Source organism: Triticum urartu, chromosome 7A (genome assembly GCF_056163025.1).
Source record: "Triticum urartu cultivar PI428250 chromosome 7A, HENAU_Tu73, whole genome shotgun sequence".
NCBI lineage: Eukaryota > Viridiplantae > Streptophyta > Magnoliopsida > Poales > Poaceae > Triticum > Triticum urartu.
Genome location: NC_141879.1, coordinates 506799751 through 506863971, shown reverse-complemented (window position 1 = coordinate 506863971; position 64221 = coordinate 506799751). Strand labels below are relative to the sequence as shown.

Sequence of the window (64221 nt, the reverse complement as noted above, 5' to 3'; positions counted from 1 at the left end):
TCTGATCTGCAGCAAGCCTCTGCCAGCCTCTGACTGGGAAGGCTGAATTGACTCTGCTATACGGGCTGCGGCTGCTAAGTTTTGAATCGGAGTTTGATATACCTGCGGGGGCGGAAAGAGCTGACGTTGACTGGATTCTAGAACCCATTGTCGCGCACGCTCGTCGAGTGCTCGCTGGAGGTTCTCCAGTCGGGTGCGCTCGGCCAAGTTTGCCAAGCACGCGTCCTCTAAGGCACGAGCCTTGGGGGTTTCTCCAACGATAGGAGTGTGCAGTGCATCCATGTTCCGGCGACGAAGTTCTTCTCTCTGCAGCGACGTGAGAGGCTCGGGGAGATATTCCTCATGGGGACGCGACGGGTTGCCTCCACCTGCGCCTCCGTCGGTGCGGGGAAAACCGGGAGGACTGGGTGGTCCATCGACCATCAGAACCTCCGCCGCTGGATCACTGTTGTCGCACTCGGATGCGTCTCTGCGGAGCCAGTCGACAGGTCAAATAGGCTGTAGAGGGATTCGTCGGGCTCGATCGCCGCAACTTGAGGGGTGGCCGACTGGCGTGCCACCACGTGTCTCACCCACCGCTGAAGTCTCGACCGACCAGAGCGCTTGCACCGGAGGGAAACAGGGAGGGAGGACAGCACAGGAGCCGACCGATAGTGGGTCGACGGTTGCCGCAAGAGCACGCCGCGGACGCACGCGCGAAAGTGCGTCGCCCCGCGGACAGGGAGTGCGTCCACGTCGAGCGGAGCCTCCTGAAGCCAAGCGGAGTCGTCGGCGATGAACGTGAGCGCGCCGAGATGGATCTCGCGGCCCTCCACCAAAACTCCACCAGAAACCATGATGATTTGGATCGGAAAAGATCGCAACTCCTCCAACAAATCGCTAAAACACCTGCCCCACGGTGGGCGCCAACTGTCGTGGTTCTAAGTCTGACAGTAATGTAGGGGGGTAGGTATGGAGAGGCAAGATCTTAGCTATGGAGAAGTTGTAAGCACACGAGGTTTACGAGTTCGGGCCCTTCTCGGAGGAAGTAATAGCCCTACGTCTCGGAGCCCGGAGGCGGTCGACTGGATTATGCGTGTATGAATTACAGGGGTGCGAACATTTTACACCGAGGAGGGGGGTGGCTTATATAGAGTTCGCCGGCCCCCTCCGGCCCTCAGTTGTGCAGGGTCTTAAATACATTAAGGTCGGGCATTACTGGTAACGCCTCCAATAAAGTGCTATGATGACCATAAAAGCTACTTAATAACCGACCGTTAGCGTGCGGAGTGCCTTTAGGTCTCCTGGCCATCGGGTGGTTGGATCTTGGTCGAGTGATTGCTTCTTGGTCGAGTGTTTTCGAGTCCGTCGAGTGGAACACCTCCAAGTCGATTGGAAGGTGATTTCTTCTTGAGATGTCCTTGGGTAGGGCAGTTGGGATAGGTCCATGACCCTACCCTAGGTACATAGCTTCATCATCGACCCCTCACATTTCTGGCGTGGAATCGACGCAAGTCTTGCTGATAAATGGTTGACCGGATCAAGGCCATCTCTCTTTCCTCCTCTAAGAGATCAACTGAATCTTGCAGGGCCTACTCTGCTTCCTCTTCGGAGAAGAGCTCGACTCGGGGTGCGTTATGGAGCAGGTCACTTGGCAGAACAGCTTCGGCTCCATAGACCAAGAAGAAAGGAGTTCGTCCAGTCGACCGATTGGGAGTTGTCCTTAAACCCCACAGAACTGACGAAAGTTCATCGACCCAAGCGCCTGCTGCGTGTTTGAGATCACGCATCAGTCGGGGTTTCAGTCCTTTGAGAATTAGGCCATTGGCTCTTTCTGCTTGTCCGTTCGACTGCGGGTGAGCGACTGAAGCATAGTCGACTCGTGTGCCCTGAGAAGCGCAGAAAGCTCTAAACTCATCAGAATCGAAGTTCGACCCGTTGTCCGTGATGATGCTATGTGGAACTCCATATCTGAATGTCAATTCTCTGATAAAACTGACAGCGGTGCTGGTCTCAAGGTTCTTGATAGGTTTAGCTTCGATCCATTTGGTAAACTTGTCGACTGCTACGAGCACATGAGTGAATCCACTCCTACCAGTTCTTAGTGGTCCAACCATATCCAACCCCCAAATATCAAAGGGCCAGATGAGGGGAATGGTCTTCAGGGCTGACGCTGGCTTGTGAGACATGTCAGAGTAAAACTGGCAGCCTTCACATCTGTCGACTATATCTTTCGCCATTTTATTTGCTCGTGGCCAATAGAATCCGGCTCGGTATGCTTTAGCCATGATGGCTCGAGAGGACGCATGGTGACCACAGGTCCCCGAGTGGATGTCGTTGAGGATCATTCGACCTTCTTATGGCGTTATGCACTTTTGACCGACTCCAGTCACGCTTTCCCTGAATAGTTGTCATCTTATCACAGTAAAGGCCTTGGATCGACGGACGATCTGTCGAGCCTCTTCCTCGTCCTCTGGGAGTTCTTTCCTAAGGATGTACGCAATGTACGGCACTGTCCAGTCGGGAGTAATGTCCAGAACCTCCATGATCAGGTCGACCACGGCTGGGACCTCGACTTCAGTCAGATCTGTGGCGCTCCTAGGCTGCGGGGGTTCTTCAGTAAAAGGATCTTCCTGAACTGTCGGTGTGTGAATATGCTTCGAAAACACGTTGCTGGGAATGGCTTCTCTCTTGGAACCTATCTTTGCCAAGTCATCGGCTGCTTGATTTTTCAGTCGGGGTATGTGATGGAGCTCTAACCCCTCAGACTTCTTTTCCAGCTTCCTCACCGCGTTGCAGTAACCAGTCATGGCTGGGCTTCTGACGTCCCACTCCTTCATCACTTGATTGACTACCAAATCTGAGTCGCCGTAGACCATGAGGCGACGGACGCCGAGTGAGATGGCCATACGCAACCCATACAGGAGTGCTTCATATTCAGCTTCATTATTGGAAGAATCAAAGTGAATCTGGAGGACAGATCTGAGCTTGTCTCCTCGGGGGGATACCAGAACCACCCCAGCACCAGAACCATTCAGCATTTTGGATCCATCAAAGAACATGGTCCAGTGCTCCGAGTGAACTTGAGTCGGCAGTTGTTGTTCAATCCATTCGGCGAGGAAATCTGCTATTGCTTGGGACTTAATAGCCTTCTTTGCCTCAAACTTGATATCTAAGGGGAGGAGTTCAATCGCCCATTTTGCCACTCGACTAGTTGCATCTCTGTTGTGCAGAATCTCTGACAATGGAGCGTCACTGATGACTGTAACATAGTGATCAGAGAAATAGTGTGCAACCTTCTTCGTGGTCATGTAAATCCCATAAACGAGCTTCTGATAGTGCGGATATCTCTGCTTTGATGGAGTCAGAACTTCAGAAATATAATAAACTGGGCACTGAACTTTATAGGCTTTTCCCTCTTCTTCCCGCTCGACCATAAGTACTGTACTGACGACTTGTCCAGTGGCTGCTATATAAAGCAGTAAAGGCTCTTTGCTGATCGGGGCAGCAAGCACCGGCTGGGTGGAAAGCAGGGCTTTTAGCTCTGCAAATGCTGCATCAGCTTCAGGAGTCCACCCGAACTTATCTGATTTTTTCATCAGTCGGTAAAGAGGCAGTGCCTTTTCACCGAGGCGATAAATGAATCGACTTAGGGCGGCCAAGCAACTAGTAAGCTTCTGGACATCATGCACACGCACAGGGCGTTTCATTCGGAGTATAGCACCCACTTTCTCTGGGTTAGCATCGATCCCTCGTTCGGAAACGAGGAAACCGAGTAATTTTCTGCCTGGAACTCCAAACGTGCACTTTGATGGATTAAGCTTGATATCATACCTTCTGAGATTGGCAAAGGTTTCAGCAAGGTCAGTCAGTAGGTCGGAACCTTTACGTGACTTGACCACAATGTCATCCATGTATGCTTCCACATTCCGATTGATCTGAGTGAGCAGGCACTTCTGAATCATCTGCATGAATATGGCTCCAGCATTTTTCAAACCGAATGGTATAGTGACATAACAGAAGCACCCAAATGGGGTGATGAAAGTTGTTTTTATCTCGTCGGGTCCGTACAGACGGATCTGGTGGTACCCGGAGTAGGCGTCCAAAAAGGACAAACGCTCGCACCCTGCAGTCGAGTCGACTATCTGGTCGATGCGAGGGAGATGAAAGTGATCTTTCGGGCAGGCCCGATTGATATGCTTGAAGTCAATGCACATGCGAAGTGAGTCGTCCTTCTTTGGGACCATGAAAACATTAGCTAACCACTCGGAGTGGTAAATCTCACGGATAAACTTAGCTGCCAAAAGTTGAGCCACCTCTTCACCGGTTGTCTTGCTCTTCTGTATGGCAGACCATCGAAGATGTTATTTGAGTGGTTTCACTTTTGGGTCGACTCACAAATGATGCTCGGCCAATCCCTTGGGAACACCTGGCATGTCCGAAGGTTTCCATGCGAAGATGTCCCGGTTCTCACGGAGGAACTGGATGAGCGTTTCTTCTTATTTGGAGTCGAGTGTTGTTGAAATGTGAGTCGGAGCAACATTGGGATCTATCGGGTGAATGTGAATCGACTTTGTTTCGCCAGACGACTGGAATGCTGAATCCGTGGCGGGCTTCTTGGCTCGCAACAAATCACTTGGATCTGCATTTTTCTGATATTCTTGCAATTCTACTACAGCCATCTGTGCATCGGCGATCTTTGAGCCCTTCTGGAAGCACTCTTCTGCCTTCTTCCGATTACCAGTGATAGTGATCACCCCTTTGGGACCAGGCATCTTCAATTTGAGGTACACGTAACATGGTCGAGCCATAAAACGTGCATAAGCTGGCCTGCCCAGAATAGCATAATAGGCACTCTGAAAATCCACAACTTCAAATGTCAACTTTTCTCTACGGTAATTCTTGGAATCACCGAAAACCACGTCGAGAACAATTTGGCCGAGTGATGCAGCCTTCTTGCCTGAAATGACCCCATGAAAACTCATGTTACTATCACTGAGTCTGGACATTGGAATGCCCATTCCTTTCAATGTCTCTGCATACAGTATATTTAGGCCACTGCCACCATCCATCAGAACCTTTGTCAGTCGGGTGCCCTCGACTACTGGGTCGACCACCAACGCTTGCCTCCTAGGGGTGGCTATGTGCGCTGGGTGGTCGGACTGGTCGAATGTAATGGCAGTCTGGGACCACTTCAAATAACTGGGTGTCACCGGAGCGACCATGTTCACTTCTCTGTTGATGACTTTCAATCGATTTTTACTCTCAACGTCAGCGAAAATCATCAAGGTGGAATTCACGTGGGGATAACCATCATCATCCGCTTCTTCATCCTCAACCTTGTCTGCTTCCTTCTCCTTTTCCTTGGGTTGTTTCTCTCGGAACTGTTGGATTAGGAGTCGACACCGTCGAGTGGTATGCTTCGGGTAAATGAAATTACTCTCTTCATCTTTTTTAGTGTGGATGTGACATGGCAAATCCAGCACATCATTTCCATCTTGATCTTTTACTTTCTTGGGGTTCCACGGCCCCTTGGGCTTCCCCTTGAACTTTCCTTGAGTCACAGCTAAGGCTTCACCAGGGACGGCTGGCTCGGCCTTGCGCTTTTGTTTCCGACTGGAGTTACCTCCTCCGGCTTCATGGGCGACTGTTTTGTGCTTGCCACTCCGGAGTCGGTCTTCTTCTTCACCGTTGGCGTACTTGGTGGCAATTTCCATCATCCGAGTCAGAGTCATATCTCCTGTTCGACCAAACTTCATATTCAATTCCCGATACTTGACACCTTCTTTAAAGGCACAAATCGCCTGGTGATCAGACACATTCTCCACCGTGTGATGCAATGTGATCCATCTCTGGATATAATCCCTCAAAGACTCATTCGGTTTCTGCACGCAACACTGTAATTCGGTCAGCCCTGCCGGCCGTTTGCAAGTCCCTTCGAACGTTCTGACAAATACTCGGGCAAGATCTTCCCAAGTATAAATACTGCTTGGCGCTAACTGATTCAGCCATGCTGTAGCTAAGCCCTCCAGCATCAGAGGAAGGTGTTTCATGGCCACTTCATAATTGCCGCCATCAATCTGGACAGCCACTCGGTAGTCTTCAAGCCAAGTATCAGGCTTGGACTCACCAGTGAACTTACTGACTCCAGTCGCCAACCTGAAGTTGGGAGGAATCACTGCAGCTCTGATGGCTCTGCTGAAGCACTCCAGACCTGAGACATGCATCCTGCTGCTGGTTGGTACATCTCTGTCACGACCCTCTCGGAGAGCTCTGTTTCTGTCGACCAAGCCCTGAACGAGAATAGATCTCGCATCAAAGCCCGGCTCCCTGGGGTCGACTGGAACCCCTCGCCCCATACTGTGAGGGTGTTTGTCATCATGTTGCCGCGGCACGTACGACACACTCCTTGGGGGAGGTGTGGGCACTCGACGACGATCATCGCGATCGACTCGGTGATCATACTGCTCACGATTTCTATACTGATCTCGTCGGTCTCCACGTCCCTCATGCCTTGGGGGCGATCTTGGCATGTGAGCCGACTAAACTGTGTCTGCAACCACGGACCTGCTATGGATCTTATTCCGTGACTGAGATATTGTTGTATTCTGCTCTCCTACTGCACGGAGCAAAGCTCGGATCTGCACCAGACCTCGACCAGCTTCTGATTGGGAAGATTGGATCGACTCCGCTATCCGGGCTGCAGCTGCGAGATTCTGGATCGGAGTTCGGTATACCTGAGTCGGAGGCGGAAAGAGTTGATGTCGACTGGATTCAGGAGCACGCTGTCGAGCACGCTCGTCAAGTGCGCACTGGAGATTCTCCAGTCAAGTGCGCTCAGCCAAGTTGGCCAGGAGCGCCTCCTCCAAGGCCTGGGCCTTAGGGGTTTCTCCAACGATAGGAGTGTGAAGAGCATCCATGTTCCGGCGGCGAAGTTCTTCTCTCCACTGCGAGGAGAGGGGTTCGGGGCGGTACTCTTCATGAACGCGCGACAGATCGCTGTTCCCATCGCCTCCGTCTTCACGGGTGAAGCCAGGAGGACTGCGTGGTCCATTGACCATCAAAACTTCTGTCGCGGGGTCGCTGCTATCGCACTCGGATGCAGTCTCTACGGAGCCAGTCGACAGATTGAACAAGTCGTAGAGGGTTTCGTCGGCCTCGATTGCCGCGACTTGAGGGGTGGCCGACTGACGAGCCACCGCGTGCTTCACCCACCGCTGAAGCCTGGACCGACCGGAACATTTACTCCGGCGGGCCGCAAGGAGGGGGGAAACCATAGGAGCCGATCGATATTGGGTCGACGGCTGGCGCAGGAGGATGCCGCGGACGCACGCGCGAAAGTGCGTCGCCCCGCGGACGAGGAGTGCGTCGACGTCGAGTGGAGCCTCCTGAAGCCAAGCGGAGTCGTCGGCGACAAACACAAGCGCGCCGAGACGGATCTCGCGGCCCTCAGCCAAACCTCCGCCTGAAACCATGATGAAGGGGATCGGAATAATTGCAACTTCTCCAAAAAGTCGCTAAGACACCTGCCCCATGGTGGGCGCCAACTGTCGTGGTTCTAAGCCTGACAGTAGAATGTGGGGTAGGAATGTAGAGGCAAGATCCTAGCTGTGGAGGAGTTATACACGCGAGTTTTACGAGTTCAGGCCCTTCTCGGAGGAAGTAACAGCCCAACGTCTCGGAGCCCGGAGGCGGTTGACTGGATATATGCGTGTGAGTTACAAGGGGTGCGAACCCTTGTCCCGGAGGAGGGGTGGCTTATATAGAGTGCGCCAGGACCCTAGCCAGCCCACGTTACAAAGGGTTCAATGTACATTAAGGCAGAGCGTTACTGGTAACGCTAGTAATAAAGAGATATAAATGATCTTTAAGGTTACAGAGTGAATGACCGACCGTTGTCATCCTGAGTGACGTTAAGCCTTCTACACTCCGAGTGGTTTCTTGTATCGTCGAGTGGTTGTTCGCATAGTCGAGTGTCTTCTATACTGTCGAGTGGAACATAGCTTCACGGTCGAGTGGATGATGATTTTGCTTCGACCGCTTCTGGTTCCTTTAGAGATGTTCTTGGGGAGGGTATCTTGAACAGATCCATGACCCTACCCTAGGTACATAGCTTCATCAGACCATACTACACCGTGACTCCATGGAAAAGCAAAAGCAAGCAAATTTCTACAAGTTCATGCATGCAACTGCAGAGTCACGAGACAAGGGATAAAGATAGTAGCCTATAGCTCCTTTATCAATTTTCTTTTGAAACTTATGAGGGTCTAACAATATTGAAGAAGTAAGGAGCACGGGTAGGTACAGAGTCAAACATATGCACCGTTTCTGCATGAAGAAGGCCACATGGTATGCATGAGTCAACCGCAGATCATTCTAGTTACTTGTTGCATTTCAAAATTTCCTACTACAAAATAGACAGAAAAACAATAATCTCGCTGAGTCTTCGTTTGACTGAACATTGGTGCTGCACTCTGTCCTATTTATACCTGCTCTAGCTACGTAATTAAACAGATGAGCAGAGGTAGGGACTAGCTAGCACCTATCGCGCGATCAGCATGAACTTAGTACCACCAATCAAGCCACAACAACACTTCCAGTGCCGATCATCACACGCGGCCGCGGCTCTCCATCTGCTACTTCTTGCTGTCGCACTGGCGATGGCGAGCGGCACCGCGAGGGCACACGCCGTCCACGCGCCGTGCTGCAACCTGCTCCAGGGGGTGAACCTGGTGCCGTGCCTGGGGATGGCGACGTCCGGCGGCGGCGCCGTGAACATAAGTGCCGCCTGCTGCTCGTCGCTGAACCAGGCGCTCGACGCCGGCCGCCGCTGCCTGTACTCGCTGCCGCTGGCCAACGGCGTGCTCGCCGGCCTCATCGCCACCCTCATCCCCACGCTCCCCATGGTGCTGCCGCTGCCCGGGTGCTACCTCTACGCGCCTCCTCTGGCGACCTGCCAAGGTGACCATTCGCACAAAGCTTTTCTTGCGTCCGGCCGGGCATGGACTCGTGATCGACCAGCACAGACGCCGAGTAGTTGCTGAAATTTATGTTTCTTGCTTCAGTGACGTTGCTGCAGACGGATTATGATGCGCCGCCGGCGTCGCCATCTGTGACTGCGAGCGTGGGGGATGCTGGTAGTGGCGCGGTGGATCCGCCGCCACCACCAACCGCGGTAATGCCGCCGTGGAAGAATGCTAGTGCGGCTGGGACGAAGGATGGTGGGACGACGGACAGGAGCGCCGGCAATGGATCTAGGGAGGCTAGGGAGGAGCAGAGCGTTAGAAGGAGCGACGCGTGCCGGCGGCCCGGCGTTGGTGAGGGTAGGATGTACATGCTGATCTTTGCGGTGGTCATGGCTGTATTTTTGTTCGATTAAGTTGACTGTCCATGGTTTCATAGGATTAATGATAGATTAATCTGAATGACTTGAGCAATGCAGAACACCACATGTAAAATTTGGTGGAAACATATGACCCTACAGGCCCTACACACAAAAGCAAACTAATTTGCACAATTCCCTACAAATGTTTTATGACCCGGATATCAAGGGAACATCCGATTTTTAGGCCTTGGCAAATCAAACGTTATTTATGACAAATTATGTTTGCCGAGGATGGCAAGTTTAGTTCACAAGCATACAAATTCGCCTCAATTTTTTTTTTGGTCAGGAAATTGTCTTGCTTGCAAAGTAATTTTGCCATTTTTGGCCCAATATAAATTGCCATGAAAAACGCTCGATTTGCCATGAGTAAAAATCTAACGTTAGATTTTTAGCCTTTCCTATGTTTTATTTTATGCTAAACAAAAGAAGAAGAAAATAGCATGTAGGACGAAGCAAAAATGAAATAAATAGTGTATGTAGACACTTGGGATGTTACTTACTTTACCAATTGCCACCTCTTCGATGAACCATACGATCTGGATCCAACGGCCCGGATTAGACCCCTCCCATCACTAGACCTTCCCGTATGCATTTCCACAAGCATAGCCACATACTGCCAACACCGAACCATTACATGCCTGCAGCAAAACCATTACCAATTAGAATTTCCATTCAGTCTATTTATTTTACGCGTCGCCATCCAGGCATCCACCATGTCCCGGTCAGCTTCTATCGTTGGCCTCTTGATATGAATTAAAGTACACAGGTTTTTCCCTCCAAGGGAAAAAAATCTCAGCCTGTCACGTCCAGGGGTCAGTGTACACCTTGTCCTTGTGGTTTACAGTAACCCACTAACATCATACTCCCTCCGTTTCTAAATATTTGTCTTTCTAGACATTTTAAATGACTACTACATACGGATGTATGTAGACATATTTTAAAGTGGAGATTCACTCATTTTGTTCCGTATGTGGTCACTTATTGAAATGCCTAGAAAGACAAGTATTTAGGAACAGAGGGAATATAATTGCACCTTGACAGCTGTTTTGCGCTACCAATCAAATCACTGACGCGCTTCCCCGCGACGCGGCAAAGTTTTCTTTTTTTTTCTTTCTGAAGAACCTGCCTTTTCGTTAAGAAGAAAGAAAAATGGTCAGTTAATAAGGAAAAACGACACACACACACATCAGCCCAAAGGCTGTGTACCAAACGAGCCGGCGACCTCGCTACCCAAGCGAGCAGAGTCGAAAACAAAGCGCCAAAGATAGGGAGCAGTTTCTGCAATAACGCAGTCAAGAAGAAGCTTACAGAGCTCAGCAGCTACTTGCTGTTGCAAAACCTCAGCCCTAGCAGAATCACTGAGTTGGAACTTGGAAATGGCGTTTCCAAGGAGCCCTGATTCCAGTATGAGCAGCTGTGCTTCTACTTTGACGCTGAGCAGCTGCCCCAGCTCCTACATCTCCATAGGCAGCAGCAACCCAAGCTCATTTACGGCCACGGCAATAGTCCCCACCGAGACAGGGCTAGTAGCTCCAGCCGGACATCAGGATCCTCCGGAATCAGCAGCGAAGTTCCCTAAGCAAGAAATCAATGGCTGGGAGCATCCATACCTCTGTTCACCATCCAAGCAACTCAAGAACGTAAGTACTTCCATCAAGGAGATCAGTCGCTGGGCAAGATCTTCGCCGGGAGTAAAGGTGAACTCAAATATCCGGCTCTTGGAGTCCGTACTTTCTTTGATACAAGTGGTAACTTCGACAGCACCACACCCAGATCACATCGTCGACATGATACGGGTCCATGATGCGCTTGCTAACCTGTTGCTTGTCCTGCCCAAGAACATCTTCCCTTTCCTGGTGCAAAATTTCGCTCAGATTGTAGATGAATTAAGCCCAAAGGGAGGTGCATCTTTATCAGCAAGGTTTGAGAAGACACTGCATGATTTGCGAAGAAGCATAAGGAGTGGTCTTCAGGTACTCAATGTCAAGATCTTTGATTATACATCTGAAGTAGTCCCACAAGGTGGTGGTATCCATGAGATCACCAAATATTTGTTGAAATATATCGTGTCACTGCTGGACAATGGCAGATCTCTCAAACTCATACTTGTCGGCGATGAACAGGATCAGGATGGCATGGTTGAAATGGAGACGCTGCAAGATGCTGTTGCTACCTTGATCTGTCACTTGGAAATCATGCTTGAGAAAGAATCTCATCGATATAAAGATGCAGGGTTGAAACAAATGTTCATGGTGAATAACGTGAGCTTTGTGTTGCATCAAGTAGAAGGCTCAGAGATAAAGTATCTTCTAGGAGAGGATTGGGTTCTGAAGCACCGAGACCAACTGAAGGACCACATCTCACGGTTCATCAACATTTCTTGGGAATCCGTCATGTATTGCTTCCATGCAAAGACCAACAAAATCCAAATCTTTTCTAGCCTACCAACACTGCAGATATTTAACATGGAATTTGAGAAAACTTACTGGACTCAGAAGACATGGAAAGTTGAAAATCCTCTGCTCCGGTCCAATATGCGTAAATCAGTATCAGAGAAGCTTGTCCAGGCTTACAGTACATACCTTGAGAATCTCAAAAACAAAGCTCCAAAGCTTATGAAGTACACCCCTGAAGATCTTGAAGAACTGCTGTCAGATCTGTTTGAAGGATAATGGGCATAGCTAAAAAGAGGATAAAGCACAGATGCATGTGACAATGCTTGTCAACAAATCTGAAGGATAAATGGCCCCTTGAGCTAGGAGGAAGATCCGATTCAGATGCATGCTTCCAAAGCTTGCGTACTGAATATGGAACTGTAACTGATATATCCTTGATATGTTAAGATTGAACTGAACCTGAGGTTCTAGAAGTTGTGTGGTTGCTGCAGTGTGAACTATGTATAAATTTTGCAAGTAAACAACTAACACACACTCCCTCTGTCTCAAAATATAAGACGTTTTCTTGACACTGTCATAGTCTGACTTAAAAAAAACGTCTTGCATTTTGAGACAGAGGGAGTACTGTTTTCCGCACCAAGAAAAACAACTCTCGAACCAACTAATGGAGCGTGGCATGCCGCCGCGCACTATCCGCTAGTAGTTGGTTATAAAGAGTTGCATTTCTGCAGGGTATAGTACTGTTGTAATATTCAGCAGATGTTGTGTTGACGGGGGCAGCACTTTAATTTCTTCCCAGTTGATGGCTACAAGGCATTCATCCGCGCAGAGTGGTTCGGTTTGGATCAAGGAAGAGAAAGAAAGTATCGCAGAATGTGTGGCTACTAATATTGTTCTGACTAAGAATAAATTCAGGAAGTGGCTGGCACACTGAACTGACAGGAACAATGGAAAGACTTCTCTGGGAGCAATGCTAATTGGGGTAGTTTAGATTTCGTTTCAATAGCTTTCACAGGTTCATCGAGTCCTTGAAGTTAAATCCCTGAACACCCAAATGACAAAAACTTGCTTTTATTATATTGCTATATTTAAATAAACTAATTTAGGAAACGTTGTTAACCAGATATGAATTATTGGATGAGTTGCAGGAGCCAGCAATAGTTAATTAACTATTAACTCGTTTACTAGTACTTGACAACTAATTATGTACTACCCTGATCAGGCCATGACTGAGTTAAGCCACATAATTGCTGGCCTGTTGAGGCATCTGGGCTACTATTCTTTAGTTGGGCCAAGAAGTCCAAAACGGAAGCAATGGTAGGGAAACGCACAGGCAGGTTTCTAATGACTCACTGTTAACTTGTTTAGTCCCACCTCGCCCGCGGAAGCAGCGCAGTCGGCCAACAGAGCTATAAGAGGAGGCGGAGGGCAGGGTTCTAAAGCATACCTTTCTCGGCCTTTTGGCTAAGATCAAGTGTAGTATCTGTTTTTATCAGTTTAATATCTGATATGTGGGCCATGTGCCTATAACGATATTAAATTTATTTTTTATGAGGGAGGGTCCACCACACTAGCTTGCTAGTGGGGCCCTCGTGTGTTGCCTGGGCGTTGCACTGTTGTCCAGGCCAGACGCACCCCAACCAATACAAACTAAACAATTTTATATTTGTTTGGACTCAGCTGAAAGCAATTTTGTGTTGCTAGCTGCATCATAAAGCAGGTTATCCATAATATATATATATGTGTGTGTGTGTGTATATATATAGGTAAAACAGTGTCTAATATAGCTTGCCACAGAATTAGTTAAGGGTTGCTAAACTTTTAATGGTTTAAAAGTTATCAAAAAATATGAAATAAATATGAGAGCATCTCTCTAATGTAATAAGATGATCCAACAGAGGGATTGTCAAAATATGCATCTATGTGTCCTCGGCAAAAATAATAAGCATTTCAGCTCACTACGACATAAATATATACTGAACTATTTGTTTTTTTGTCCAGGACACATACAGTCGTATTTTTTTAATCCCTCCGTTGGATCATGTTATATTATAGGTGTGTTGGTTCAGTATTTTTTTCAGAATTTTTGAGAACTTTTGCACCGTTGAAACCCTTAACTAGTTCTGTGGCAAGCACTTGTAGAAAATCCTACTCCTATATATAATCAAGCAGGAGATTTAATAGGATGATTCAACTTTATTTTCACTTGGAAGCATTATCAAAATGGATTTGCCTATGAACGTGTGAGATTGCTTTCCTTCTAAACAGAACCTATCTATCAAGTTTTATGTGCTGGTAGAGTTGATCTTCTGAATATTTGCAGGTGACGGCTTTCTGTGCTATTCAGTTCAGTGGAATAGCGCTCCACCCCTATGTCAAGAATGCATATGAATCAAATAGATTTATTTGTACTCACCTGAAATCAGTTTCTTGTTGCTAGGTGCGTCATCAAGCAGAAGACAAGGCTGGTTCAACTTGTTATCACTTGGGAAGCATTATCTAGGTTAGATTTGCCTATGAGCGTGTCAGATTGTCTTACTTCTGAGTAGAACCTGTCTCTCGTTTTCTAACAGAAGGAACCTATCTATCAATATTTGAGTGCTGCTACAGTTGATCTTCTGAATATTTGCAGGTGATGGGTTTGTACTATTCATTTCAACAGAATAGCACTGCATCCCTATGTTCCTGACACCCCAACAGCCAGGCACCCCAAATCCTCCTCGTACGTCTGGGCGGATGGCCAGTCAATGACTGGTCACAAAAAAGTGACCCAGACGGGCGTCTCAAATGGGTCTCAAACGCCCGGACTGACCGGCACCCCTCATATCCAGTCCAAATCGAGGGCGGATATAAGGGCGCTTGGGCGCGTCCGCCACGTCGGACCCGGTCCACGCTGGTCCACCTGACCCCACATATATTCCTCCCCATCTGCTATCAGGGCCAAACCCTAGCCACTTCACTCCACTCCCCTCCACCACCCAAGCTCCCGTCTGGCGATCTCCGGCCTTCTCCGGCATGGCGGGCAATGGATCCGACGACGACCAATACAGATCTGTCGACTGGGATGTTATCCCATGCAGTTTAGAGGAGGCAATGGCCGTCTGCATGTGAGGCATGATGAGCAAGGGCGCTCGGAAGGGCAAGGACAGCCGTGGATGATCTTCTCCATAGCTAGCATGTAGGTTAAACATGTCAGTTTTTGGTAGTCCGATGGCAATGTCCTGATGTAGTAGTCGGACGTGTGTAATGCATCGTTGATGTAAGTTGCATGAGTTTGTATGAATTTGAGGTATGTTAATTGAGATGTCCGGTTGTGAGAAGGGAAATTTGAGGCGTGACCGGTCATTAACAGCGGACGCGTTGAAGGATCGAATTTGTCAAGTTCAGTTGTAGATGCTCTTATAGCATGACAATTTGAGAGATCTTTTAAGGAAATGCTAAGGAAAAACGCTGTGCGTTCGTGTGAGCCTTCCTGCGGGAAAGATCATTTACACAACACAATAGGGAACGACAGGTCAATGACCTGATCTTGGGGGGGATTCTGGATTTTTTGTGAATTTCACAAGGCATGTGACTACAGACCCTAAGAAATTTAGATCCAAATTCAAAACACACATTGCGAAGCAAGAAAGACAAATCTAAAATGAATAGTGTCAAAACAAGACAAAACATGAATAGGGTCACATATGAATTTGTGGTTTTTGTTTCCCAATGTATATTTCAAATTTTGATCCGAACTTTTTAGGGGTTATGGACATATGTATTGTGAACATCCATAAAAAAATTCAGAACTTTTTGAAACATCTAAATGTGACTTTCCAAAATTTGGAGCATGGAGCATGTGAAGGGTGGTCACCTGATATCTTACCCATCAACCGGGTTCTTGCAGAATATGCATATTTAACCCAATCCAATATAAGATCCGCAAAAAGCTCAAACATATCCATCAAAATTACCCCGTCATATCCCTCCTATACATCGTTCTTTTCTTCACAAAATGATTGCCTGGTACTCAGCTTCCGCTGCAGCCGTCACATCGAGTGGTCATTGTCTGGCACCCTCGTCCTTCTGGTTTATAGTCAGCCAGTTAAATATATATATATATATACGGCGAAGCTGTTTTGCGGTGCCCACTAAGCCATCGACGCGCTTATCGGTTTTTTGCGAGAACGCGGTTGAGGGGAAGCTTACATGAGTTCAGCAGCTAGTTGCTGGTGCAAAACCTTAGCCAGTCCCTGCAGAATCGCCGAATGGGAAATGGCGTTCCCAAGGAGTCCTGCTTCCACCGTGAGCAGCTATGCTTCTACTCCGACGCTGAGTAGCTGCCCCAGCTCCTCCATCTCCACAGGCTGCAGCACCCCTGCCACCCCAAACCCCTTTGCCGTCGCGGCAATAAGCCCCGCCGCAATCCAGCACATAGTTCAAGCCGGATGTGCCGGTGATCACAAGCCGGCGCTAGCAGCCACAGGAACTCCTGAATTCACACAGGGAAAGAAGCTTCCGCAGCATCAGGATCTTCCGGAATCAGCAGCGAAGTTTCCCAAGGAAGAAAACCCAGCACTAGCAATCACAGGAGGTACGGAATTCATACAGGGAAAGAAGCTTCAGCAGCATGAGGATCTTCTTGAATCAGCAGCGAAGTTCCCTAAGCAAGAAATCAATGGCTGGGAGCATCCAGACCTCTGTTCACCATCAAAGCTGCTCAAGAACGTAAGTACTTCTATCAAAGAGATCAGTCGCTGGGCAAGATCTTCAATGGGGTCAAAGGTGAACTCAAATATCCGGCTCTTGGAGTCTGTATTTTCTTTGATACAAGTGGTAACGTCGACAGCACCACACCCAGATCACGTCGTCGCCATGATACGAGTCCACGAAGCGCTTGCTAACCTGTTGCTGGTCCTGCCCAAGAATATATTCCCTTTCCTGTTGCAACATTTCGCGCAGTTTGTCGATGAATTATGCCCGAAAAGAGGTGCATCACTATCAGAAAGGTTTGGAAACGCACTGCATGATTTGCGAAGAAGCATAAGGAGTGGTCTTCGGGTACTCAAAGACATGATCTTTGACTATAAATCTGACGTAGTCCCCCAAGGTGGCGGTATCCATGAGATCACCAGATACTTGTTAAAATACATCATGTCACTTCTGGACAATGGCACCTCTCTCAAGATCATACTTGTTGGTGATGAACAGGATGACAAGGTTGCAATGGAGACGCTGCAAGATACTGTTGCTACCTTGATCTCTCACATGGAAATTATGCTTGAGAAAGAATCTCATCGATATAAAGATGCAGGGTTGAAACAAATGTTCATGGTGAATAATGTGAACTTTTTGTTGCATCAAGTAGAAGGCTCAGAGATAAGGCATCTTCTAGGAGAAGATTGGGTTCTGAAGCACCAAGACCAACTAAAGGACCACATCTCATCGTTCATCAACATTTCTTGGGAATCTGTCATGTATTGCTTCCATGTAAAGACCAACAAAATCCCAATCTTTTCTAGCCTACCAACACTGCAAATATTTAACATGGAATTTGAGAAAACTTACTGGACTCAAAAGACATGGAAAGTTGAAAATCCTCTGCTCCGGTCCAACATGCGTAAATCAGTATCAGAGAAGCTTGTTCAGGCTTACAGTGCATACCTTGAGAATCACAAAAACAAGTATCAAAGGCTTATGAAGTACACCACCGAAGATCTTGAAGAGCTGCTGTCAGATCTGTTTGAAGGATAATGATCATAGCTAGAAAGAGGACGAAGCGCAGATGCATGTTAAAAATACTAGTGCAACACGTCTGAAGGATAAATAATCCCTTGAGCTAGGATGAAGATCAGAAGCATGCCCCCAAAGCTTGTGGAGTAAATATCGAACTGTAACTGGCATATCCTTGATATGTCAGGATTGAAGTGTACCTGAGGTTCTATAAGTTGTGTCATTGCGGCAGTGTAAAATGCTTAACATGAAATTTCTCTAATGATTATTTCGCTTGCTTGATTGCACCAGTCGAGTAGAACTATAACTGTATATGTGGTCATGAAAATAGGTCTTCGAGCTGAAGTGGCTGCTACCTGACCTGATAAATTTTCCACAAAGAGGAGTTCCAACTTTCCAGTCCCATTTGGACCAACTAGAAGGTCACACATGCTTTGCCGCACCATGAGTGTCATGGTTGGACTAGGAGGACGTGGGCCTTGGTCCTACAGCCACCGGCTGCACACATGACACAAGACATATGGCAGATGCACCCATATCTATCTATAAATTATTTCTCTATCATTTGCTAAGATTACTCTCCCATTAGACAAGATTTGTTACCTTAAGTTGGAGATTGCTTTCTCAAACCTAAGTTAATCATAAGGCAATCATGTATTCGGTACTCCCTCCATTTCATTTTAGTCTACATATAAATTTTGTCTGAAGTCAAACTTCATAAAGTTTGACCAACTATATTAAAAAAAATAAACATTCTCAATATGAAATCAATATCATTAGATGCATCATGAAACTAATTTTCATACTATGTAACTTTTGCATTGTAAATGTTGATATTTTTTTAAGATAAATTTGGTCAAACTTTGCGTAGTTTAACTTCAAACAAATTTTATACGCAGAGTAAAAAGAAACGGAGGGAGTAAATTCAAGCAATAAGAAACCAACTTCACCTATGACCTAAACCCATTCCCAACCAAGCCTCCCCACCAGGCCAAATTCTCCCTGTTGCGTGCTTTGATACACAACAATTAAACTTGTTGACTAGAAGAGTAACTCAATGACAGCATGGAATCGTGGAGGGATTTATAGGAAGCAAATTCCACCAGCAGATTAAGCAGTCTAAAAGCAACAGGAATGAGTATGATCTCCATAAGAAACAAACAACATACACTTCATTCCAATCCTACAGTAGCTACTTTAAACTTTTAATGGTCATTTGGTTCCAAAATGAAGGGTGAGTGAACATGTTGCCTCTCCGCATAGCACATTACTACATATTTTCTGTGACCAATGGATGTACTCCCTCCGTTCCTAAATATATGGCGTTTTGGCAGTTCAAATTGAACAGAGGGAGTAGTTGATAAAATTAAGCAACGTTCAAGCAAATATGCATGTTTAGGAACTTGGTACCAAAACTGAAAAGGTTAAAGAGCCAGTGGTGCGAATCACTCATAATATTTGCTGAATCGATCCACTTACTCATATGTGTAATGGTCCACTGTAATGCGCTGACTGTGTGCATGAGAAAAGTCTAACATTTACATTAGATTGAGCTACAGGATTAATACTATTCTGTTACGTGTATACTGGTTAGTTCCAATTGTTTCATAGTAAAAAAAAATCATGTTCATCTGTCCCATGAAATATATGCTGTCAAGTTTGCGAGTTTGATCCACTAACAGGACTAAGTTTACGTCCCATCTTCCCTTGGATTTGTAAGCCAAGTATGGTTTATGGCAATACGCTGATGTGTTAACAGTATCTGTAACCACACAAGGATTGTACAAAAATGTTCACGGAAACTTACTTCTTTTGCAATTGCTGCATCTTACAAATATCTTTCGATCAGATAAAAAGAGCAAGGATGTAACTGTGAAGTAACATATTGAGTTGTTTTTTTTTGGCGGGGGAAGTAACATATTGAGTTGTTACTGTTGGTTTTTAACAATATTATACTTATCCCCTATTGCTGCCTAATTCTGAATATTTTTCTTCATTTATTTCTAGATTTTGCAGACCAGAAGGTACATTTAACTTTATTGCCACCTCTGCTCCAAAATAGATGCCACTTGGACAACATGGTTCAAAGTATACACCTATGAGACTTTGCTATTTTTGACTAAACTTCATAATGATGCTCCAACTTAAATGGAATAGGACCTATAGACTGTCAAGTATTTGTAAAATACTGGAGCACCATCCGGTTGGCCTATATTTTACCAAGCTCTTTTCCATGCAGCCTGGTTAGCTCAACCCCCTTCATCAGCAGCAGAGATGAACTTCAGATTGACGAGAGAAGTTATCCTCTTCGGTTGATGCCTGTACTGCAAATATTGCCACTATTCCTCACCAAGAAATTTGCTGCACATTAATTGAGTGCAACTCTCCAGAAACTGCCTTAATGCCTATGCACGAAGGAGACGAAGAGGACATTACTTGAAACACTTTATGCACATCAGTCACCAGTGGGTTCCTCTGAGTCTTTATTTGACACTGGATTACTTGGCTTGGTACGCTTCGACAATGATTTTCTGTAAAGGAAGTGTGCAGTGGACAGTTTCAGACAAGTGTGTGTACATACCAATCACACAGCCATTCTATATGATCTTTGACTCAATAAAAAGGAGAATTCTGAGGAAAACATCTACCTCTTTGTGGACTTCTTGGCAGCAGCTACACCCATCTTCGTCTTCGACTTGTCAAAATCAGTTGATCCCTCATGCATGGCACTATAGTTGTGCATATTGGTTTTAGTTTCCGTTGCGGCTGCCTCCATCCTTTCGGAAGCTTGGAATTTGAGTTTTAACTCTTCCTTCCTCATTGTATGGGTATTGGACCTACTTGGCTGAGATTCCCTAAGAATATCCTTCAATAGAAACATGACAACGCCAGGATTCAGGAACAAACAAGAGAAAATATGATAATAGTAGTACGGCAAGCTGCAAGCATCATGCAAGTAAATGTAAACCAGCGATTTGCAGTCTGAGGAAGAAGACATGCCAGTGCCACCATGTAATTGGGAAGGATGTCATGCTTCATAGTCAACACACACGGAAGCAGTCAGAGACTGCGCAACCAGATATGAACCTCTAGCGCAACCTTTAAAAAGTTTAAATGGATGAATATGTGGTTACAAAGTCCATGGATCTAAGTGACTGAGTTGAAGGACGATGTGTGCATTTTACTCATTGGAGGACCAGCTCAAGGATTAGGTCATGGTTTTCTTTAAATTATTACCTATGCAAACCAGTGATGTACAGTCCGATCCAAAATAGGCTGTTCAAGAATAGTTACTGAAAGCCATTTAATCTTATGTTACTTACATTTTGAATCACTTGTTCCCTGCAGCATTTCGTGAGAGTTACTGCACAAGTTCCTGTATTACTCACAAGTTATATATAGTTCACTATGTCCAGAAAATTCTATAAGTTCCTACTTACAATGTTTTTTGCACATTCAAGAGTTCATTAGTTTACAACTAGCACCTACCATTTTCCTAATCCTTCTACACTAGTGTTGTTATCTGGTCCTTGTTAGAAAGATGACCTTATGACGAATTCCAAACTACGGAACGATACTGCTGAAAGAGCACCATATTAAAATTGTCTTATTGAAACATATAAGTAACAGCTCTGCAAAGGATACTGCAAATCAATAGTTTCTTACTGATACCTCTGAAGATAGTGTTCCAGCAGGTGAACCTGCCTCAACAAGAGGTTTCATGTTTTCAGCTATTGGTGCATCATCAGGTAAACTTTCCATGGAAGTTGTTTCTGGAATTTCTTCTCTTGTTTGAGATCCTTCGGTGTGAAATGCATTTGTCTGATTTTTTCTTCTTGTCCTTCTAACATTCTGGCTACTGTTTTCCTGACCAACCATGCTGCTATTGTGAGTGACATCTTGTTCTGTGACTCTTTCTGCAGCTCCCTGATTAGTTTGCACTTTCTTCAGCCGTTTGCGTGCCACTCTTTTAGTTTTCTGTACACCATTTGATGGATCAACCACAATGCTAGTTCCAGGTACACCACCTTCTGCTGACAACTTTGTTCCAGGTACCTTGTCACTGAACATTTCTTTCTGTAGTTTCGCTTTATCCTTTTTAAGATGCCCTCTGGCTTCTTTGTTGGAGGAAGTGATTTTCACTTCCTTCTCTGATATTTCAACTTCTGCACCTCTGTGTTGAACTGTTTCTTGTAGGATGTATAATGGAGATGTGTTAGCTTCATCAACTGTTTCTGAACTAGTCTTTGTCTCATTGTGTACTACGGCTTTCTTATGGTTCTTCGCATTTGCATAAATTACCTCTTTGCCATCATGGTTGGATGGTTCTGGTTCTTGCATGGATTGCATGTTATATGTCATCAAATCCGCAGGCTCTTCACTGATTCTCTGAGGTGATTTCATAGTTGATATATCGGTCATTAGTGGATCTTTACATGCTTCTTTACCTATTATGCTTACACAATGAGCAAAGCCTTCACAGTTAGCCATCTGAGCATCATTTGCAAAGGCCATCGGTACTTCAGTTTCTTGCATGCAATTGATATCATTTTCACTATTGGCTAGGGATGCTCCGTTGTATTTCAACCCAGATGATGAAATGTTAAAGCAATTAGGTGAAAAAACATCAGCAGTTTCTGGGACAACATTATTGATGATCTGGTGAGCACTACCATTTATACAAATCATCTGTTTGTCACTACTGAACAGCTCAGATGGTTCTAGTCCTTGAATACTAGCAGCTATCTCCGCGAACTGTTCTTTTCTTTCAAACTCAGGTGATGGGGTATTGATGGTATTAGGACTCACATTATGATCATCTGCAGAACAAATATGTAGTTCTTTTTCTGCTGCATGTATGACAGAAGTTGTATCCTTTGCATCAGCTGTGCTCTCATCATTATACCTGAACTCAGGCTGTTCAATTTCTCCAATAACATACTGATCTTTTACACATGTGTCTACGGTTGGTGCTCCGTTCTTAAAATCCACAGGCTGCTTGACACTTTCCTCAATAATACCATTGGAGGAACTAATATTAGGTAATTCACAACTGTCGAACTCTGATGCATCATCTACGGATTGTCTAACATAACTTGCTGAAATTGCTTCCTCGGTGGCAACTACTGGGTGGGGAAAGACAACAGAATTATTGTTTCCCCCTTTGCTTTTTCCAAGGTTTCCTTCTTCTAGAGTGTGAACATCAGTCACCATTCTTCTGATCTCGGTTATTCTTGCATTGTCATCATTTGCAACAGTACTGCAACAAAATATATTTCTGAAAGAAAACCGTTCTCTTGACATTTTGGCTTTTTTGAGGTTGTTCATCAATTCCGTCCTCTCTAACTGCGGTCTTACCAGTAAATCTCCTGGAATCTTATGTACATTACTGATTACCATGCCGTTACCCTTGTCCAATTGACCAGCTCTCATCCCTGGTCTAGGTACATGAAACGACTTTCTAGAAAAAGGTGCCTTGATGTTCCTCCAAATCAACTTTGACGCCATCAATACAATGCACACACCACAAAATGCTGCAAAACCACCCTGTGCAACAGCCCTTGAAGCAGTCCTATTTGTCTGCACAACTGAAACATCAGCATCCGCAACACACGATTCCTTCTTCTCGGTGGCTACGAACTGAACCAATGAGCTGTTCTTCGGAACCTCACGTTCGCCACTTTCAAACCCCTTAGCCATTACTCTTGCACGAGACAACATGGATTGCAAATCGCCACTCCCTTCTCCATCTGCACTCACACACCTGCTAACGATTTCATCCTCATTCACCTCAACATGCACTGCATTGCCGTCTGGGTCTTCATATACACTGAATACAGGACCGGTCCCATTGCCGCAGAGATGGCTCTCCTCTGCATCCCAATCCAAATCCTTCGGGCCATCCAAGGTGGACTCAGCCACTGCATTCCCACTTGGACCGGCATCTAGACAAACAGAAATGTCCGATTTCTCCTCAGGATCCGGTAACGCGTGATCATCGGACGAAGCAGACTGCGGTTCTCCAGTAAGACCAACCAAAGGAGGGCGGTCCTTGTCCAGCTGCGGACGAGAATCGAGGGCCTCGTGGTTGGGAGGGCGAACCACCAGCGGCGGCGGGGCCTTGTCGCGCAGCACGTTCCGGCGACGGGGTGGCGCGCGGAGCCGCCACGCCGGGACGAGGGCGGCCTCGCAGCGGGCAGCCGCGAAGCGCCTCGAGGAACGGATTCTGGGGGCGGGGGCTAGGCGGCCGGCGATCTGGCAGGGAAATCCGGGTGGCGCGAGGAACAGAGAGGAGATGGAGGCGCTCGCCATTCGGGGCAGACGCGAGGCTAGGGGAGGAGTGGGAGGGGGAGGAGGAGTGAGAGGGGTGGGATGACGGCCATGGCGGCGGTGGCTGTGGAGCTAAAACCCAGATGGGCTAAAATCTTTTCAATCTTTTCTTTGGAAACGGAGGGAGGGCCTGTCGCTTGCGGCGGCTCGGGCCAAAGCTCACGTTCCCGGCCAGCGTGTGAAGCTGCCTTTTTCTTCTTTTTTTTTTGGGTTGTTTGGCATCTCCGTTGGACCCTCAGACTGCCCACAATATGGGTTCATTCGGTGGTTCGAATGATGTCCGTGCATTGCAACATGATATAAATATTTTAACATGTTAGGTTGTGATTTACCTATTAATAATGATGTGATTGTGTAAATAAATGTTCATCAAATTATACCCTTGAATTACCTTATATTTTGATTAGAAGTTTGACAAATAAATTAAAGTGAAATTGTTTCAAAAGGTAAGTATATTAAGGTGATTGATTATTAAGCAGTAGAGACAGAGATTAATCGGAAGTAAACTGAGGGGCTTCGCGGGAGTTTGGATTGCTGCCACGCAAACATCCGATGTCCCTGGCCCACACAAACCCTCTTCCGCTCGAGCAGTTTCCTGTCCAAAGCGGTCACCGTCGCTCCAGAGCGTCACCGCCGCATTCATGCCTGCCCAAAATGGACGCAACCTTTCAGGTCGCTCCGGCATTGAGAGCACCGCCCGCGCCGCATCCCGGTGCACGCGACTGATCGGCGTTCAAATGACATCCAGTATGTCCGCCTCCCTACATTAAACATGCGCGGTTGCCGAGGAACTTGCTCCAGCGCCACCTGTTCATCCGTCTGTTACCCACCGTTAGCCACCTCGTTGCATGCCCTACCATCTGCACGCTATTTAAACTTCAGGCTCGGCAACAGCCGCATTCAACCTCCTCTGCTCCCTAACTCCCCTCGATGGCATGCCCATGATGGCCTCCTCGAGCTCCAAAGCCCTCTGGGACAGCCTCTAGTCCGAGCAAATAAAGGAGATCGCCACCATTGCAGTAGGCTGGCAGGTCGGCAGACGGACAAGCTCACCGAAGGCCAGCGCTGCGGACGCCCCAATGGAAGAGGCGGCCGACAACGAGCTTGTGCCAACTTCCTCGCCGGCCCATGCCGGCATCACCATGGGCGAGGCCCGAGCTCACTACACCAACATGGTGTTGGAAAAGCGACATATGCCACGTCCCTGTAGGCGCAAGGCGACCAGGCGTTCAACCATCGCCTCCTCGACAAGCACCGGCGTGCGAAGGAGCAACTCGTCGGCGGCACGGGCATCGCGCCGGACATGGTCGTGGGCGAGCAGGAGGCGCTGGTCCAATCCTACCACACCGCCCGCGACATCTGCTGCACCCGCTGGCAGTACTGCGTCCATCAGACAGAGTTAGAAGCCGCCTTCAAGGAGATCGATGAGGTGGTGGATGAAGTCGGCCGCGCCCCGGTGCCATAGGGACGACGTCGCCAGCTCCACCTCGACCATGCCCCGCTGCCACGAGGACGAAGACGGCACGTCCGCGGGCGCCGCCGGTAGCGAAAAGAGTGGAGCATGGGAGGTCGCCGACGCTCGGGTCCCAGGAAGGCCACACCACTCCTCCCTTCCCATTGAAGCTAAGCTTGACGGGCTCATCATCGTCGCCGGATTAGTCGCTTGCAGGCTACGGAGGCGGAGCTTCATTTTTCGGGGCTCATGGCCGGTCAGGCATGGGGAATGGACGCCAGCGGTCATTTAGACTAGGTTTAGAGTACAGTTTAGTTGAATATGTCAAAGATGTAATGACCTTGCTCCGGCTTAGATGAAAAGCATCCAGTTCTATGTAAAAATCATCAAAATATGAATGAATATCGTCCAGTTTGTTAAATATGCATCAAGTTTGTTCTCTTCCATTAAATTCTTCCGAAATGTGCAGACATTTGCGGCTATGATTGGATGGTAGGCCTTGCATTAGTGTCCGCGGTCTGGTCTCCCGATCCACGAACGGATGCGTTGTCTAGTTTGTGTTGGCGTTGGAGATACCCTCAGGCACCACATGACACTTGTGGTGAGCAATCTCAAAAATACAAAAGCAAAAGAAAAGGTTTGTTAACACACAAACGTTGAATATGCATGATCTGCCGCAATTCCAAAAGAAGCATCGTTCGAGGAAAAATACGAGTTATTGGCCGTTTATGATACAAACACAATCGAAAGGCCATCCAGCAGGGCCTCCCCTAAACCTAGGATATATGCCTGGGTTGTCCGGACTCTCCAAACCCAGACCATATGTGGAGGAGAAATGAGGGTTGTCCGGACTGACGAGACATGGGCCCCATCTCAAACCCTAGAGCTTCCTTCCTCCCTCCGCCTATCTCCATTCTTTCATCCTCTGTTCCTCCCCCAACCCGCGCCCCATCTAGTCACACGCTCACCCGGATCATTGCCCCCGAACACGCTCGTCGTATGGACGCCACTCTTGGTATGTCTTAGACCCCCGACCACAAATGCCGTCCACCTCGTGCACCACTTATTCAACGAAATGTCTGAAATAGAGTTTGACCGCTTTCTTGTTGCACATTTGTGGGGTGCAAAAGATGGACACCAATGATGCTTTTAATTACAACGAATTCTTCATATCATCGACATGGGACGAAGGTGACAACGACTATGAGTTTATGTTAATGTTGAGTATTCTCGGAGCATCGAAGAAGGAAGAGGAGCATATTCTCAACTTCATGGGTTCTACGTCGAGCAGGATAACTGATAACCAAAAAAAGGGAAAGGGTGGCGTTGGTACTCTACACTGACTATTCATGGGCCAAGCTGACATGTCATTAGGGCTTCTTTCATCCTCATTTTCGGATGCATAGGCATGTGTTCTTACGCATTGTGGAGGGTGTGAACGAATATGACACTTCACGCTAAAGAGGGATTGCACCAGGCTACTTGGGTTCTCTTGTCTCTAGAATTGCACTGCTGCTATGAGAATGTCTGCGTATGATACAACGGGACAAACACTGTTGATGAGCGTATCCGGATGGTAGAGAGGTCATGTATTAAAGCGATGGTCAGATTTTCCACTTTAGTGGTGAAGGTGTTTGGCAAAGAGTACTTGAGAGAACCAACTATGCCGACACAGCCAAGGATTTGGCATTTGGAGAATGAAGAGGGTTTCCCAGTATGCCTGGTTCCATCAATTGCATGCACTAGGAATGGAAGAACTATCTAGTAGGTTCGTAAGGACGATACCAAGATCATACTCCGAGAGCCCACCATCATACCGGAAGTAGTGACATGACACGACCTGTAGATTTGACACTCTTTCTTTGGCAAGCCAGGGTCTCATAGCAACATCGACGTGCTTCAGCGATCGTCATTGTTTGCAAGACTTTGTGCTGCAAGGCTCCCGAGTGCAACTATACCATCAATGGGCACGAGTACACCATGTGGTACTACGTTGCTGCCGGTATTTTTCCTTAATGGGTGACGATTGTGAAGACTGACACCGAGTCGCAAGGTAACAAAAAGACTCTCTTTGCCCAAATGCAAGAAGGTGCTAGGAAGGACGGGGAGTGGGCATTTGAAGTGCTGCAAGCTTGATGGGCTATTATACATGGACCTACAAATATGTGGGATCCCAAGACATTGTAGAAGATGATGACTAATTGTATGATCATGCACAACATGATTGGAGGATGAGGGTGATGGTGTACAGAATGTTAACTTTGAAAACCATGGCACATATGTCCATCTCTTGGAAGAAGAGGCATATCAGGTTGCACATTTGCTCAATATGCATCAGCAACTTCGAGATCTAGAAGCGCATCAATAACTTCTAAATGATCTTGTAGAGCATTTGTGGATACATCATGTAAGTCAATAGATCTGTGACGTACTTTTGAGTATTTTTATGTTTAAACATGTCCTCTGATTAATATTTATGTTCAAACTGTATATTTCTAAACTTGAACTATATGTTTTTTATTTTTAAGCTGTGTCTTTCAAATATTCAATTTAGGCTGAAAATGAAAATGAACAAAAAAGGTTAGACAAATGGGGGATGCCGTCAGGTGTCTAATTTATGACGGATAAATGGGCTCTTTCCATGGACACGTCCATAAATAAATCGGAACGGGCAGAGGGGTTTTGGACTTTTGGTGCATTCCCTTGAAGATGCCCGTACGGGTCAGAGGATGCCTAATAGCTTTAGGCTAGGTGCATCCCTCGCAATGATCAATTTCCAACCGCAACTATGGAAAAACCACGCGCCAACAGCTAGGCAAGGAGGGGTTGGCTGAGCAGCCGAGAAGAGCATATGCAGAGTGTAGCCATTATCGAGTGTCTTTCTTCCTCAAAAAAAGGTTGTGTCTTTCTTTTCCGAACTTGAGGCAATTTGCCTCAGCTTGAAGTGGGCATGTATAGATGGTGTACCATTTTTTGTCACACAGTTAAGAAAAAAATTTGGTCATGACCAAAATTTTGGGCATTGCTTGAATCATTCCTAATATTAACGCATGCTTAATCCAATTCTAATTTATTTTTCTTTGCCAACATTGGACAAAACGTGGGAAGCCAAAACCTTATCCAGTATATTGGCTAGCCAATTTCTTTTTTGCTTGTGGTTGGCTTAGGCTCAAAGCAGGCGCACCAACAAATCATAGAATCTTTCTTTTAAAAAGTTAAGGTGTATGGAACAGATGTTTCAAGCAGTTCCCCAGTTGATGCATGCATGTTTCAAGCAACTGAGAATACAATCATACATCACTAGATCATTAAAAGTACAATCACATGACAGACATTTAGGAATCACAGGACACAGACCAGGCAGAGGAGAATGATCATCATGTGATTTCCAGCAGGCTTCACGTGCTGTCCTTGATAACACCAACCACCCCAAAGAATATTGAGCATGTTACAACAAAGTGGCTGAAAAAGCGAAAAGACGCAAACACAAACTGTAAAGAGAGAAAAGCAAATCGGCAATCACATTTCTTCAATATACACCTGAATCACATGATATCCTGTTGCCAACTATTCACTTCAGCTGAAGAGATTAGGGATGCAGGCTCCCGAGTCGGGGTTCTGCTGCTCCTTCCAGATGCGGCCAGTCACCCGCAGTTTCAGCTCTTTCCTCTCCCCACCGGAGAAGAAGAGTGCCATGTTCCGCTGGATTATGAGGCCGTCATGGCTGTCACGCACTTTGCGGTGACTGTCCCGGATGCTCCGGGGCGTGCCCTCCCATATCATCTTCCTGCCATTGGCACCCACCTCAAGGCTATAGCTGTAGTTCCTTGCGTCATTCTCGTCGCCCATGAAGCGGAGGAATGCCATGTAGACTGGCGCCATTCCGAGCTGGAAGGCCTCAAAATGCAAGCAGAAATACTGCCCGAAACAATGGAAAACCTAGATATGAAGGCATTGTGTCAGATAGGAATCACTTGATTCACATGCTGAAGGTAAATGAACAGAAAAAGAAACAGGCAGAGGCAGATGTATCAAGCAGCACTAGGGGGAAGCTACCACCTTTCTTTTGGGTAGTTGGACACATTCTGAAAGACCATCCAGTATTCTAGGACCAACAAAAGTTTCTTTATGATATTATAAATGAAGGATGATGGAAGCACGATCAAGGTACAGCAAGATAGTAATCTAGTGTATTGTAAATCTTTTCCCCAAAATACAGGTGGACATAAGATATCAAGTAAATGCAACAGGCAAGTGTACAGGCCTAGAGATGAAAAGGTTGTGAACACTTACAGTTAGCATCCAAGTTGCATTTTCAACTTCTCTGGGATTTGACTTGACATAACGATGGTTGAATGTGCACCCAGAATGCATGTCAACCTTATGGTCATCTCTCAGATGTGAAACAAGGAAAGGAATGTCCCCAACAACGGAGCATTCAGATCCCGCATAAGGGCAGCTGTATGGCCTAAAATTGCACTGCGACTCATGCTTGAGCTTGCTATAGTATGGGAAGATCTCTGGACAACCTAGTGAGTAGTATTTGCATGGTAGCTCAAGTGATTCAGCCACCTTTTCCAATGCCAAACACCTGATGTCGCCCAGCTCTTGTCGACAGGTAGGGCAGCGGTTGTGCACCCGAGCTTTGCAAGTAGAACAAAGGGTATGCCCATTTTGGCACTGTAAAAATAGCAAAGATGTTATTTTGTTGTCACTGTCAACTTAAATTGTCAAACTTTTGGACGTACAGAGATAGATGGCCGTAGAAACAAAATCCTGAAATGCATAATCCAGACAAATCAATCAAAACAGAATGGAAGGTACATCAGCTAGTTAGGCAACAAGTAACTAGATAGTATAGACCTAGAGCAAGACTAGGTACCAGTACGTATATAAGATTCACAAAAATGTTCAAACAAACAAATATCAATTATGCGTAAACATATTTGCTGATGTATTGGTGTTGTTTAACAGTATAATGTTGCTACAGATATTGCATTCCTTCTCGCCACAATAATTTACTTAAAAAGGAGTAGGTTTACTCAAGTCAAATATAATACTTAATGTTAACTACACATTGGAAAAGAAATCCCTTCTAAAGAAGGCTATTATAAGAATATGCAGCCCATCTGGAAGGCACGTCCTATTGAACTGTGCATCTTGTCCTATAGTATAAAGAGGGAAGTACACTGCCTACACACAGCCAGCATGAATATCTATTCAGGGTGCATTCGCAGAAATTTTGAAGGCTTCATGTAACATTTATACTAACAGAACACTTCACATGTTCAGGACATGCAAAAATAAATCATACATTCTATATGATTACATTGCACGTGAAAGACAGATAAGCATACCCATAAAAAGGGGGCACAGAAGGACCCAATACAAAATTTCAAAACTTTTAGCATTGGTAAAAACAGATGCACAGGTACAAGAGGACTTATTGATGAAAGACATCACATATGGGAAGACTATTAATATATCCTCCACGCAAAGAAAAATGAGGTAACCTTGGGAAGTAGGCTATCATATATAAACAAAAGCTTGTTCACCAAACATAAAAGATGTTTAGTGCCTAGTCTGGCCATCTGGATTGATGCAACTATGAAGGGCCTACACAATTAATTATCAGTCACAAAAGAACATGCCAACATATCATTATGTCTATCATGATATTTTTGTAAGCCGGTGAAGTATTCATGAAGATGTAAGTGTAACTCAGGCTAGTCCTGATGAAAGAACTGGTTTCCACACTTGAATAAATTTCGAAGATTAGGCCTCATGGTTCAGTAGTTGAGCAACTTCTGTGATACTTGACCAGCATGTGTGGGTAAGGTATACGATAGATAATAAAATCAAGTACAGAAGCATCCCAGCCCTCACCACATAGATTGTTTAGGTATACTCAAAGTATCATTAAGTATGTGTTTACTCATTCACCAAAACCATATATAACTGATGAACACCTGACATGTTATTCTAATGTATTTTAGTATGCATCATGACAAGTGCATAAATTATGTGACAAATAAATATTTTCAGTCATAATCTTCATTGTCCCTATATGCTCATCAGTCACCAAGCAACAAGAAATAGTTGCTTTTGAAAATGATCGGTTACACACATTCTATATATTCGCTACACTTTTAACTTACTTGAATAATGTGGTTAGCAAGAACATCGATCGATAAAGCTATAGTTGTTTCTCTAAATTGTGTTGAAGATTGGATTAAGAGGTGGGTGGAGTTTAACAAACATTCTGCCAACCAAACATAAGAAAAACAAAAGAATACTGCCTCCTGATTTTAAAGAAAAACGAGAATAGTACGGTTTACATGAGAATGTATGTTCCTTTCTCCAACATACAATGTATTCTTTTCTGATAACTGGTGGCAAAGCATGGGACAGTTCAAATGCCCTAAGGGCCTAACTAAACATTATAATTTCCTTTTCCAGCATTGCAGTACTCAGTTAATGAAGAATCTAAAATTGTCAGAACCCAAAACCTTCAGAAACTATTGAAGAATCTAAACTACATCCTGATTATAACACTCTGCTTCCAACCCTGATTCCTCAGGCCAAGAATGATCGTGCAATCATATATATCACATTTAAAATCCCTCCTGCAATTGGGTATGTTAAGTCCCGATAACACCGTTTCTTCACAGCGTTAATTTTTCCACTTGGGAACGCAAAATTTCAACGGGAATTCTCCTTATCAGGATTGATTGTGATGTACTAGCGTCTTAGTCATGAAATTTCAGTTCTTGCGTGACTTGAATGTGCCTAGAACGCAAACAATGAAGTATATGACATCCGCAAAACTTGAGTTGCAGCCAAAGAAACCGAAACAAGCAACCAAGATCCCGTCTTCCCTGCGTCGGAGATCAAACACGCCGCGCAAATTCCAAGGACCGGACCAAGATCCCGGAGGCAATCAAGAAAAAGAGACAACCCAAGGGCACGGACCGAGGCGCTGACCTGGTGGATCGGGGGGTACATGGAGTTGGTGCAGACGGGGCACTCCAGGAGCTCGTGGACGCTCGTGGCCGGCGGGATCAGCGGGCCGGCGATCCCCCCGGCCGCGCCGGCGCCGGACGCGCCACCGACGCCGCCGGGGACCACCCCGATGCTGGCCGCCGCGATGGCCGCCGCCGAGGCCTTGAGGAAGGGGCGGGGCAGGTTGGAGGACATGGCGTCGTCGTCCTCCATGCCGTCCGACGACGACACGCACTCGATGCTGTCGATCATGTCCATGGCCGCGGCGGCGCGGCCGGATCCCGGCCGAATCGCGGGGATGGGGACCGCGGGCCGCCTCGGCTCCACAGCTCCGCTCTGCCTCTCTGCGTACTGCAGCCGGGTTCTTGGAGAAATGGATTCTTCGAGAACTCGAGGTCGCGGGGGAGGGTCGATGGATTGGGCTCCTCCTGGTCTGGTCGTTTCTTGGTCTCCTTTCTCGTTCTTCTTTCCTAGCGTGTCCGCCCTTTTTCCCCTTCTTGGTAACGTCTAGGGCAGGGCAGGTTGGGTACATAAAAATGGCAGCAGCACAGCAGGATGGTGCAGTTTGCACTGCGTCGCGGTTCAGCGGTTCAAAACTCAAAAGGGCGAAGAGACGGTTCATGTAGGGTCAGTACACTGTATCAAAAAGAAATTCAAATGACGAACCAACATATGGTTGAATGGTTGGAGGAACTGTGGTATCCTTAGCCCACCAGAGTTTAAATCCTGGTGCTCGCATTTATTCCTGGATTTATTTCAGGATTCCCGGCTGTAACGCCCCGAGACCAATGCGCCACGTGTCCTCCAGTTATTCGCTGTTGTTGCCTTGTCATTGCTTGCGTGTCATGCATTGCATATCATGTCATCATGTGCATTTCATTTGCATACGTGTTCGTCTCATGCATCCGAGCATTTTCTCCGTTGTCCGTTTTGCATTCCGGCACTCCGTTCTCCTCCGGTGGTCATTTCTACCTTTCTTTCATTTGGCGATTAAACATTTCCGGATTGGACCGAGACTTGCCAAGCGGCCTTGGTTTACTACTGGTAGACCGCCTGTCAAGTTTCGTACCATTTGAACTTCGTTTGATACTCCAACGGTTAACCGAGGGACCGAAAAGGCCTCGTGTGTGTTGCAGCCCAACACCCCTCCAAGTTGGCCCAATACCCACCTAAACCCTCTCCATCATCTCGATCGTTCGATCACGATTGCGTGGCCGAAAACCGCACCTCATTTGGACTCTCCTAGCTCCCTCTACCTATAAATATGTGCACCCCGTCCATTTTCGCGGACGAAACCCTAGATCCCACCTTCTCGCGCCGACGGACACGTCCGCTCCCGCGCCGGACATGTCCGCACCCCGGCCGCGTCCAATCCGGAGCCTCCACGTGGCGACCGCCGCCCGCCCGGCGAGGCCCAGTTCGGGCCCCCCGAGCCCATCTCCTCGCGCCGCCTCGTGCCCCGGCCTTCGTCCTCACTCCGCCGCCTCGTCGCCGGCGCGACCTCGCCGGTGCACCGCCGCCGCTCGCCGCCAGCCCGCGCCTCGCCGGACTCCGCCACCGCGCCGCCCAAGCCGGTCGCCGCCTCCTCCGACCTCACCCGCCGCCTCCGCGCGACTCCCGCCGCCCTGGCCGAGCTCCATCACCACCTTGACGCCGCCCCGCCTCGCCGGAGTCCTCCGGCGACCTCGTCGGACCCGGCCGCCGCCCCGTCCCAGATCCGGCCGGGTAGGACGAGATCCACCCGGTCCTGAACCAAACAACCTCGCGCCGCCCGGATCCCTCCGTCCCGGGATCATCTCGTCCAGTTGACTTTCTCGCGAGGTAAAAAAAACCACCAAGTCCCCGAAGTTTCCAGATTCATATGCCCATATTCATCGTGCTATAACTTTGCATCCATAGCTCCGATTCATGCATATAGCATATCAAAATGTTCGTCTCAGAGAGTACATCATTTCATCTCATTGCATCATTTTCATTTGAGTTCATCTTGATGCCCGAAATGCTGTTAGAAGAGAGCTACTTGAGATAATTGTCAGATCTGCTGCTCCATTTAGATATTTGTCATTTTTGCCATGATTTATGTGTGCATGATATGCCCCTGAGCTCTACATATGTTTTGTTAAGGGTTTTGCCATCTTTCCAGAGGTGCAACCCATGTATTTTTGTGATGTGTGTGGTGACTAGCACAAGCTTGCTAAGTGAGGCACTTGGTAATGCTGATTTCAGGGACTTAGCATTTCCACTAAGTCCTTGACCTGTTTATCTCATATGGCCTTATGTTCATGTTGTTTCCTAGTGATCCGTGCCTCTTTTTGAGGATGATCAGTAAGGATGTTTTGTTAATCTTGTAGTGCTATATCCATCCATGTCTTTGTTTGCAATTATGGAGCACCCTAGCTTGAGTCAGTCGAGCTCTACTTTTGCTATTTCGTGAATCTGGGCAGATTGTCTACTTGTTAGCAATTTTGCCGAGGATGTTGTAGTTGATCCGTGCATGCTATGCTATTGTTCTTGCCATGTCTAGCTTGCATTTTGTGTATTCTTGATGGGTGTATGCTTAGTTGGTCATGACTTGCTCCGTAGTGAGTGCATCGAGCTCGTAAACATGCCTACTTGATATCTGTTTCAGCATGCTCCAGTTCTCACTAAGTCTGAGAACTGATTATGTTTTTGCCATGTTCACATGCTTGCAATTGTATTTTATGATCCCTTTTGGCTCAAGGTCACTAAGGGACTTTTTGTTAAGCTCTTTAAGTAGCTCCATGCCATGCTTTACTTTGCCATGTTCAATTCCTGTAGCATATAGTTTTATTGCTCCGAAGAGTGCTACCTGATCTGAAATTCCAGACAAGTGTTAATTTCACTAAGTTTGAAATCTGTTTACCATATGCATTTTTTCCATGCTTGTTTGAACCTGTTAATGGATGAATTGGCCGTAGCTCAGTGCTAGACTTTTGTTAAGCATCTTGAATGCATCCCTGCCATGTATTTTGATGCCATGTTTGGGTGCTGTAGCATGTTCATCTTGTTGCATTTAGATGGCTACTTGCTGTAAATCGCAGAACGTGGTCATATTTGAATCGCTTGCCATTTCCAAGCCGTAACTCCGATTCCGGTGATCTTTATATCGTTTCAAGCGATTTTATCTCACCTTTTCCAGTGGCACACTTGGATTTCCATGTTGAGGCCAGGTTCATGCATCCCTTGCCAAATCTTGCATATGCACCCCGCATCGCATCCCGCATAGCATACCATCTTTGCATCATATTGTTGATCCTTGCACGTGGTTGATTGTGCTCCGTTTGCTTGTTTGTCTTGTTTGGGTAGATCCGGGAGACGAGTTCGCTAACGAGGAGCCCGTTGAGTTTGCTTTTGAGGATCCAGTCAACTCTGACCACTTTGCAGGCAAGATGATCATACCCTCGAAATCACTACTATCTTTGCTTTGCTAGATGCTCGCTCTTTTGCTATGCCTATGCTGCGATACCTACCACTTGCTTATCATGCCTCCCATATTGTTGAACCAAGCCTCTAACCCACCTTGTCCTAGCAAACCGTTGATTGGCTATGTTACCACTTTGCTCAGCCCCTCTTATAGCGTTGTTAGTTGCAGGTGAAGATTGAAGTTTGTTCCTTGTTGGAACATGGAGATGTTGTTCCTTGTTGGAACATGTTTACTTGTTGGGATATCACAATATATATTTAATTAATGCATCTATATACTTGGTAAAGGGTGGAAGGCTCGTCCTTATGCCTGGTGTTTTGTTCCACTCTTGCCGCCCTAGTTTCCGTCATATCGGTGTTATGTTCCCGGATTTTGCGTTCCTTACGCGGTTGGGTAATAATGGGAACCCCTTGACAGTTCGCCTTAAGTAAAGCTCTTCCAGCAATGCCCAACATTGGTTTTACCATTTGCCACCTAGCCTTTTCTTTTCCCTTGAGAGTCGCGCTCCTGAGGGTCATCATTATTTTACCCCCCGGGCCAGTGCTCCTCTGAGTGTTGGTCCAACCTGTCAGCTGCCGGTGACCACCAGGGGCAACTCTGGGCTGGCCTACCCATACCTAGGACAATCTGAGTGTGCCCTGAGAAAGAGATATGTGCAGCTCCTATCGGGATTTGTTGGCACATTCGGGCGGTGTTGCTGGTTTAGTTTTACCCTGTCGAAATGTCTTGTAGAATCGAGATACCGAGTCTGATCGGAATGTCTCGGGAGGAGGTCTATTCCTTCGTTGACCGTGAGAGCTTGTGATGGGCTAAGTTGGGACACCCCTGCAGGGATTTGAACTTTCGAAAGCCGTGCCCGCGGTTATGGGCAGATGGGAATTTGTTAACGTCCGGTTGTAGAAAACCTGAAGTTTGACCTTAATTAAAATGCATCAACCGCGTGTGTAACCGTGATGGTCTCTTTCCGGTGGAGCCCGGGAAGTGAACACGGTGTTGGAGTTATGCTTGACGTAGGTTGTTCTAGGATCACTTCTTGATCATAGTTTCTCGACCGTGCTTTGCCTTCTCTTCCCGCTCTCATTTGCGTATGTTAGCCACCATATATGTTAGTCGCTTGCTGCAGCTCCACCTCATACTTTTACCTTACCCATAAGCTTAAATAGTCTTGATCGCGAGGGTGCGAGATTGCTGAGTCCCCGTGGCTCACAGATACTTCCAAAACCAGCTTGCAGGTACCGATGAGTCCGTGCAGATGACGCAACCAAGCTCAGGAGGAGCTCGATGAAGATCTTGTCCTTTGTGTTGTTTCGTTCTAGTTGATCGGTAGTGGTGCCCAGTTGGGGTCGATCGGGGACCGTGTCGCATTTGGGGTTTTTCTTTTATTTTGGCTCCGTAGTCGGACCTTGATTGTATCTGGATGATGCAATGCTTTATTCATGTAATTGTGTGAAGTGGCGATTGTAAGCCAACTATGTATCTCTTTCCCTTATGTATTACATGGGTTGTGTGAAGATTACCTCACTTGCGACATTGCTTTCAATGCGGTTATGCCTCTAAGTCGTGCTTCGACACGTGGGAGATATAGCCGCATCGAGGGCGTTACAAGTTGGTATCAGAGCCTTCCCCGACCTTAGGAGCCCCATTGCTTGATCGTTATTAGCGGCCGAGTTGTGTCTAAAAAATGTTTTGAGTCATTTAGGAATTATATATCGGAGAGTTTAGGAATTCTTTTTACTTCCCAGTCTCCTCATCGCTCTGGTAAGGCATCCTGACGTAGAGTTTTGACTCTTCTCTTATCAAATTTCACTAAATTTTTTTTAGGATCACACGGGTATCTTGGAATCGTTCCGATGGTTTTATGATGAGAACATTGTCTTGGTGCCTCCTGTCAGGGGTTTTGTGGAAGTGTCCCGGGGAGTTGAGCTCTGAGGTGTTGTCGTCATAATTTTATCGTTGCAGTTCTGGAATACCTGAGTTTAGTACGCCGACATCGAAAATCTCTTTTATGCAGTTCGTTGGTGAGATAACCTCGACGCCACCCAGTACTGGGGCGGGAGTTCGGGAGTATTGCCATAACTTGTAGACAGATGCTTTTCGAAGGTTGAGGTAGATGATTTCCGAAGATTTCTTGGTTATGTGTTGAAGAATGGATACAGCTGGATGTAGGATTTGCTAGATTTGGGTGAGATATTATGCTTCCCCTGTATCCCCAACACCTGATTGCATAACCGGAAAATTTCGGGAGTTTATAGGTGGGAAATCAAGTAGCTCTTAGGATATCTTTCCGACGGATGTATGATATGAAATTGGGGTTCGACGTCTAGTGGTCCGTCTATTCACAGTCGATTTTATAGTGGTCTCGTTGTGTCTTAAAGAGTCCTTGGCTATGCCGACTCGGGGACGCTTCGTATGTCATGTGCAATGCCTTGTACATGATGGTGCTGTACGATCGAGCCCGTGTAGGTCCCACCACGAAAACTTCGGACGAAATCTCTATCATATGTTTGTTCCGGCTTATTCTGCAAGCCAATCCTTTGTTTTTGTTTGGAGTTGTGGTATTCGAGTTGCTTCAATGTCAAGTGTTGATTCCATACCTTCCTCAAATGGTGTTCTCATACTCCGATGTGGATACCAATCCTTCTTGATCATCAAGATTGCCTCGTCAATCCTTTTCACCGACGTGTTTCTCTTCAAGTGGATCCGATCATTCCAATATCAGCAAGATCTATTACTAGTTCTCAACGGTGTTGTTTTCATCCATCTCCAAGTTGCTTTTGTTTTTCCCGCCCACCCAACCCTTTTTCTTCAAGGACTCATATTTCTTATTCAAGTATCCTTCTATTGATGGGAAGCCTTTCCATTTCTTTTTCCGTTAATGTTCTTATCCGGTGATTCTCATGAAGATTTTAACGGAGCTTCAAGTTCGTCACTCTTCACTCATTTTCTTCTCCGGTGGATTCAATTCAAGCTTTGTTGATCATATTCCTTTCCTCATTTCAAGGCTTTCTCATGCCGGCACAATTCTTAATCGTTCACCTCTCGATATCCTATTGTCCCGGAGTGCTCAATATATCTCAGAAGGATCGTCTTATCATTCAAGATCCGTTAATCCTATTTTGAGGATGTTTATCTCATTCAAGCTATTTAACTCAACCGGTGCAATCTCTCCTTCTAATCATTTCAACGGTGTTTTCTTTTGAGTGGGCCCTAACCCACAGGTCTCTTCCCAGGATCTTACCTGACTCTTCTAATTTCTACCGGAGTTATTCTCAAATCCATTTCAAAGTTTGACGTAAGAATGAAGTTTTCATCTGTCAAATGTTTTCTCCAAGATCTGTCAAATTCTTTTCATCAGTGGTTCAACTTGCCTATTCTTCTTTATTCCGGAGTTTCTCAACAATTCACGGTGGTGTTTCTCGTCGTCTTCCTCATCATTTGAAGACCGAAGAAGATTTTGCCTCCATATCTTATCCGTTCTCTTCAAGATTCGTGATTCTAGCTTGTTGCCATCCTCTCGTAATTGTTTTGATCGTGAGAATTCTTTTCACCTATCCGGAGTAATTCAAGAGTCTTCTCAGTTTGCTATCCGGAGTCCATCTATTCAGGTTTATTCATTCTCAGCTTCCGGCTATCATTCTCCAAATCTTACCGGTGCATCATTCAATATTCTCTAATCAGTTCGTGATCCCTTCGTTCACTTGTATCTAGATTCTCTCAAGCATCTTCGTTCATTTGCAAATTCTTCCCGGTGATTCGTTATCTTTTATTCGTTCCTTTTCAATTCTTATGGTGGTTCGTTCAAGATTCTTCTTCCTTCATTTTTCATATCAATTTATTCGTTGTTTCAATTATTACGGTGGTTCGTTGAAGATCTTCCCAAGTTTATGTTATATCTCTCTTAATCCTTGATACGAGAATGAGTAGTATGCCAAATCCATTATTTGTCATCAATTTAATTGGTGAAGGATGAGCGTAAGGTAATTCTTATTCTTGTTTCATCCAAGAGATTAATTCTTTATTCCGGAGGTTCATCATATCACATTATCAGTTCAAGATGCTTCATCTTTCTTTTCCAGAGTTCCTAGATTTTCCGCATTATCTCGTCGCGAAGATCCATCTAAATCATTACAAGGATTCACCTTGTGTTTTCAACTTCCCTTTCTTTCGTCATCCTTTTGTTTACCGGAGTACTTCATCAAGGTTCTACATGATGGTTCATCAAGGTTTTATATTCCTTCTCGAAGTGTTCATCGAGATTCTTTTCAAAGGAGCTCAAGTATTCTTTATCTTGCATTTTAAAGTGCAATTCTTTCAACCGTATCATTCGAGGTGGTGTTATGTCATTCTTGATAATTTGAGTTTTGGTTTCATGATTCAAATGTTGTTAAGAATGAGATATTTTAAATCCGTCAACCTCTTCGTCGGAGGTATCTTGGGTTATTTTTCACCTAAAGCCTTCCCTAAGGATTGTTGCTAATTATGGTGCTTATAAAGGACCCAAGTTCTTCTTTATCCTCCCGGTGAAATAGTTTCTCCTCTCTTTGTTCTTATCCAATCTTGTTCCCGTTAGTGGCGAGTTGTCACCTCATAATTTTGAGATGTCTTCTATAAGTCCATATCAAGCTTTTCCTTTCATTGTTGGTTTTCCAACAACTCCGCTCGACCCTTCTCCTAAAGATGCCTTTTCAAGCTCTTTTGTGGTAGATGTTGGCATTTTCTTCTCCATTCTCCTATTTCAATTATCTATCTTCTATTTCTTTCGTTCCGGAAGCTTGGTGATGTTGCTCTTCTCAACCCATCATCCCATTCGTCAAAGTCAGGTTCTTTTCATGATTATCCATTTAACCGGAGTGTCGTGCCCTCTTTTCAAGTTCTATCACCTTATCAAGTTCTTATTCAATTCCTTTCTTTTAATCGGAGTGATGCCCGAAGTTGTTCTTCCTCGTTCCTCTTTTCTAACGGAGTGTTTTCAACCTCGTTCATCTTTGTTGTATTCTTTCTTTCAATTTGTTCAACCTCTCAAGGTTCTTTGGTTTCATTCGTTTGTCAAAGAAGCAACTTAGTTTTACCTCTTCTTTTTCTCTTTCGTTGTCCCTCCGGTGCCATTCTAGATCTCAGGACGAGATCCTCTCGTAGTGGTGGAGTGTTGTAACGCCCCGAAACCAATGTGCCACGTGTCCTCCAGTTATTCGCTGTTGTTGCCTTGTCATTGCTTGCGTGTCATGCATTGCATATCATGTCATCATGTGCATTTCATTTGCATACGTGTTCGTCTCATGCATCCGAGCATTTTCTCCGTTGTCCGTTTTGCATTCCGGCGCTCCGTTCTCCTCCGGTGGTCATTTCTACCTTTCTTTCATTTGGGGATTAAACATTTCCGGATTGGACCGAGACTTGCCAAGCGGCCTTGGTTTACTACCGGTAGACCTCCTGTCAAGTTTCGTACCATTTGGACTTCGTTTGATACTCCAACGGTTAACCGAGGGACCGAAAAGGCCTCGTGTGTGTTGCAGCCCAACACCCCTCCAAGTTGGCCCAATACCCACCTAAACCCTCTCCATCATCTCGGTCGTTCGATCATGATCGCGTGGCCGAAAACCGCACCTCATTTGGACTCTCCTAGCTCCCTCTACCTATAAATATGTGCACCCCGTCCATTTTCGCGGACGAAACCCTAGATCCCACCTTCTCGCGCCGACGGACACGTCCGCTCCCGCGCCGGACATGTCCGCACCCCGGCCGCGTCCAATCCGGAGCCTCCACGTGGCGACCGCCGCCCGCCCGGCGAGGCCCAGTTCGGGCCCCCCGAGCCCATCTCCTCGCGCCGCCTCGTGCCCCGGCCTCCGTCCTCACTCCGCCGCCTCGTCGCCGGCGCGACCTCGCCGGTGCCCCGCCGCCGCTCGCCGCCAGCCCGCGCCTCGCCGGACTCCGCCACCGCGCCGCCCAAGCCGGTCGCCGCCTCCTCCGACCTCACCCGCCGCCTCCGGCGACTCCCGCCGCCCTGGCCGAGCTCCATCACCACCTCGACGCCGCCCCGCCTCGCCGGAGTCCTCCGGCGACCTCGTCGGACCCGGCCGCCGCCCCGTCCCAGATCCGGCCGGGTGGGATGAGATCCACCCGGTCCTGAACCAAACAACCTTGCGCCGCCCGGATCCCTCCGTCCCGGGATCATCTCGTCCAGTTGACTTTCTCGCGAGGTAAAAAAAACCACCAAGTTCCCGAAGTTTCCAGATTCATATGCCCATGTTCATCGTGCTGTAACTTTGCATCCATAGCTCCGATTCATGCATATAGCATATCAAAATGTTCGTCTCAGAGAGTACATCATTTCATCTCATTGCATCATTTTCATTTGAGTTCATCTTGATGCCCGAAATGCTGTTAGAAGAGAGCTACTTGAGATAATTGTCAGATCTGCTGCTCCATTTAGATATTTGTCATTTTTGCCATGATTTATGTGTGCATGATATGCCCCTGAGCTCTACATATGTTTTGTTAAGGGTTTTGCCATCTTTCCAGAGGTGCAACCCATGTATTTTTGTGATGTGTGTGGTGACTAGCACAAGCTTGCTAAGTGAGGCACTTGGTAATGCTGATTTCAGGGACTTAGCATTTCCACTAAGTCCTTGACCTGTTTATCTCATATGGCCTTATGTTCATGTTGTTTCCTAGTGATCCGTGCCTCTTTTTGAGGATGATCAGTAAGGATGTTTTGTTAATCTTGTAGTGCTATATCCATCCATGTCTTTGTTTGCAATTATGGAGCACCCTAGCTTGAGTCAGTCGAGCTCTACTTTTGCTATTTCGTGAATCTGGGCAGATTGTCTACTTGTTAGCAATTTTGCCGAGGATGTTGTAGTTGATCCGTGCATGCTATGCTATTGTTCTTGCCATGTCTAGCTTGCATTTTGTGTATTCTTGATGGGTGTATGCTTAGTTGGTCATGACTTGCTCCGTAGTGAGTGCATCGAGCTCGTAAACATGCCTACTTGATATCTGTTTCAGCATGCTCCAGTTCTCACTAAGTCTGAGAACTGATTATGTTTTTGCCATGTTCACATGCTTGCAATTGTATTTTATGATCCCTTTTGGCTCAAGGTCACTAAGGGACTTTTTGTTAAGCTCTTTAAGTAGCTCCATGCCATGCTTTACTTTGCCATGTTCAATTCCTGTAGCATATAGTTTTATTGCTCCGAAGAGTGCTACCTGATCTGAAATTCCAGACAAGTGTTAATTTCACTAAGTTTGAAATCTGTTTACCATATGCATTTTTTCCATGCTTGTTTGAACCTGTTAATGGATGAATTGGCCGTAGCTCAGTGCTAGACTTTTGTTAAGCATCTTGAATGCATCCCTGCCATGTATTTTGATGCCATGTTTGGGTGCTGTAGCATGTTCATCTTGTTGCATTTAGATGGCTACTTGCTGTAAATCGCAGAACGTGGTCATATTTGAATCGCTTGCCATTTCCAAGCCGTAACTCCGATTCCGGTGATCTTTATATCGTTTCAAGCGATTTTATCTCACCTTTTCCAGTGGCACACTTGGATTTCCATGTTGAGGCCAGGTTCATGCATCCCTTGCCAAATCTTGCATATGCACCCCGCATCGCATCCCGCATAGCATACCATCTTTGCATCATATTGTTGATCCTTGCACGTGGTTGATTGTGCTCCGTTTGCTTGTTTGTCTTGTTTGGGTAGATCCGGGAGACGAGTTCGCTAACGAGGAGCCCATTGAGTTTGCTTTCGAGGATCCAGTCAACTCTGACCACTTTGCAGGCAAGATGATCATACCCTCGAAATCACTACTATCTTTGCTTTGCTAGATGCTCGCTCTTTTGCTATGCCTATGCTGCGATACCTACCACTTGCTTATCATGCCTCCCATATTGTTGAACCAAGCCTCTAACCCACCTTGTCCTAGCAAACCGTTGATTGGCTATATTACCGCTTTGCTCAGCCCCTCTTATAGCGTTGTTAGTTGCAGGTGAAGATTGAAGTTTGTTCCTTGTTGGAACATGGAGATGTTGTTCCTTGTTGGAACATGTTTACTTGTTGGGATATCACGATATATATTTAATTAATGCATCTATATACTTGGTAAAGGGTGGAAGGCTCGTCCTTATGCATGGTGTTTTGTTCCACTCTTGCCGCCCTAGTTTCCGTCATATCGATGTTATGTTCCCGGATTTTGCGTTCCTTACGCGGTTGGGTAATAATGGGAACCCCTTGACAGTTCGCCTTAAGTAAAGCTCTTCCAGCAATGCCCAACATTGGTTTTACCATTTGCCACCTAGCCTTTTCTTTTCCCTTGAGAGTCGCGCTCCTGAGGGTCATCATTATTTTACCCCCCGGGCCAGTGCTCCTCTGAGTGTTGGTCCAACCTGTCAGCTGCCGGTGACCACCAGGGGCAACTCTGGGCTGGCCTACCCGTACCTGGGACAATCTGAGTGTGCCCTGAGAAAGAGATATGTGCAGCTCCTATCGGGATTTGTCGGCACATTCGGGTGGTGTTGCTGGTTTAGTTTTACCCTGTCGAAATGTCTTGTAGAACCGAGATACCGAGTCTGATCGGAATGTCTCGGGAGGAGGTCTATTCCTTCGTTGACCGTGAGAGCTTGTGATGGGCTAAGTTGGGACACCCCTGCAGGGATTTGAACTTTTGAAAGCCGTGCCCGCGGTTATGGGCAGATGGGAATTTGTTAACGTCCGGTTGTAGAAAACCTGAAGTTTGACCTTAATTAAAATGCATCAACCGCGTGTGTAACCGTGATGGTCTCTTTTCGGTGGAGCCCGGGAAGTGAACACGGTGTTGGAGTTATGCTTGACGTAGGTTGTTCTAGGATCACTTCTTGATCATAGTTTCTCGACCGTGCTTTGCCTTCTCTTCCCGCTCTCATTTGCGTATGTTAGCCACCATATATGTTAGTCGCTTGCTGCAGCTCCACCTCATACTTTTACCTTACCCATAAGCTTAAATAGTCTTGATCGCGAGGGTGCGAGATTGCTGAGTCCCCATGGCTCACAGATACTTCCAAAACCAGCTTGCAGGTACCGATGAGTCTGTGCAGATGATGCAACCAAGCTCAGGAGGATCTCGATGAAGATCTTGTTCTTTGTGTTGTTTCGTTCTAGTTGATCGGTAGTGGTGCCCAGTTGGGGTCGATCGGGGACTGTGTCGCATTTGGGGTTCTTCGTTTATTTTGGCTCCGTAGTCGGACCTTGATTGTATCTGGATGATGTAATGCTTTATTCATGTAATTGTGTGAAGTGGCGATTGTAAGCCAACTATGTATCTCTTTCCCTTATGTATTACATGGGTTGTGTGAAGATTACCTCACTTGCGACATTGCTTTCAATGCGGTTATGCCTCTAAGTCGTGCTTCGACACGTGGGAGATATAGCCGCATCGAGGGCGTTACACCGGCGCTGCGCATTCAGTGGGAGGAGACGTTCCCGTCGATGACAAGGCGCCTACGATGACTTTGTAAACCCTAGGAGGCTGGCTTTTCGGCCCCTAGGAGAGAACCTGTTTGCTGCTGAGTTTGATTCTAAGCGAGATCGAGACCGTGTTAGCAAGAACGCGGTGATCTTGGAGTACTTTAAAGAGCACATGCAGCCGTCCGAGCTCAAGTTCGACAGGCTGCCGGTCTGGGTAAGGGTAGTTAATCTATCGTACAACCTGAGGAACAACACAAGGGGCTTGGCGATAGCACGCCAGATTGACAAGCACGCATCCATCGTCTAGATTGATTCGGTGGGGGGCTTCCTGAGAGCAAGAGTCACCATTGACGTGCTCAAACCCCTTCGCAGATGGATTGTTATTGAATCAACCAAGAGAGACCAAGTGGACTGCTATGATATCGAGTATGAATAGATCCCCCACTTTTGTTTCTCTTGTGGCCGACTGGGTCATTCCGATCTCTTCTGTCCCACCCCAGGGACACGGGATGCCAATGGTGATCTTCCCTTCAAGGCAAGCCTTCAGGCTCCCGAGGAACGGAGGAAAGGCGTTTCTGGTGAGAACTCGACGAAGGAGAAACCAGATACACATCGCAGCACGCGAGAATCACACTCGTCAAGTTCCAAGCAGAAAGATGGGGTCGAGGTGACCTCTCCTGTCAAGAACTCGGCCTGAACAAGAGGAAAGGAGGGCCACAAACCCAAGTCTACCGAAAAGTGGTGACTACCCCGTAGCTATCATGGAGAAAGGAGAAGGGCTTGAAACCGCAGATGGTCGGCGGGGAGTGGCTCCAGAGGTAGAGACTGAGAATCTGGGAGATGTCTTTGTGGAGAGAGATCCAAAGAAGAAGAAACCGACACCCCCTTCGTCGGAATCATTGGCAGCGGTTGCTAGTCACCGCTGCCAGCCGCAATGAGTACTATAAGTTGGAACTGTCGGGGGCTTGGGAACCCTCAGACAGTTTGAGAGCTTCGCAAGATTGTGAAGCAAGAAGGTCCCGCCCTTCTGTTTGTAATGGAGACTAAGATAAAGGGCAAAAGAGTGGAAGAACTGAAATTTAATTTAGGTTCTCTGGTTGTTTTGCCGTCGATGGTGACGGGCTTAGTGGAGGTATTGGATTGGTCTAAAGATGTTGAAGTCAGTTTGAAAAATTATAGTCGATCTCATATTGATGTATCTGTCAAACAAGATAATAAAGCTTGGCGTTTCACGGGTTTCTACGGAGCGCCACGAGTGGAAAATAGACATCAGAGTTGGCGGTTTCTCCGCACGCTTTTTGCTGTTCCGCACGATGCATGGATTTCTATGGGAGATTTCAATGAAACTATGTAGGCGGATGAGCACTTCAGTGTCAACGCGCGGCCGGAATACCAGATGAGGGCGTTCCGGGACGCGGTCGATGATTGTTCCCTACAAGACTTGGGATGGAGAGGAATTCCCTATACATGGGATAATAGGCAACCTGGGCTCGCGAATGTGAAAGCCCATTTGGACCGGGTTCTTGCCAATGAGGGGTTTCTGAACCTGTTTCAGTTTACTTCCGTTAAGCATGTGAGCAGCATGGAGTCAGACCACTGCTTTGTTTTAGCCGAACTCAGAACAAGTACGAATAATAGCTGGCCTCGAGCACAACGAAGCTTCCAATATGAAGATGTGTGGCAATCTCACAGCCAGTATGACCAGCCTGTGCGCGATTTGTGGCAAGCCGGTGATGGCCAGAGAGGTTTGTAGGGTGTTGTGGATGCGCTGGGGGTAGTGCAGAAGGATTTGGGGACTTGGGGTGAGCGAGAATTTGGAAACCTTTCAAAGAAAGTTTGCAAACTTCAAAAACGCCTAGAACAGCTAAGGAGCGTCTCGATGGGCCGGGGGCCTACGGAGGAGGAGCTCACTGTAGCATCGCAATTGCGAGAAGCAATGAGACAAGAGGAGATTTGGCTTAAGCAAAGATCGCGAGTGCTTTGGCTACAGGGGGAGACCGCAACACTGGCTATTTTCAAGCTCAAGCTACCCACCGCAAGAGAATCAATCGTATTACTTCTCTAGAGAATTCACATGGTCAGATTCTGCAAGACCTGGAGGAGGTGAAGAAAGAAATTAGTGACTTTTATCATGCCTTGTATCAGACACAAGGCTTTCGACCTATGGACGAATTACTGGATTGTGTGCAACCCAGCGTCACCGAGCAAATGAATGATCATATCAACAAACCGTATGTGGCAGCAGAAGTAAAAAGGCCCTATTTGATATGGCGCCATCAAAGGCCCCGGGGGTCGACGGGTTCACAACAGGGTTTTACCAACGACACTGGGAGGTCCTTGGAGAGGATATCACAGTGGCCGTGTTAGAGTTCCTGAATGGAGGAGAATTGCCATTGGGACTGAATGACACTTCCATAACATTGATTCCTAAGGTACGACACCCACAAAAAATATCTCAATTTCGGCCAATCGCGCTTTGCCCTGTCCTATACAAGATTACAGTCAAAGCAATTGCGAATAGAGTTCGAGGGATCTTGGATGAGGTGATTGGAGAAGACCAAAGTGCTTTTGTCCCAGGGCGTTTAATTACGGATAATGTACTGGTGGTGTATGAAAGTATTCATGCTATCAAGAGGCGCAAGAAGGGTAAAAATGCATGCTGCGCAATGAAGCTTGATATGCTCAAGGCCTACGATAGAGTGGAATGGCACTATATCGAAGCGATGCTCTCCAGGTTGGGCTTCGGTGATAACTTAATTATGAAGTGTGTGACATTGGTGCGGTTCACAATTAAGGTAAATGAAGAACTTCTCCCTTGCTTTACCCCTTCGAGGGGGCTTCGTCAAGGATGCCCCATGTCGCCATATTTGTTCTTGCTATGTGCTCAGGGCCTTACTTCACTTCTGGATAATTTTGGCGGTGCATATGTTAACAGAGGAATCAGGGTGAGTATTCATGCACCCTGGGTTAATCACCTACTATTTGTTGATGATAGCTTGATTTTTCTCAGTGCAAGAACTCAAAGCACAGAGAGGCTCAATGAGATTCTTCGGATATATGTTGAATGTTCTGGACAGGCAGTGAACCGGGAGAAGAGTTCCATCTATTTCAGTGGAAACACGGGACAGCCCCTACGACAAAGTTTGAAGCAATCCCTTGATATTAATGTCGAAGCTTTCTTTGAGCGTTATTTGGGACTCCCGACTGCTATTGGTAAAATTACCAGTGGGACTTTTGATCACATGGTGGACAGATGTCGTGATAAAATGTGTGGCTCGTCAGAGCGAAACATGGCTTATGCGGCGAGGGAGGTTCTTCTCAAGACAGTCGACCAGTCGATCCCAACCTTCAGTATGAGTTGCTTCCCATTGACCAAGAAAGTATGCAGGTCGATCACTTCCTGCATGGCGAAGTATCGGTGGGGGAGCTCGATTGACAAGCGTTCCCTCCATTGGCTCTCTTGGGGCAAACTCGAGGTGCCGAAAGTGAAGGGCGGCATGGGTTTCCGCAATATGCAGATGTTCTACTTAGCAATGCTTGGGAAACATGGTTGGCGCCTTCTTACAAGACCGGATTCATTATGTGCCAGGGTACTGAAGGGCAAATATTTTCTTCACACATATTTTCTCAATGCTACTGTTCCGGCTAGAGCTTCGGCAACCTGGAAGGCAATTGTAGCAGGGCGAGATGCACTCAATGTTGGCCTCATACGTCGAGTTGGTGATGGCTCAACCATTTCAACATGGACTGACAGTTGGATTCTGAACACGACCACGCTGAAACCCATGGGCCGCATTGGCACTGCGCTGCTCACAAGAGTTTCAGAACTCATTGATGATTATACGGGGAACTGGAATGAACAAACTGTTTGGCAGAATTTCTTGCACCCAGATGCGGTAGCCATTCTAAATATACCACTGAATCCGGCGGGTGGCGAAGATACTTTGGCTTGGGCTTTGGAGAAGTCGGGCATCTACACTATAAAATCAGCGTATCGCTCTCTTGTGACTCGTAACGAGCTTAGCTCTCTAGAGGAAGGGGCGATTACAGAAACGTCATCAGCTAACAAACAGTTGTGGACTGCTTTATGGAGGCTAAAAGTCGTCCCCAAAGTCCAAGTTTTTTGGTGGAGAGTACTCCGTGGGATATCGTCACATAAAGTAAATGGGTTTGTGTGACGTTTGCAAGCGATGGATGAAGACATGCTACATGCACTGATTCATTGCACTCATGCAAATGCGTTCTGGGCTGCAGCACAGGATAGATTTCATAACCCACAAGTATAGGGGATCGCAACAGTTTTCGAGGGTAGAGTATTCAACCCAAATTTATTGATTCGACACAAGGGGAGCCAAAGAATATTCTCAAGTATTAGCAGCTGAGTTGTCAATTCAACCACACCTGGAAACTTAATATCTGCAGCAAAGTGTTTAGTGGCAAAGTAATATGATAGTGGTGATCAGTAGCAAAAGGTAACAGTAGTAAAAGTAATGTTTTTGGTATTTTGTAGTGATGATAGCAATAGCAACGGAAAAGTAAATAAGCAAAGAACAATATATGGAAAGCTCGTAGGCAATGGGTCGGTGATGGAGAATTATGACGGATGCGGTTCATCATGTAACCGTCATAACCTAGGGTGACACAGAACTAGCTCCAGTTCATTGATATAATGTAGGCATGTATTCCTAATATAGTCATACGTTCTTATGGAAAAGAACTTGCATGGCATCTTTTGTCCTACCCTCCCGTGGCAGCGGGGTCCTTACGGAAACTAAGGGATATTAAGGCCTCCCTTTAATAGAGAACCAGAACAAAGCATTAACACATAGTGAATACATGAAATCCTCAAACTACGGTCATCACCGGTAAGTATCCCGATTATTGTCACTTCGGGGTTAACAGATCATAACACATAATAGGTGACTATAGACTTGCAAGATAGGATCAAGAACTCTCATATATTGATGAAAACATAATAGGTTCAGATCCGAAATCATGGCACTCGGGCCCTAGTGACAAGCATTAAGCATATCAAAGTCACAGCAACATCAATCTCAGAACATAATGGACACTAGGGATCAAACCCTAACAAAACTAACTCGATTACATGATAGATCTCATCCAACCCATCACCGTCCAGCAAGCCTACGATGGAATTACTCATGCATGACGGTGAGCATCATGAAATTGGTGATGGAGGATGGTTGATGATGACGATGGCGACGAATTCCCCTCTCCGGAGCCCCGAACGGACTCCAGATCAGCCCTCCTGATAGGTTTTAGGGCTTGGCGGCGGCTCCGTATCGTAAAACGCGATGATTTCTTCTCCCTGATTTTTTTCTCATCGAAACTCAATATATGGAGGTGGAGTTGGAGTCAGAGAGGCAACAGGGGGCCCACGAGGTAGGGGGGCACGCCCTAGGGGGGCAGGCGCGCCCCCACCCTCATGGCAAGGTGGTGGGCCCCCTGGCCTCCATCTTTTGCAGGTATTTTTCTTATTTTCTGAAAAGTCACTCCGTGAAGTGTCGGGTCATTCCGAGAACGTTTGCTCCTGCACATAAATAACACCATGATAATTTTGCTGAAAACAGCGTCAGTCTGGGTTAGTTCCATTCAAATCATGCAAGTTAGAGTCCAAAACAAGGGCAAAAGTGTTTGAAAAAGTAGATACGTTGGAGACGTATCAAGATTCCAGTTACACCTCCCACGGCTGCACCAAGATAAGTGGGCACGTGACATCTTGTTTGACCCTATGTTCATTGATGAGGAAAGATGCAAGATAATCACAATAATGCATAGCATTTGGTCGTCACGGAATTGTTGGACTCATGATCACGATGGTTACGATCCTGTACAAGCTCTGAAATGGGTTCATGAGACTTTGGCGATCTTGGAAATTCCTTCCTTGCTAAGGAGATCGATGGCTGGTCAGTGTTGGAGGCCACCTGAAGCAGGTTGGATCACAATAAACACTGATGGCGCACTTAATGTTGAGGATATGAAGGGAGGGGTGGAAGGTGTGGCCAGGTCACACATCGCGTTCCTTGGAGCCTGGTGCAAACCACTACATGGTATAACGGACCCCTTCATCGCGGAATTGCTTGCTTTTCGTGACGGGATGATCTTTGCACAACTTCATGGATTCTCACATGTGATTATGGAGATTGACTGCTTGGAGCTAGTTGATCTATGGAAATCGTGCAACAACACCAGGTCAGTTGCAGCGCCTATCTTGAACGAATTGGAGGAAATCGGTGCTACCTTTGCTTCTCTTTTTGTTACCCATGTCAGTAGGGATGCCAATGCTCTGGCGCATCAGTGTGCCCATTTAGCTAGTACACTTGATGGCACCAAGAGTTGGCTTGATGTAAGCCCCGAGTTTCTTGTTTCTTGCCTATGGGAGGATTGTAACACTATGATAGTACGTTAATAAAGTTCTTGAATTCGCCGCAAAAAATAAAAAAAGTAATTACCAATGCAAGTAAGATCGTTTTTCCTCTCACGTCTTGGCGGCTGGAACCCTAGTTGCCTCGAGGAGGCCAGTCTTCTAGCGACGTCATCCTGCGGCTCCCCTCCGCCGACGACCTCAGTCGTCGGTGGTGAGGGGGGGTCGCCGGATCCATGCGCGTGGATCGTTTTTACTCTCTCATAGTCTAGGTTTTTAGGTTGTTCATCACCTTGGCTTCGGCAGCGACGATGACAACACTGAATAAAGATTCTTCAGATCCATCCCTAACGAGGCCACCGGTCCTATGGTTGGGGATGAATTTGGAAACCAGTCTGTTCAAGCAAGGATGGCGTGGCGGCGGCGGCATCCTCGCGACGGACCTGTGTCCTCGGGCTCTGCCGTTGCGACGACGTTTGCTCGAGCGTTGACGCGGAGCTTGGGAGGTAGTCAAGGAGCGGATGCAGATTATAGTCTGCATCGACGACATCTAGAAGACGGAACGTCTGCTGGGTTTGTGGTTCGTGGATGGAAGGTATGGTTTCCTCCTTCGGCGTCTTAGTCGTGGTAGGGTGCCAGATCTGGAATTCGATGGCGTGTCCGGGGTGTTGCCCCGGTCTGATTCGTTCAACAGTAAAGGCTTTACTTTTGGTGAGCCACCTTGGAGGTTCGCAAAGCTACATATCAGCGATGGAGCCGCGTTGAGCTCGGGTGAGGAGGTGATCCGTCATTCTTTTCATCGGTGGCTGCTATGGTGGTGCCGGAGGCAGGTGACAGACATTGGTGTCAAGCTTAGAGATGTTCTACTATCTTTTTAGTTTTGTCATGTCTGTCCTTACATGACTTGTACTTTGCTCTTTATAATATGAATGGGACACGTATTACCATGCAAAATAATACTCCCTCCGTCCCATAGTGTAGTGTCAAAAAACGTCTTACATTATGGAACGGAGGGAGTAATAATAACTAGTGCAAGTAACAATACACCGCCGGTATGTTCGGTTCATAAGAGCATCAACACCTGGACTGGCATTGCGCAAAAGAAAAAAAAACAGCCGGACTAGCAAATCCGCCCCTATACGCCTGTGGGCGCATCTGGGGACAGCGTCCGTTGGCCCCTCATATGTTGCTCGTACATGCACATACCTTAAATGCCGATCCTCAAATCCATGCACGTCCATCATACGATACAAATTGTTCGAATTCAACAATTCAAAACAAAGCAAAACAAATCATAGTTCAACAAATCAGACATGTCAAAATGAAATCAATGTCCAAGCGTGATGGATGGCTTGCTTATTAGATCACTGGCCGGATGTCATCCATGCCGCCTGCTCCGAGCCCAGGCGGACTGCGTCCTGCTCTGCCTGCATTCGGGCTACATGCTCTACCTGCATCATGTCCGCCTGCTCCGCCTGCATCCTGGCCACATGATCCGCCTGCATCATGGCCACATGATCCGCTGTCGTTGCCGCAGCCGCCCTCGCCGCCTCATACTCCCTTCGGTTGTTGATCTCCTTATAAACAAGCCACTTCTTTGCATACTCATCCAAGAGGGTTTCGTCCGCCAACATGATCTTCACATCCTCCGCGTCCCGTGCGAGGTGCACCTCTCCGTCTCAAGCCCAATCTCTCCAAATGTCTTGGCCTTCTCGAGTTCCCATTTGATCGCCGCTTCTTGATTCTCCAACTCGATCTTCTCTCTCTCTCTCAATTTTGCTTCTTCTTCGCCCTCTTCCGGTCCCACTCCATCCTCTCCTTTTACGCATCCAACATGAGCTTGTACCTCTCCTCTTTCTTGTTCTTCCTTGACAAAAAAATGCCCGTCCATGTGGACACAATTTTGTAGCCGCGGCGTCACGGGAGGCCCTTGCCTTCTCCCACCTGTTTCCCATGACTTGTCGGGTATCCTTTGGCACGGTGGCTCTTCCATTTGCGACGACGACATCGTCCTCTTGATTGTCCAACCCAATTGATTTGTGGGAGCTTGAGCCATCATTCCTCTTCTTGCCGCTCTTGAGATCGGCCACAAGTTGTGTCCACTTTGGCACTCCATTCAATAAGATACAACAATGGCTAAAAGCAAACAACTTCTTCTCCATCTCGTGATACAAAGTGGCCACCACCGCCGTCTAGAAAACAACATATGTATGAGCACAAGAATGCAAATAGAAGAAGCATATGCAAATGACAACAAGATGAAGCAATTGAGCTTACGTGAGTTGCCACTCCCATCCCACTTTGAGGGTGTTTGGTCACTTGTGAATAGCAGCCGACGTACTTGTTCACTTCCTCTTGAATGATCCTCATCGATGTTGGAGAGAAGCCACATTGCGGGTGGTCATGATAGGATGTGGCTCCACTACTCCTTTTATTCATGATACTCCTTCCACATCTTCTCACAATACTTGTTCCCCTTTTTTCTCGGTGCCGTATATTGGATCCATTGTTGTGGCCAACCAAGTTTTGACCCACAAGATGTCCTCAAATCTTGAGAATGTCGAACATCTTGCCTTCACCATCTTTCTCTTCTTCTTCTTCTTCTTGCTCGGATTGGGATCGGATGTTGTCCCAACTTTAAATGTGGTGCCCTCCAATTTTATAGTCCATTTGGGTCGGATCTTCATTGTCATTGATCATGTCGGACATGAACGTCTCCTAGATGATCATGGTTTGCAAGCATTCATCGTGTGAGTAGTCTATGCAAAACATTGAACATGTTGTATGCAACTTTGATAGGACAGGAGCAAACAAAATGTACCGACTCTTGTTCTATCATTCCGTCGAACATGTCGAGGGCAGCCCCAGCGCCGTCGGTGCTCGCGCTCATCCACGCCTGAACGAGCTGCGACAAGTCACATACGTTGACTGCCAACATCTACATGGGCGGAAAGCTCTCCGGAATGGCCCAACCGATAGTCAAATCCTCCCCTGTCCCAACATGGTCAGATGGTGTAATCCGCGTAGGCACTCGGATGGAAGGGGTGCGGGGTTCCGGGCGTGGCGGGGGAGACATCTGCTTGACCATGTCTGTGGCTCCCTATGACACCACCGCCGCCTCCCTCTCTCGCTACCGGCATCACCGCATCTTCTGCGCGATGTTCTCAGCCTTGCAAGACGGAGCCGAGGAAGGGATGCTGACGGATGAGGCGGATTGTGTCTCTGTCGCGGCGGTCAAGGATGGGTTGGATGACATCAACAGTGGCGGATCAGGACCGGTGGTGAGGATGGGGAGCAAAGGTGGTGGACAGCGAGGGCACGGGGCGGGAAAGGTTGGAGGACGCGGGAGTAGGAGGAAGGGTTTGGTGGATTTGGTGAAATTTTTGGTGGGATCGGGTTGTTGGTTCCGACGTGGCGGGCGTGCCCGGGCGCCCTCATATTTGGGCTGGATATGAGGGGTGCCAGCCAGCCTGGGCATTTGAGGCCGTTTAAGGAGCCCGTCTGGGTCGAAATTTCATGACCATTTAGTGACCGGACGACCATGTTTGAGGCGGCTTTGGGGCGCCTGGCTGTAGATGCTCTAAGTGCATCTCAAATAACCTACAAGAATCTAGATCGGGCTTTCTGGACCTAGTTTGCCATCCAACATGCATCTCCAATGAAAAATTTGTGGGTGTTTGGACCATGTGCGCAACGACAACACGGTCACACCCAAAACCATCTCCCATGCCCATGACCTCACCCGCATGATCACACCTCTGCTCCCTGCGCCGCATTCATGTTGGCCTAGAGAGGACACGACTGGTCAGTGGACCCGGCATTGAAGTTGTGTGCCAACCGAGAGTGCTGCTCACACCTCATTTGCTCGGTCTCGGCGCCTGTTTAATGACGAGGCGACGTGGTCGGACGGGGCGAGAGGACGACTTTCTACCGCATTGAAGCCGTCTACCCGTCTATCCGCCTGCCTGCATTAAATAGGCACAGTGGCCAATAAACCCATTCCGACACCTGCATCAAAACAACCCATTGCTTGGCCTAGTCGGCATTTGCTATTAAAACATGGTCGCGCATGGCACGATACGCATTGCACCATGTCTTCTTCCGTTCTTCCACCATGCACCTCTGAAACAATGACGCGAGCTCTATCACATTGTGGGAGAGCGTCTCGACGGAGCAGTAACACGAGTTAGCTGGCCTTGTGACCAGCTGGTAGGCCCGTTGTGTCTGACAGATAGAGGCCGTCTTGCTGGTGAGCTTGCCGGAGGTGAGCGGTGACGACCCAACGATGGAGGAGGCGTCCAACGATGAGTCGGCGAGTGACTGCGCTGGTCCTTACCGGCTTCATCATGGAGCAGGTACAAACTCACTTCAACGCCATCATGACGGAGGTGCGGTCGAAGGAGCAACCGATGCCACTTGTGTCGGTGTTCTGAATGGCGGATGAGAACCAACGCTACGACCTCTACCTCCTCGTGCATCACCGACTAGCGGAGGACCAATTCTACAGCGAGTTCATGAGAGAGGATCCTGTGGCGGCCATGGTCGCAGAGGACTCGGACTTCATCGACTAGCAGTGGGCGCTCTACAAAGCAGCACATAGTGCTTGCCCTGGCTACAACACGACCGCGGAGGAGGGGAACACGGAGGGGCGCATGTGATCACAGACGGGAACATGGTTGCCTTCATCGGCACCTCCGCATCTTCACACCATCTGCGTGGTTCGTGCCTAGCCGCAACAACCACAAGGACGGCCCTTCCATGTCGACCGACGACGTCCAAGGCCAGGTAGCAGACTCCGGCGATGAAGAGTAGGACATGGGAGACAGGTGTGGACATGTTCTGTGTCCCATGTCTTACTCTTTATTGTAGGACATGATGAAGAACATGACGTGGAACACGGGCGCCTCCACGCCCAGTGAAGATGTATACTAAGTTGACTTCTGTTATGTTAAAAAATGTCATGTCTGCTTTTGTTTAATGAAATATGTCAATATGTCATGAATTTGGTCTGATTTAAATGAAAATCATTCGATTTCCATGAAATTTGACTGATTTGTTCAGATTCTATTTGAAATGTGTCTAGACATTTGATGAATAGTGTTGGATAGCTGGACCTCGTCAGTGTTTGCGGACGTGTCCACGGACGAATAATATGTTGTTTTAGAGGATAGCACTCGAGGTGCCCTAAGATTATGTCACAGCCCCAGTTCAGCCCTTGCTTGTCTTTGCATCATCATCTTGCATCATGATTAAATTCCATTAAAATTTGAAATGGGGATTGCCTAAATCCTAGCATTAAAGGAATTAACTAGGTTCAAACTTAAAACTTTTCAATGAACCCAAAATGCCCTTCATAAATGTCCACCATCTTTGGTCCTGGCTAAACCCTCTGCCAAAAATGGTTTCATATTTTTGGAGGTTATTCTGGATTTTTGAATTAAATCATAAGTATTTGAATTTGGACATTTAAATTCTATAAAATATTTTAAATGTCCAAATAATCTTGAAAGCATTTGAGGGCTATTGGAAATAGTTTCAAAAGTGCCCACAATTATTTTCAGGATTTTACAAAATGAATTAGTATTTTTACTAATTCAAAACAGAAAAGAAAAAAAATAGAAAACAGAAACTAAATTACGAGAGAGAGAGAGGTTACCTGTGGCTTACCTGGTGCCCACTTGGCCCCAGCACTGTGCGGCCCAGCCCACTGGCCTGTGCCAGTCGTCGTCGTCCTCCCGCCAGTCGGACAGGGCGCGTGCCCGACGCGCGCGCATGCTCCGCGTGCCACGCGAGCTGCCTGCCTGCCCTCCCCTGCCACCGCGACGCCTCGCGTCCTCTCCTCGGCGCCGCCTCGACCCCCTCGTTCGTTCCTCTCTCTCCCCCGTACACCTCCCCCTCCTCTGCCTCTCTCCCTCTTGCGCCCGAGCGCAACCGCCGCCGCCGCTCGTCGTTGCCGCGGCCATCGCCCCTCTCTCGACCCCTCGCCGAGCCTGCGAGCTCCGTCTCGACCTTCCCGACCTCCTCGACGAGCCACGAAGCCCCGGACGCGCTGCAACGCCAACTACGCCGTCGTCCTCGTCCTCTGCATCCGGTCACCGCCGAAGTCGATTCGCCGTCACCAAGCCATCCCCGACCCGCCGAGCACCTCGTCCGGCACCGCTGTGAGCTCCGCCATCGTTTCCCCCTCTCCCCGTACTCTACCTCCCTCTCTAGCCGCCGTTCGTAACGAGCCCGAGAGCTCTTCACCACTGGCCATGTCGCCGCCATGGCTACGACTGCTGGAGCTCGCACTCGAGCACACCACTGCGCTCAGTGCCTCCCCACGAGCCCGCAGCACGCCCCAGCTCGCCTTCCCGTGCCCCCTAGCTCTCACTCGCATCTCGCCCGAACTCCGGCCGCCGCCTTGGAGCCCGCGGTGAGAGGCCATGTAGGAGTACATGGTGGGTTGTCTCATTGAAACCGTCCTCAGGAACTGAGTTCTGTGTTTGTGATCCATGAACAGTTACTACCACACATTGGGCTCCGGGCGCTCCAAGCTCTCTCGACTTATTAATCAACTTGATCTCTGTCCAGGAGTTGCAACTAGTTTCTGGTGTTTGTAGGTAGTGTTAGTAGTCTACCAAGTGGCACCCGGTACAGGTGGGCTTGGGACAGACTAGGCACAGTGGCACGGTGTACCAAGTGGCACCCGGATGGTGGGCTTGGGAACCCTGCACACATCGTTTGGGGCCGTGAGCGACACCCCAGCCGGATCTCCTTGCGGATGGAACCCGAATAGGCGATAAACCTGGACAAGAGACTTGTTGGTTAGTCAGGTCATGGCCAACTCCCTCGCCCGGCTTCCGCTTGAAGGTTGCCGAGGTACATGACGTGTACAGGGCGATAAGTGGCGAGAGCGTGTGTGTGAAGAAGTACACCCCTGCAGGGTTATCATTATCTATTCGAATAGCCGGATTCCTCGGATATGGAAACTTGGACCCCTTGCATAGTTCTTAGACAAGCGAAAGTGGATACTTTAAAATGCGCAAGATAAGTGTGAGTGCTATGGATGGCGTTCTCGCAGGGAGACGGGAGCGGATCCATAGTGGTGTATTGGTATGGTGAATTTGTGGACTCGTGTGCGCCACCTCAAAGAGTTACTTGCAGTCGTAGTTCAGGATAGCCACCGAGTCAAAGCTGGCCTGTTGCAGTTAAACTCCACCACCCCCTTTGTTGATACCGATGCATATGTAGTTAGTTCTGATGTAAGTCTTGCTGGGTACATTTGTACTCACGTTTGCTTAACTTATGTTTTGCAGAGAGACTTCAGTCCCGCTAGTAGTTCCGCTTGGACTTCGACGTTTAGCTCGTTACCTCAGCTACGATCTTGTACCTTGGGAGGGTCTTGTAGATAGTCAGGCTTCTCAGCCTTTTTCATTTGTAGATGTCTGTACTCAGACATGTTAAGCTTTCGCATGTGCTTTGACTTGTATGCTCTGAATGTTGGGTCGTGAGACCCATGTTTGTAATATCTCGCTCCTCGGAGCCTATTGAATAAATACTTGGGTCGTAGAGTCTTGTTGTGATGCCATGTTGTATGTACTCATATTGGGCATATTGTGTGTATGATTGAAATGCTTGGTATGAGTGGCATCCGACAATCTAGTTGTTTATCCTTGGCAGCCTATCATATGGGGAAATGTAGTCTAGTGCTTTCTGAGCGATAGTAGTCCGCTACAGCCCGGTTCACCGGAGTCCTGCTAGCCCAGCACTACTGCTCGGAACACTTGACTGGCCGGCATGTGTTTCACTTCGTTCCTGTGTCTGTCCCTTCGGGGAAATGTCACGCGGTGACTTCCGGAGTCCTGCCTAGCCTGCTACAGCCCGGGTTACCGGAGTCCTGTTAGCCCAGTGCTACAGCCCGGATTCACACGTTGATGACCGACATGCTCGATGTGATTCATGTATGCCTGTCCTCATGGGTTAGCGCCGCTTTGGGTTCACGACTAGCCATGTCGGCCTGGGTTCTCTGTCATAGGGATGCTAGCGACACTATCATATACGTGAGCCAAAAGGCGCAAACGGTCCCGGGCCAGGTAAGGTGGCACCCGTGGGAATACCGTGCGTGAGGCCGCAAAGTGATATGATGTGTTACATGCTAGATTGATGTGGCTTAGGATCGGGGTCCTGACAGCTTTGGTATCAGAGCCTGACTGCCTGTAGGATTACCAAGCCAAACTGGTCGAAGTCGAGTTTAGAAATGCTTTAATTATATAAGGGAATTGATTGTGGATGGGAACGTAAGGCTCTTTTACTCCTTATCCTCATGACCTTCTGATCTGAGTCATCCTCTTCTCTTCTACGGGGATTAAGAACTAGGCCTTCTCATCTATCTATCAGGATGACGAGGTACTATGATAGAGACTTATAGGATTGATGGATTCAAGCCTTAGTTCAGTTTCTACTACTTCCGTGTGTTCATAATTGGTCTCGGAACCTTGATATTGTGATATTGAGTGGTTATGCCACCATTTTGCAGGATGTCTCAAATCTTTTGAGCATTTATAGCTGTTATGCTGTCCGAGTCATCCCAGGTTTCTAGATAATCTGATGCATTTGCAAATCCCTTCTTCCCATTTCCGACATCCTATTGGGCCAGATTAAGCACACTAACGATCTGTTGACGTACTCTACTACCTCGACATATATGTTGGAGCTATTATTATGGCCCTAGGTGTTTTAGGGAGTCACCTAGTAATCTAGCCATGTCTTGTGTTCCCAGTGTGATGATTCTGGCCATCGTTCTTGAAAGCATCCCGTGATGCCATTTAGTTAGTAGGTATTCTACTCCTGGGTTCTTGAACTCGAGATTCACCCTACTTACTTCATGTTGATAGTGTTGCTAGTTCCTTTAGGATTTTAGTAACCTTGTGACAGTCCTCAAGGTCCGTGGTATTTCCTTCTTCCAAATACCATGAACCATTAAGGCGGAAGTTAGTTGAACCAAAAGCTCACAATCAGAGTACTCTTGAGGAGTTCTCCATTCATAATTGTGATTCTGCCAGTTCTACCTTTCTGCATGGGTTATCCGGAAGAAACCTATTGAACTTGGTTCGACGTACTAATCTATGCATCCACAACTCAGAAAGTTATATGTTCCTTGAGTTGACCCTCCTCAGCTGTATTCCGACCCTAGTCTATCAATTGATAGTCAGGAATAGTTGTGCATTCGTGTTCATCGATGCCTATTATTCTTGTGGTCCGTCAAGCCATCCTATTCCAGAATGACTAGGAGAAACAAACTCCAGAACCTCATCCATATCTAGGATTGGGTCAAAACAATTGTATTCCGCAGATCAAAATGCCAATCCAGCTTTTGCTCTGCTCTACCTTGGAGTGTTACCATCTTTATGTCAGGAGTGTCATGAGAATTGCACCACCTCTTATGAATTCTTGACGCAGTAATACTTCTTGCCATCATTGTTCATTCCTCGGTTCCTTGTTATTGTAACCGGAGTGCCAACAAGTGTACTGTGATGTGCGAAATCAATACTCCTAGCAACTCCGTTGCTTGGTAGTTAATGGACAATACTCTCATTCTTAGCGTGCTGGTTAATGAATCATCACCCTAAGGTTTATCGTGCTACCTAGTCCTTATTTCCGGTGCACTCTCCGATCAATGAGTTAGGATTATTCAATCCCTCACTCTTTTGATCATATCATCTTGCCCTGAAAAGCAAGATTGTTCTCGAACTTAATAACATATCGGTGGTTCGTGATTTTCTGAAAATCTTCTCGGAAGTATTACCTGGTTGGCACCTGACTGCTATGTTGAGTTCGTGATCAAGTTGGTTTTCTTATAAATCACCCCTTCTCCAAGAATCTGTGTTGGATATCCCTGAGCTAGTTGGTTAAGCTAGACAACAACTTGGGGAGTTGGAAGGTAAAAGCTTTGCTTAACTTAGTTCATCTCTAAGGGATATCTTCTGTGTGTGTGTTGAAGAAAGATGATATCTTCATCAATTGGTCCTCATGATCAGTTGTTGGACCTATTGTCTTACCCAATCTTTGATTTGAGTATGGGCTATCGTCAAATCAAATTAGAACCAACGATATTCATAATGTTGTCTTACTCATGGTTGTTCCTCGAGCATACACCATTACATCCTTTGGTTGACCAATGCTATCACCGTGTTCACATGATGGTGGAAGTCCAGTGATATGGAAATTCCAATGAGTTGTTGTTGAGCCCATCAGCAGCATTTTGTCTCCCCCATGATTCATGTTGAACATCGACCTAGTGTTGAAAACTTTGTAAGCAATGCCTTCGTGTTCCGTTCATGAGGCTTATGCTTGGATGGAAGAAGTGAATTCCTCGAATTCATGTGCATTTGGTGCAAGTTGCCGCCATGATTTTGAGAAAGATTTTTTTTGCCTCCTCTGGAATCATCCCAAGTTAGTCATGCACGTGCGAAGTGCTCTATGGTTTGATAGGTTGGCCGCCTCCACTCCATATGTGTTCCTAGCACACCAAGCCACTGATTGATTTGTTCGAGGATAATAAGTTCTAAGTGCTAGTCCTGAAGGTACCAGACGGATTTGTACAGGATTCCTTTATCCTCGATGATGGTTCCCAACCAGAACTCGATAGTGTTTTATTATAAGACTACCATGTGGTCATGCTTGTCTAGGACAGTATGTTCACAGGTGTGTAGCAGAACCAGCTCATGTTTTGGAGCTTGCTATCGTAGCTCATCTCCCGAGAGTCTCACAACGTTATCTCGTCGATTTGTGTTGCAACTCTTCTTTTCAGACATGTGAGTCTGAAGTATCTTGTTTCTAACCAGATCTGAATCTCAGGCAGATATGATGGTTGGAACATTCCCGACATTTGCATTTCGTTCCCAGCTTACACCGCCTTGTGCCAATCTCCCTTGGCCTGCACTTCTCAGTAATTGCTGTCCAGGATCATCTTCAAAAGTGGTCTTGTCATGGGTTCCATCCATTTCTAGTGATAAGCAAAAGTCTCCATTGCGTTGTCTTCAACAAGGTAGTCCACATCATCTACTCTAGTTTGAGTATGCCACTCTTTCGAACTCCATCAAATGATCGTTTATAAATTGCCTTAGGCTGGTAAGAAGAGTTCCAATGATCTCTGTATCAAAAGTAATCCTTTTTGCCATTTAAGGTAATAACTCTACGAGTCACCTTCCCCAAGGTGCCCCGTTATGGAATCATGGCAATTATTTCCTCGCCACCCTGACACCATCCACCATCTCTCTAAGCGTGGAATTGTTGCCCACTAAATCAACCTCGTTGTTTGTTATTCCATCCCTCTCGGTGTGTTTTGTGTCTCAACTCAAGATGTTTCAACATCTCATTCCACGAGTTGATCTTGAGTGCTCGATCTTCGAGGAGATCGTTTCCCATAGAGTTTCTTTCTATCGCCATCGTGTTGGATGAAGATCTCGAAAGCAAAGACGTCAAGATCAATATGATGCAATGAACCAACATCTTCGAGAAGCATATTTGGATCATGAAGATTGTGTTAGCTTGTGTCCCCCTTTGACCTCTTACCTCACGTATTGAATCTCGGGACGAGATTCTTGTTTAGTGGGGGTGAGCTGTCACAGCCCCAGTTCAGCCCTTGCTTGTCTTTGCATCATCATCTTGCATCATGATTAAATTCCATTAAAATTTGAAATGGGGATTGCCTAAACCCTAGCATTAAAGGAACCAACTAGGTTCAAACTTAAAACTTTTCAATGAACCCAAAATGCCCTTCATAAATGTCCACCATCTTTGGTCCTGGCTAAACCCTCTGCCAAAAATGGTTTCATATTTTTGGAGGTCATTCTGGATTTTTGAATTAAATCATAAGTATTTGAATTTGGACATTTAAATTCTATAAAATATTTTAAATGTCCAAATAATCTTGAAAGCATTTGAGGGCTATTGGAAATAGTTTCAAAAGTGCCCACAATTATTTTCAGGATTTTACAAAATGAATTAGTATTTTTACTAATTCAAAACAGAAAAGAAAAAAATAGAAAACAGAAACTAAATTAGGAGAGAGAGAGAGAGGTTACCTGTGGCTTACCTGGTGCCCACTTGGCCCAGCACTGTGCGGCCCAGCCCACTGGCCTGTGCCAGTCGTCGTCGTCCTCCCGCCAGTCGGACAGGGCGCGTGCCCGACGCGCGCGCGTGCTCCGCGTGCCACGCGAGCTGCCTGCCTGCCCTCCCCTGCCATCGCGATGCCTCGCGTCCTCTCCTCGGTGCCGCCTCGACCCCCTCGTTCGTTCCTCTCTCTCCCCCGAACGCCTCCCCCTCCTCTGCCTCTCTCCCTCTCGCGCCCGAGCGCAACCGCCGCCGCCGCTCGTCGTTGCCGCGGCCATCGCCCCTCTCTCGACCCCTTGCCGAGCCTGCGAGCTCCGTCTCGACCTCCCCGACCTCCTCGACGAGCCACGAAGCCCCGGACGCGCTGCAACGCCAACTACGCCGTCGTCCTCATCCTTTGCATCCGGTCACCGCCGACGTCGATTCGCCGTCACCAAGCCGTCCCCGAGCCGCCGAGCACCTCGTCCGGCACCGCTGTGAGCTCCGCCATCGTTTCCCCCTCTCCCCGTACTCTACCTCCCTCTCTAGCCGCCGTTCATAACGAGCCCGAGAGCTCTTTGCCGCCGGCCATGTCGCTGCCATGGCTACGGCT

At 47.1% G+C, this 64221-nt stretch overlaps 5 protein-coding genes and 1 non-coding gene across 6 annotated transcripts; 4 read left to right on the top strand and 2 right to left on the bottom strand.

Moving 5' to 3' along the window:
- Nucleotides 1-7662: 7662 nt before the first annotated feature.
- Nucleotides 7663-9540, top strand: LOC125530530 (uncharacterized). The gene is made up of 2 exons (XM_048694913.2): nt 7663-8940; nt 9045-9540. Exons 1-2 carry the CDS (start codon nt 8538-8540, stop codon nt 9356-9358), a joined length of 717 nt encoding a protein of 238 aa, XP_048550870.2. The 5' UTR covers nt 7663-8537; the 3' UTR covers nt 9359-9540.
- Nucleotides 9541-10572: 1032 nt separating this feature from the next.
- Nucleotides 10573-12552, top strand: LOC125530531 (exocyst complex component EXO70A3-like). Its single transcript, XM_048694915.2, has 2 exons — nt 10573-11337; nt 11488-12552. Exons 1-2 carry the CDS (start codon nt 10741-10743, stop codon nt 12034-12036), a joined length of 1146 nt encoding a protein of 381 aa, XP_048550872.2. The 5' UTR covers nt 10573-10740; the 3' UTR covers nt 12037-12552.
- A 651-nt stretch (nt 12553-13203) lies between these two features.
- Nucleotides 13204-13400, top strand: LOC125530532 (U2 spliceosomal RNA). The gene has a single exon (XR_007292959.2). It is a non-coding gene; the product is annotated as a U2 spliceosomal RNA (small nuclear RNA).
- Nucleotides 13401-15683: 2283 nt separating this feature from the next.
- Nucleotides 15684-17765, top strand: LOC125530529 (exocyst complex component EXO70E2-like). The gene has a single exon (XM_048694912.2). It carries the CDS (start codon nt 15952-15954, stop codon nt 17494-17496), a length of 1545 nt encoding a protein of 514 aa, XP_048550869.2. The 5' UTR covers nt 15684-15951; the 3' UTR covers nt 17497-17765.
- Nucleotides 17766-19527: 1762 nt separating this feature from the next.
- Nucleotides 19528-23935, bottom strand: LOC125530528 (uncharacterized). Its single transcript, XM_048694910.2, has 3 exons — nt 21148-23935; nt 20124-20341; nt 19528-20006 (listed from the first exon to the last, which is right to left on the bottom strand). The coding sequence occupies exons 1-3, from the start codon at nt 23785-23787 to the stop codon at nt 19931-19933; spliced, it is 2934 nt and encodes a 977-aa protein (XP_048550867.2). The 5' UTR covers nt 23788-23935; the 3' UTR covers nt 19528-19930.
- Nucleotides 23936-28621: 4686 nt separating this feature from the next.
- Nucleotides 28622-32787, bottom strand: LOC147960173 (E3 ubiquitin-protein ligase SINAT5-like). The gene is made up of 3 exons (XM_087533074.1): nt 32243-32787; nt 29552-29938; nt 28622-29197 (listed from the first exon to the last, which is right to left on the bottom strand). The coding sequence occupies exons 1-3, from the start codon at nt 32516-32518 to the stop codon at nt 28835-28837; spliced, it is 1026 nt and encodes a 341-aa protein (XP_087389200.1). The 5' UTR covers nt 32519-32787; the 3' UTR covers nt 28622-28834.
- Nucleotides 32788-64221: the final 31434 nt, after the last annotated feature.

Excerpts from the sequence above, each read along its gene's own strand:
- LOC125530530 (XM_048694913.2), top strand. The coding sequence starts at position 8,538 with ATGAACTTAGTACCACCAATCAAGCCACAACAACACTTCCAGTGCCGA. Across the intron at positions 8,941-9,044 it reads TCCTCTGGCGACCTGCCAAG|TGACGTTGCTGCAGACGGAT; the intron begins GTGACCATTCGC and ends TTCTTGCTTCAG.
- LOC125530531 (XM_048694915.2), top strand. The coding sequence starts at position 10,741 with ATGGCGTTTCCAAGGAGCCCTGATTCCAGTATGAGCAGCTGTGCTTCT. Across the intron at positions 11,338-11,487 it reads GCATAAGGAGTGGTCTTCAG|GATCAGGATGGCATGGTTGA; the intron begins GTACTCAATGTC and ends GGCGATGAACAG.
- LOC125530529 (XM_048694912.2), top strand. The coding sequence starts at position 15,952 with ATGAGTTCAGCAGCTAGTTGCTGGTGCAAAACCTTAGCCAGTCCCTGC.
- LOC125530528 (XM_048694910.2), bottom strand. The coding sequence starts at position 23,787 with ATGGCGAGCGCCTCCATCTCCTCTCTGTTCCTCGCGCCACCCGGATTT. Across the intron at positions 20,342-21,147 it reads CTGGAACACTATCTTCAGAG|GATATTCTTAGGGAATCTCA; the intron begins GTATCAGTAAGA and ends TTTCTATTGAAG. Across the intron at positions 20,007-20,123 it reads GCCAAGAAGTCCACAAAGAG|AAAATCATTGTCGAAGCGTA; the intron begins GTAGATGTTTTC and ends CTTCCTTTACAG.
- LOC147960173 (XM_087533074.1), bottom strand. The coding sequence starts at position 32,518 with ATGGACATGATCGACAGCATCGAGTGCGTGTCGTCGTCGGACGGCATG. Across the intron at positions 29,939-32,242 it reads TGTACCCCCCGATCCACCAG|TGCCAAAATGGGCATACCCT; the intron begins GTCAGCGCCTCG and ends CTATTTTTACAG. Across the intron at positions 29,198-29,551 it reads ATGCAACTTGGATGCTAACT|GTTTTCCATTGTTTCGGGCA; the intron begins GTAAGTGTTCAC and ends CTTCATATCTAG.